Genomic DNA, 72,089 nt, shown 5'->3' with positions numbered 1-72,089 from the left:
TAGAACCCTGTTGTTGTGCCTACTAATGCTACTCAGTTGGCTAAGTATAATAAAAAGAACAACAAGGGTAAGAGGCTGATTCTAGACGGAATCAAAGACCATTGCATTCCTCATGTGAGAGGAAAGAGCAATGCCCATGAGATGTGGACAACATTGTCCAATCTCTACCAGAGTACCAATGAGAACCGGAAGATGGTCCTGAAGGAGAAGCTGAAGAACATTAAGATGGGTAATGATAGTGCAGTTGGATATCTCACAAAGATTACTAATGTGAGAGATGAGTTGGCAGCTATTGGAGAGGCCATTCCACCCACTGAGTTGGTGCGGATTGCAGTGAATGGCTTCGCCCGTTCATGGTTGAACTTTGCTGATGGGGTTTGTGCCCGTGAGACCCTTCCCACATGGGAGAGGTTTTGGGATGATTGCATTCAGACAGAGATCAGGAAAGGTCAGCCTGGGGTAGCCAAGCCAGTTGAGCAGGATGAGGATGTAGCACTGTCGGCAGGAGGCAAGAAAGGCAAAGGAAAGAAGCAGGTTTCCACAAGCAATGGTGGGGGCAAATGCAAAGGTAAAGGTAAACAGGGTAACACACAGAAGGACTATTCCAAGGTGAAGTGTTGGAATTGTCAAAAGATGGGACACTATGCAGTTGTGTGTTTGGAGAAGAAGAAGAAGAAGGGAAGAACCAAAACGTGACAGCTTCAGCAGAGGTTGAGGACTTTGCAGTTCGTTTTGACCGAGAGTTTGGGTTCACTGCGTATGAGTCCCCTAGTGCAGAATCACCTGCCACACAGTTTCAGAGGGAACATGCTTTTCCCTCGATTAGCGGAGCATCTTCAGGTATCTGGTATGTGGACAGTGGGGCTTAACGTCACATGACAGGAGTCCGGGAGTACTTCTCAGAGCTTTTAGAGAGTGGCACTGATATTGAGGTAGTACTCGGTGAGGACAGAGTTGTCAGAGCAGTCGGGGTGGGGACACTGACATTTCAGAGGGAGTCCAAACCTCCCTTGAAGGTGTCAGAGGTTCTTTATGTGCCAGGGATGAGGAAGAACCTCATATCTGTCTCAGCTTTGGAGGACAGAGGATATGAGGTACTGTTCAGGGGAGGACAGGTGTTGATGTATCCCAGGGGCACTCCAGCTGATTCAGCTAGAGTGATAGGTGTACGCTATGCAAAGGTGTACAAGTTTGCATTCCAGTCCCTTGTGGCATTGAGCAGTAGTACCGACAGCAGAGCTAGCAGTTCTGAGCTGTGTGAGATTTGGCACCGTAGGATGGGACATATGTATCATGGAGCCTTGAGGACATTGCGGGAGATCACTACAGGTGTGCCAGATTTTAGTACTGATCACTTTGATGCTTGTAGAGGATGTGCGATGGGCAAGTTTGCCAAATCCCCTTTTCCCAGTAGTGACAGCAGAGCGACTGGGATACTTGATTTGATTCATTCTGATGTGAGCGGTCGGATGTCTCATGTTTCCTTGAGTGGATATGAGTACTATGTTTTATTCATTGATGATCACTCCAGGAGGACCTGGATTTATTTCTTGAAGACCAAGAGTGAGGTCTTCAAGCGGTTTCAGGATAGAACTCTTGTGGAGACACAGACAGGTCGGAAGATCAAGTCCCTTAGGTTGGACAATGGGAGAGAGTACACCGTTGGTGAGTTTGTTGACTATTGTGCGGAGGCAGGCATCAGGAGGGAGTTCACTGTTCCTTACAACCCCTAGCAGAACGGGGTTGCGGAGAGGAAGAACAGATCTATCGTAGGGGCTGCCAAAGCCATGTTACATGATCAGGGGTTGCCATTGTTCTTGTGGGCAGAGGCCTGCAACACAGCTGTTTACTTGCAGAACAGGAGTCCGCATCGTGCCTTGGGGCACATGACTCCGGAGGAGGCTTTCTCTGGGAAGAAGCCTGATATTGGTCATCTTCGTATCTTTGGATGCATTACATACTCCTACATACCCAAGGAGAAGAGGACCAAACTAGAGCCCACCGCAGAGAAGGGTATCTTTGTGGGCTACAGTGAGACCTCAAAGGCCTTTCGGATTTACATTCCTGCACAGAGGAGAGTTGTTGTTAGGCGGGATGTGAAGTTCGAGGAGGACAGGGCCTTTAGGAGATCACGGGAGTTAGAGTATCTGGATTAGCCAGACCCTCAGCAGCAGTTGAGTCAGTCGCAAGGATCCAGTGCGCATGGATCAGGAGGATCTGGAGGTACATCTATGAGGATGTCAGGTCCGTCAGTGAGCAGTGGCTCGCCGAGCCAGAGGGGTGGTGCTCCGGGCAGCATGCAGAGTAGTTCACAGAGCAGTTCACTAGGGAGTCCACTGATGGACAGTTCACACGGTACCTCAGCTTCTACAGGTTCAGGTGCAGGCAGGAGGACAACAGACAGACAGTCAGGAGTTCAGGCTCTTGATGATGATGGGGAGGAGGAGTTTCATTCTCTTATGGGAGAAGTGCACTCAGGGAAGAGGAAGCCCAAGTGGCTTCAGGACACCTTGAGAGATGCCACATCTGTTGTTGAGCCGAAGAGGCCGGTCAGAGAGAGTAGACCACCTGAGAGGTTTTGTAGCTATATGGCAATGGTTACCAACATCCTTGACTCTAAGCCTTCGAGCTATGAGGAGGCAGCTAGCCAACAGGTTTGGAGAGAGGCCATGAATAATGATGTTTGGGAGGTGGTGCCGAGGCCTGAGGGCAAATCCGTGGTTACTTCCAGATGGCTTTACAAGGTAAAGCATGCTGCAGATGGCAGCATTGAGAAATTCAAAGCGAGGTTTGTGGCTAGAGGGTTCTTCCAGGTAGAGGGAGTTGATTATGAGGAGACCTTTGCTCCCGTGGCTCGATATACTTCGATCCGCTCCATTATATCGATAGCAGCAGAGATGGGTTGGAAGATCCACCAGATGGATGTGAAGACCGCATTTCTCAATGGCTTCATACAGGAGGAGGTGTACATTGAGCAGCCACAGGGCTTTGAGGTGCATGGGAAGGAGTCCCATGTGTGCAGACTGAAGAAGGCCCTTTATGGCCTGAAGCAAGCTCCCAGAGCTTGGTACTCCAGGATAGATACATATTTGCAGGGGATGGGTTTCACAAAGAGTGAGGCAGATCCGAACCTTTACTTTATTGTGATTGGTGAGGAGCCTCTCATTCTGGTGCTGTATGTGGATGACTTGGTCATTACAGGTTCAGAGAGACTCATAGAGCACTGCAAGAGAGATCTTGCGGCAGAGTTTGAGATGAAGGACATCGGCTTGATGCATTACTTTTTGGGTTTGGAGGTGTGGCAGGAGGAGGGGCATTTCTTCCTGGGGCAGGGGAAGTATATTGTGGACATCCTTGGCAGATTCCACATGGAGGATTGTAGACCCATGTCGACACCGATGATCACCAACTGGAAGAAGCTTCATGCTTCAGATTCCGAGTTGGTGGATCCCACATTGTACAGGCAGCTGATTGGTTCCTTGATGTATTTGGTCAACACTAGACCAGATATTTGTTTTGCAGTCAACACGATGAGTCAGTTTATGTGTGAGCCTAGGAAGGTTCACTAGGTGGCTGCAAAACACATTTTGCGGTACTTGCAGGGGACAGTGGATTATGGTCTGGACTACAGGCAGGGGGATGGAGTGAGATTGGCAGGTTACACTGATTCTGATTGGGCAGGTTGTGCTTCTGATAGGAAGAGCACTTCAGGGTGCTGTTTTGGGTTGGGTTCGGCAGTAGTGTCATGGTTCAGCCGGAAGCAGCAGTCAGTAGCACTGAGTTCAGCGGAAGCAGAGTATATGGCAGCCAATCTAGCTAGTTGTGAGGCTATTTGGCTTTGCAAGATGTTGTTTGGCTTATTTGGTCAGCCGCTGAGACCTTCAGTGATTTACTGTGATAATCAGAGTTGCATTAAACTCACGGAGAATCCAGTATTTCATGAGAGGTCAAAGCATATCGGGATCAGATATCATTTCATCAGAGACTATGTTTAGAAGGGAGGTGTGAAGCTTGAGTATATTTCCACTGATGAGCAGGTTGCAGATATCCTTACCAAAGCCTTACCACGGGGCAAGCATGTCTACTTCAGAGACAAGATGGGTGTGGTGAGGAACACCTTCCTCGGTAAGAGGGAGTGTTGAAATTTGGTATCGGAGGACAGGTGGTTCCCTTAGGCTTTGATCTTTGGCCTAGGGAAAAGTGTCCAAAAGAATTTAATTTTTCTCCTAAAGTGACTTTATAATTTTATAAAGTTAAATCTAATTTAATAGTGATTTTAAGTGAAAGTTACTAAGTCTAATTTTAAAGTGACTTTTATAAAGTCAATGAAAAATTAGAAAGGAAAAGTGACTTTGGAAATAAATGACTAAGTGGGTCTTTATTAAAGTGGGGTGAATTAAAAAATAAAAAGTGAGATTTAAATGAGCATTTAATCTCAGCTATTGATCTAAATTTATTTTAGCCATTGGATTTAGAGATCACCCAAAAGTCACTTGGATCACCCAAGAGTCACTTGGAGTTATATTAAGGGAGGAAAATGAGGAAAATATCACATTCGATTCAATTTTTTCATGAGCAGATTGGGAGAAGGAGAGCAAGAGAGCAAGAGAGATTTCTGAGCAGGGAGGAGAAGGAGACAACAGCTTGGCACACATTCCAAGGCAACAGTTGAGCAGATTTGTACAGTTGATTTAGCACACAGTGAAAGGCAAATTTTGGCACGATTTTCGAGGAGAGGTTTGCACAAAAATCGAGGAGCGGTTTGCTGGTTTTTCTGCATGCAAAACGAGGGCCATACAACAGCATTTAATGCTGAAAGTGGGCACGAAAATCGAGGAGACCATACAACATTTATTGCTGTCCTGTTTGCTGTAATTTCCAGTTTGCTGTGAAGCATGGGAAAAGAGATAAGTTGTAAATTTGCTTGCTGATTTTTTGCTGAAAATTTCTCACTGTAAAAAGCAATTTTCAGAAATAAAGAAGAGCTCTCAAACTGGTTTTCCCCAAGAGTTGTAGGGGGTTTTTCCAAGGTCACATTGACAAAAAATATCAGTGTTTAAATGTGTTTTAATGGCTGTTTATTACTGCTGATTTTTATTTCTGCAATTTCCAGCATTCTGTAAAATTTCCAGAATTTGTGTTTTCAGCAAATTTATTTTTTTCAGCTTGTTAAATGTATGGTTATGGGAAAGGGCATTTAACTATATGGGAGAAATAAGGAGAAACTGAAAACCGGGGTGGGAAATGAGAAATTTCTACATGGTATCAGAGCTTGAGTGCTGAAGGGCAGTTTGGGACAGCAAAAGGAAAAATTACAGTTGCTGATTTTTCACTCAGAAAATTCCAGCAAGCTGATTTTTTCATAAACAACAGTTTTATCTTTACTACAGCAGTGCTATTTTTCAGTTTTAGGACAGCAGGATGTCATTGGGATTGAGGGTGGAGGATAGGCTGGATGGGCATATAAATTACAACGTTTGGAAGGAGAGAATGCAGAGTATCTTTGAGGAGGCAGAAGTCTGGGATATCATGGTGCATACCACACAGAACCCTGTTGTTGTGCCTACTGATGCTATTTAGTTGACAACTTATAATAAAAAGAACAACAAGAGTAACAGGCTGATTCTAGACGGAATCAAAGACCATTGCATTCCTCATGTGAGAGGAAAGAGCAATGCCCATGAGATGTGGACAACATTGTCCAATCTCTACCAGAGTACCAATGAGAACCGGAAGATGGTCCTGAAGGAGAAGCTGAAGAACATTAAGATGGGTAATGATAGTGCAGTTGGATATCTCACAAAGATTACTAATGTGAGAGATGAGTTGGCAGCTATTGGAGAGGCCATTCCACCCACTGAGTTGGTGCGGATTGCAGTGAATGGCTTCGCCTGTTCATGGTTGAACTTTGCTGATGGGGTTTGTGCCCGTGAGACCCTTCCCACATGGGAGAGGTTTTGGGATGATTGCATTCAGACAGAGATCAGGAAAGCTCAGCCTGGGGCAGCCAAGCCAGTTGAGCAGGATGAGGATGTAGCACTGGTGGCAGGAGGCAATAAAGGCAAAGGGAAGAAGCAGGTTTCCACAAGCAGTGGTGGGGGCAAAGGCAAAGGCAAAGGTAAACAGGGGAACACACAGAAGGACTATTCCAAGGTGAAGTGTTGGAATTGTCAAAAGATGGGACACTATGCAGTTGTGTGTCCAGAGAAAAAGAAGAAGAAGGGGAAGAACCAGGACGTGGCAGCTTTAGCAGAGATTGAGGACTTTGCTGGTCGTTTTGACCGAGAGTTTGTGTTCACTACGTGTGAGTCCTCTAGTGCAGGATCACCTGCCACGCAGGTTCAGAGGGAGCATGCTTTTCCCTCGATTAGCGGAGCATCTTCAGGTATCTGGTATGTGGACAGTGGGGCTTCACGTCATATGACAGGAGTCCGTGAGTACTTCTCAAAGCTTTCAGGGAGTGGCACTGATATTGAGGTAGTACTCGGTGATGACAGAGTTGTCAGAGCAGTCGGGGTGGGAACAGTGACATTTCAGAGGGAGTCCAAACCTCCCTTGAAGGTGTCAGAGGTTCTTTATGTGCCAGGGATGAGGAAGAACCTCATATCCGTCTCAGCTTTGGAGGACAGAGGATATGAGGTACTGTTCAGGGGAGGACAGGTGTTGATGTATCCTAGGGGCACTCCAGCTGATTCAGCTAGAGTGATAGGTGTACGCCATGCAAAGGTGTACAAGTTTGCATTCCAGCCCCTTTTGGCATTGAGCAGTAGTACCGACAGCAGAGCTAGCAGTTCTGAGCTGTGTGAGATTTGGCACCGCAGGATGGGACATATGTATCATGGAGCCTTGAGGACATTGCGGGAGATCACTACAGGTGTGCCAGATTTCAGTACTGATCACTTTGATACTTGCAGAGGTTGTGCGATGCGCAAGTTTGCCAAATCCCCTTTTCCCAGTAGTGACAGCAGAGCGACTGGGATACTTGATTTGATTCATTCCGATGTGAGCGGTCGGATGTCTCATGTTTCCTTGAGTGGATATGAGTACTATGTTTTATTCATCGATGATCACTCCAGGAGGACCTGGATTTATTTTTTGAAGACCAAGAGTGAGGTCTTCAAGCGGTTTCAGGAGTTTAGAGCTCTTGTGGAGACTCAGACAGGTCGAAAGATCAAGTCCCTGAGGTCGGACAATGGAGGAGAGTACACCCTTGGAGAGTTTGTTGACTATTGTGCGGAGGCAGGCATTAGGAGGGAGTTCACTGTTCCTTACAACCCCCAGCAGAACGGGGTTGCGGAGAGGAAGAACAGATCCATCATAGGGGCTGCCAAAGCCATGTTACATGATCAGGGGTTGCCATTGTTCTTGTGGGCAGAGGCCTGTAACACAACTGTTTACTTGCAGAACAGGAGTCCGCATCGTGCCTTGGGGCACATGACTCCGGAGGAGGCTTTCTCTGGGAGAAGCCTGATATTGGTCATCTTCATATCTTTGGATGCATTACATACTCCTATATACCCAAGGAGAAGAGGACCAAACTAGAGCCCACCGCAGATAAGGGTATCTTTGTGGGCTACAGTGAGACCTCAAAGGCCTTTCGGATTTACATTCCTGCACAGAGGAGAGTTGTTGTCAGACGGGATGTGAAGTTCGAGGAGGACAGGGCCTTTAAGAGGTCACGGGAGTTAGAGTATCTGGATCAGCCAGACCCTCAGCAGCAGTTGAGTCAGTCGCAGGGATCCAGTGGGCAGGGATCAAGAGGATCAGGAGGTACATCTATGAGGATGTCAGGTCCGTCATTGAGCAGTGGCTCACCGAGCCAGAGGGGTGGTGCTCCGGGCAGCATGCAGAGTAGTTCACAGAGCAGTTCACTAGGGAGTCCATTGATGGATAGTTCACACGGTACCTCAGCTTCTATAGGTTCAGGTGCAGGCAGGAGGATAGCAGACAGACAGTCAGGAGTTCAGGCTACTGATGGTGATGAGGAGGAGGAGTTTCATTCTCTTATGGGAGAAGCATGCTCAGGGAAGAGAAAGCCCAAGTGGCTTCAGGACACCTTGAGAGATGCCACATCTGTTGCTGAGCCGAAGAGGCCGGTCAGAGAGAGTAGACCACCTGAGAGGTTTTGTAGCTATATGGCAATGGTTACCAGCATCCTTGACTCTGAGCCTTCTAGCTATGAGGAGGCAGCTAGCCAGCAGGTCTGGAGAGAGGCCATGCAGGAGGAGTATTCTTCTATCATGAATAATGATGCTTGGGAGGTGGTGCCGAGGCCTGAGGGCAAATCCGTGGTTACTTCCAGATGGCTTTACAAGGTAAAGCATGCTGCAGATGGCAGAATTGAGAAATTCAAAGCGAGGTTTGTGGCTAGAGGGTTCTTCCAGGTAGAGGGAGTTGATTATGAGGAGACCTTTGCTCCCGTGGCTCGATATACTTCGATCCACTCCATTATATCGATAGCAGCAGAGATGGGTTGGAAGATCCACCAGATGGATGTGGAGACCACATTTCTCAATGGCTTCATACAGGAGGAGGTGTACATTGAGCAGCCACAGGGCTTTGAGGTGCATGGGAAGGAGTCCCATGTGTGCAGACTGAAGAAGGCCCTTTATGGCCTGAAGCAAGCTCCCAGAGCTTGGTACTCCAGGATAGATACATATTTGCAGGGGATGGGTTTCACAAAGAGTGAGGCAGATCCGAACCTTTACTTTATTGTGATTGGTGAGGAGCCTCTCATTCTGGTGATTTATGTGGATGAATTGGTCATTACAGGTTCAGAGAGACTCATAGAGCACTGCAAGAGAGATCTTGCAACGGAGTTTGAGATGAAGGACATCGGCTTGATGCATTACTTTTTGGGTTTGGAGGTGTGGCAGGAGGAGGGGCATTTCTTCCGGGGGCAGGGGAAGTATATTGTGGACATCCTTGGCAGATTCCACATGGAGGATTGTAGACCCATGTCGACACCGATGATCACCAACTGGAAGAAGCTTCATGCTTCGGATTTCGAGTTGGTGGATCCCACATTGTACAGGCAGCTGATTGGTTCCTTGATGTATTTGGTCAACACTAGACCAGATATCTGTTTTGCAGTCAACACGATGAGTCAGTTTATGTGTGAGCCTAGGAAGGTTCACTGGGTGGCTGCAAAACACATTTTGCGATACTTGCAGGGGACAGTGGATTATGATCTGGACTACAGGCAGGGAGATGGAGTGAGATTGGCAGGATACACTGATTCTGATTGGGCAGGTTGTGCTTCTGATAGGAAGAGCACTTCAGGGTGTTGTTTTGGGTTGGGTTCAGCAGTAGTGTCATGGTTCAGCTAGAAGCAGCAGTCAGTAGCACTGAGTTTAGCGGAAGCAGAGTATATGGCAGCCAGTCTAGTTAGTTGTGAGGCTATATGACTTCGCAAGATGTTGTTTGGCTTATTTGGTCAGCCGTTGAGACCTTCAGTGATTTACTGTGATAATCAGAGTTGCATTAAACTCACGGAGAATCCAGTATTTCATGACAGGTCAAAGCATATCGGGATCAGATATCATTTCATCAGAGACTATGTTCAGAAGGGAGGTGTGAAGCTTGAGTATATTTCCACTGATGAGCAGGTTGCAGATATCCTTACCAAAGCCTTACCATGGGGCAAGCATGTCTACTTCAGAGACAAGATGGGTGTGGTGAGGAACACCTTCCTCGGTAAGAGGGAGTGTTGAAATTTGGTACCGGAGGACAGGTGGTTCCCTTAGGCTTTGATCTTTGGCCTAGGGAAAAGTGTCCAAAAGAATTTAATTTTTCTCCTAAAGTGACTTTATAATTTTATAAACTTAAATCTAATTTAAAAGTGACTTTAAGTGATAAAGTTACTAAGTCTAATTTTAAAGTGACTTTTATAAAGTCAATGAAAAATTAGAAAGGAAAAGTGACTTTGGAAATAAATGACTAAGTGGGTCTTTATTAAAGTGGGGTGAATTAAAAAATAAAAAGTGAGATTTAAATGAGCATTTAATCTCAGCCATTGATCTAAATCTATTTCAGCCATTGGATTTAGAGATCACCCAAAAGTCACTTGGATCACCCAAGAGTCACTTGGAGTTATATTAAGGGAGGAAAATGAGGAAAAGATCACATTCGATTCAATTCTTTCATGAGCAGATTGGGAGAAGGAGAGCAAGAGAGCAAGAGAGATTTCTGAGCAGGGAGGAGAAGGAGACAACAGCTTGGCACACATTCCAAGGCAACAGTTGAGCAGATTTGTACAACTGATTTAGCACACAGTGAAAGGCAGATTTTGGCACGATTTTCGAGGAGAGGTTTGCACAAAAATCGAGGAGCAGTTTGCTGGTTTTTTTGCACGCAAAACGAGGGCTATACAGCAGCATTTAATGCTGAAAGTGGGCACGAAAATCGAGGAGACTGTACAACATTTATTGCTGTCCTGTTTGCTGTAATTTCCAGTTTGCTGTGAAGCATGGGAAAAGAGATAAGTTGTAAATTTGCTTGCTGATTTTTTGCTGAAAATTTCTCACTGTAAAAGGCAATTTTCAAAAATAAAGAAGAGCTCTCAAACTGGTTTTCCCCAAGAGTTGTAGGGGGTTTTTCCAGGGTCACATTGACCAAAAATCTCAGTGTTTAAATGTGTTTTAATGGCTGTTTATTATTGCTGATTTTTATTTCTGCAATTTCCAGCATTCTGTAAAATTTCCAGAATTTGTGTTTTCAGCAAATTTATTTTTTTCAGCTTGTTAAATGTATGGTTATGGGAAAGGGCATTTAACTATATGGGAGAAATAAGGAGAAACTGAAAACCGGGGTGGGAAATGAGAAATTTCTACATTCTCCTAAAGTGATTTTATAATTTTTATAAAGTTAAATCTAATTTAAAAGTGACTTTAAGTGATAAAGTTACTAAAGTCTAATTTTAAAGTGATTTTTATACAGTCAATGAAAAATTAGAAAGGAAAAGTGACTTTGGAAATAAATGACTAAGTGGGTCTTTATTAAAGTGGGGTGAATTAAAAGATAGAAAGTGAGATTTAAATGAGCATTTAATCTCAACCGTAGATCTCAATCTATTTCAGCCATTGGATTTAGGGATCACCCAAAAGTCACTGAGGGTTAGATTAAATGAGGAAAATGTCATTCATTCTTTCATGAGCAGATTGGGAGAAGGAGAGCAAGAGAGCAAGAGAGATTTCTGAGCAGGGAGAAGGGGACAGCAGCTTGGCACACATTCCAAGGCAGCAATTGAGCAGATTTGTACAGTTGATTCATCACACAGTGAAAGGTAGATTTTGGCACGATTTTCGAGGAGTGGTTTCCACAAAAATCGAGGAGCATTTTGCTGGTTTTTCTGCACGCAAAACGAGGACCATACAACGCATTTATTGCAGTCCGTACAACGCATTTAATGCTGGCTGTACAACAACATTTAATGCTGAAAGTGGGCACGAAAGTCGAGGAGGCCGTACAACATTTATTGCTGTCCTGTTTGCTGTAATTTCCAGATTGCTGTGAGGCACGGGAAAAGAGATAAGTTGTAAATTTGCTTGCTGATTTTTTGCTGAATATTTCTCACTGTAAAAAGGCAATTTTCAGAAATAAAGAAGAGCTCTCGAACTGGTTTTCCCCAAGAGTTGTAGGGGGATTTTCCAGGGTCACCTTGACCAAAAATCTCCGTGTTTAAATGTGTTTTAATGGCTGTTTGTAACTGCTGAATTTTATTTCTGCATTTTCCAGCATTCTGTAAAATTTCCAGAATTTGTGTTTTCAGCAAAAATTTATTTTTTCAGTGTTAAATGTATGGATATCGGAATGGGCATTTAACTATATGGGAGAAATAAAGTGAAACTGAAAACCGGGGTGGGAAAACAGAAATTTCTAAACTTTAGGCATGACACATGAACTACATTATGGTTTATGCTATCTTTGGAAGTTCTAACTTATACGCCACTTCACCAACCTTCCAAAGGATTTTGTACGATCCATAAAACCTAGGTTTCAACTTTTTAGTGCCATTCTTCTTAAGGGTAAACTATTGATATGGCTGCAATCTCAAGAAGACGAAGTCTCCTACCTCAAAGTTGCGTTTTGTTCAATGCTGATCTACATGCAACTTCTGTCGATTTTGAGCATCTTGCATGTTTTCGTTGAGTACTTTGAGAATGTTTTGACTTTCCCCGTGTCTAATCCTTAGCAATAGGCACCTTGTTCTCTCCAAAAATCCTGTCGATAAAGGATGGTGCATCATACCCATATAGAGCTTTGAATGGTGACATCCCAATAGATAAGTGGTAGGTGGTGTTGTAACAATGCTCCCCAAGGTACAACCAATTGATCGATTCTTTCTGTTGACTCGTCACATAGTTGCGTAGGTACCCTTCAATCCACTTATTCGTGATTTTTTTCTGACCATCTGTTTGCAGATGATAGCTAGTGTTAGGGGTTAATTTAGTCCCCACTAGCCTGAAGAGTACCTCCTAAAAAGCACCCCTAAACCTGTTGTTGTAGTCACTAACTATATTCTTTGGTAGTCCTTGCAGTCTGAAGACTTCTTGGAAAAATAGTTCCACTACTTGTTTGGCCAAGTAATTACATGAGATTGCAAAGACATGTGCAACTTTGGTCAACTTTTCCACCATGGTGTAAATGTAATCTTTACCTTGTGCTTTTGGCAAACCCTTCTAGGAAAACCTTTCTTGAATTTGATAGCATGTCTTGAAAAAACCTTGATGTCCCATGTGATCTTCAAAATCTTCTCTTTAAGCGTGGACTCGAGAACCAAGTATATTTTGTCCTTATAATAAATATCCCTATTAGTAAATTTGTACCTGTCGTCTTGAATGATCCAGTCAATAATTGCGCAAACAAACTGGTCCTTAGCATACTTTGCTGAGAGGTGAGCCTTCCAATCTTTAGTAAGTTCTATGAGGGCACATGCTGCTAGTTTCCTGGTGAGTGCATCGACTACACCATTCTTCTTTCCCTTCACATATCCAATATCAAAATCATAAGCTTGAATCTTGCTCACCCATTTTTGCTGCACCCGTTTAGGTCCTTTTGTCCCAGAAAATGTCGCAGGCTGTTGTGGTCTATCTTGACTATGAAATTGTTTCCTATCAAATATTGCTTGAACTTTTCCATAATTAGCATCTCCTTGTTGTACATGGAATAAAGCTTCTTTATGTCCTGAAGCTTTTGGCTTTCGAATGTGATAAGGTGACCCTTTTGCATTAAGATGATCCCTGTGCCTTTTCCTGATGCATCACACTCCAATATGAATGGCTGACTAGAGTTAGGGAGGGTCAACACAAGACATGAGCTCATCACTCCTGAATGCCCCCTTTTTAGTTAAATTTGTCAAAGGCGCCCTTAGTTGAGAGAAACCTTGGACAAACCATCGGTAATAACTACAAATTTCGAAGAGTCCTTGCAATTCTGCCAGGTTTTTAGGTTTGGGCCAGTCCAATATTGCCTAAATCTTTTCTTGATTGACCTCTATACCTCCTTTGCGCTGATTATGTGTCACAAATAAAGAATATCCATCAACTTAAACTCGCACTTTGATGCTTTGGCATAGAGAAATTGCTCCTGCATAATTTTCAAAATTGTATCCAAATGCCCCAAATGATCCTTCCATGTTTTGCTGAAAATGAGAAGGTTGTCAAAGAATACTAATAAAAACTTCCTTAGCTGCTTGTTGAAGATACTGTTCATATAGGATTGGAAAGTAGCAGGGGCGTTGTTTAGTCCAAAGGAAATGACCAAAAATTCAAAGTGTCCATAATGGCATTGGAATGTTGTTTTCAGCATGTCATCTTCTCGAACTCATATTTGATGGTACCTTGATCTCAAATCAATCTTTGAAAAATAAACTGCTCCATGAAGTTCATCCAGTAATTTGTCAATCTTGGGTATAGGGTACTTGTTTTTGATAGTTTTCTTGTTGAGAGCCTTATAGTCAGTGCACATTCTCCATGTGCCACCCTTCTTTTTCACCAAGACCACAGATGAGGCGAAGGGACTTGAGCTAGTTTGATGTGGCTTGGCCCATTTCTAACGCTTCTTGGATGGTATTTTCTATTTCATCTTTGAATTTCTTTGGGTGCCAATAAGGTGTGGTGATCGTAGGCTTAGCTCCCTCTTACAGTTCTATAGTTTGCTTGAATATTCTCTTAGGAGGCAATCTTGGAGGAATGTCACCAAATACTGAAGCATGCTTGTATAATATTTGTTGAATATCTGTCGTGTATTTCGGTTTATCGTTGTCGGGGATCTTTTGGTTTATAATCTTGCAGTTTGCTGCATATGCGACATCTTTGTGCCTGAAGATAACTTCCATTCTTCTAGCTGAAATGACTTATGGGCCACCATTTGCCATGTCGCTTAGAACTACTTTGCTGCCATTAGGAGCTTTAAACTCCATTTTTAGTGCCTGGTAGTCCATCGTGTGCTTTACCAATGAATACGACCATTGAACCCCCGATACCATATTGATGTCTGCAAGATCTATCACATAAAAGTCACTAGTAAAAGTATAATTATTGAGTGTTACGCTCAAAGATGGTATCATTCGGGTGCAATCCAAATTGTATCCATCTGCAACTATTACATCCAAGCCTTCGAATTCTTCAGTGGGGAGTCCTCTTTTGGCCATTGGTGCTGCATCAATGAAATTGTGTGTGGCACTTCCATTAATTAGTGTTGTGATGTGTTGCCCTTGGCCTTAAATGTATAATAATTGGGTGTGTCGGAAAGGGTTGCAATTTTGACTTGTGGTTGAGGCTTCTTCTCTCTGCTGGCATTTTCCTTTTCTTTCACTTCTTCTTGTGGTGGTTCTTTCATGGAATTACTAGGTCTTTCTTCTTCCTCTGCTTTGTTGCAGTGGTTCTTCTTCCTCTGCTTTGTTGCAGTGGTTCTTCTTCGACATTTGAGATGAGTTCTTCACCTTCTTCCTCATTATTAGATGCTACTTCTATGTAGTGGATTTTCCCTTCACTAATGTAGCGATGTCCTAGTTCCCATGGCTCCCTGCATGTGAAACATAGCTTCTTTCTCCTAAGTTCACTTCAGGTTTCCTCATCCAGCTTGTCTCTTCGAGGCCCATCATGTTGGAAACGCCTTCTTTCCTTGCCCTTTGGGGGAATAATAGGCTTTTCAGTGGAATCTTAGTCTTGATTAATGCATTTCCCATATCTCGAGTCTTTTTGATAGCCTCTTGAAGTGTCGTAGGATTGAATGCCTTGACCCAACCCTATAGAGATTTAACTAAGGCCTTTCTAAAGAGCATGACTAACCTTTCTTGAGATATATTTGTTACCTTGATGATGGTTTGCTCAAATTTTGTAATGAATTCCTTCGAGGATCCCGTTTGTTTTATTAATGCTAATTCCCTGAAATGTATGTTTGGATGCTTTCGATTGAATCAATCTATCAGTTGTTGAGTGAAATCCTCGTAAGAAACAATATTTGCATGTCCAGTGTAACTAATCCATGATATCATTGTTCATGGGCTCCGCCTTCTAGATGTAACGTGGCGAATTGGATTACATTCGTCTCTAACATTGGGTTGAGCCTGAATTAAGTGTCTAGTTTTTGCACCCAAGCTCTTGTTGAACACTTACATGATCCATCAAATGAAGGTAGAGGATGTTTACTCACCTTGTGTGATATTTCCCCATTAAGCTGCCCCCAGGGTCTATTCCTGTACCTGAAGTTGTTGTATTCATTGAAGGTCATAGCTACTCGAGTGTTCTCATCCAATCTTGCATAGTCTTGAATATATGCGTTAAGAAGTTGATCTCAGATCAACTGCTTCTTGGGTTGTCACCCCTTGATTGTTTGTGAATTGGGGAAGTAATGGCTGACTGCTCCATCTGCTGTTTGCATGGTTATTAAGCAAACCATGATTATGATTACCACTACCTTCACTAGTGGTTCTATTATTTTTAGCAACATTTTGTTGTCCTGCGAGATGAGAAATTAGTTGAGCAAGTTGTTGCTGTCCTTGAGCCAAAATTTGTGCAATCTCTCGTTGCTCTTGAATCATTTGTTGTCCTTGTTGTAACTGGTGGTTCATTTGATGCTGTCCATGGAGTAATTGTTAATTTTAGGTATGTTCTATGCTTAGAGCATTTTATTTCAATTTTCACAGTTAGCTCAATATCTTTTCCAGATTAGCAATCACATCAACATTAAAGTAAACTGCAGATAGAACATAAACATAAATCGCAGAAGACAAGCCAAGTCAAGAGGACACAAGATGTGGTGCTAGCCAGGGACAAACCCCAATGTGGGGAAACCCTTGATCAATTCTTCTTATATGTTCTTCAATAGTTCAGCAGAGAGAGAGAGATAGTACGTTTACAACAGAAGTCAACACTTTGACTTATCTAGATAAGAGCAAAGATCATCCCTAAGAAGATGATACATGAGATCAGTTGAAGACATGCTGCTTCAACTGATTCTCCAAGGTGACTCCTTCACCTATCGTTGTGCTGCATTTCGTCATCATGCTGCACCTCACTGCGCTACACCATGTTGCACCCATCATCACTATGTTGCATCTCATCACGTTTCATTAATCATGACTGTACCGATCACTGCACTGCATTATGTGCCATTGCTACACCATGTCGCTGCACTGACCTATGCTCTGGCTGCACCTTGCTTGCTTGTTGTCCCTAGCATGCTTGTTGTTGCATGCTAGTTGTAACATTGCATGCTTGGTGTATTTGCTGCTAAGTACCATGCAATTGTCCCAATGTTAGTTAGTTGGCACTTGCATGCTGCTCTCCTTCGGAGACAGATGCTCTGGCTGTTCCGGCAGTTCCCGCAGTTTCGGTTGTTCCTGACAATTCTGACAGTTCGGCAATTCCGGCTGTTCCCTGCAGTTTTGGCAATTCCGGTTGTTCCCGGCAGTTCCGGCTTCTGCCCTTTGTGTCAGCTTTCTCGCCTGTCCCGGCAGTTCCGGCAATTCCGGTTGTTCCTGGCAGTTTCGACAATTTCGGCTATTCCTGGCAGTTCTGGCTTTTCTCGACAGTTTCAACAGTTCCACAATTTTGGCTATTCTTGGAAATTCCGACAATTCAGACTGTTCCTGGAAATTTCAACTTTTGCCCTTTGCATCAGCTTTCTTGCTTGTTCCGGCAGTTCCCGACAGTTCTGGCAATTCCCGTTGTTCCTGGCAGTTCCGACAATTTCGGCTATTCCCGGCAGTTCCGGCTTCTGCCCTCTAGATTAGGGCAGCGTTATCCTTAGGATCTCTCCTCCTACTAAAACCCAAAGACAAGTAGAGAGGAAGAGATCCCAAGTGTGTTGAAAATGACTTGAAGGCCACCTCTATTTATACTAAAACGTTGAGCACAAGTGGGGTTTATTTGGTTGTTGGTCGACCTTGATGAATTGTCTCATAACACAAATAAATTCATATCTCCATGAATACTTATCGGAATCAGATGATCTTTAGATCAATCCTACACCTCTTGATGAGAGGGATCCAAGAAAAATATCAGCTTCCATTAATAAGATGACCCACATGGAGTTTGGCCCTAGTTGCCAATTTTAACACTCCCTCTCAACTAGGGAGAACTCCATCTGCTGATCCATATGTTCGACTGTATTATCTCTGCCATCAGTGCCCTGCGTTGCTCTGCTGCTCTGCTGTGATGAACCATGAAAAAGAAGAATTGATCGAGAATGTCTCATACCATTCTCTACTGACTCGAAGTCAATTTCATCTGAAGAGAGTGTGTCACATCACTCTTACTGACCCAAAGTCAGTTTTATTGCTCCCAGATCATTATCACAAGAGAGTGTCTCAAACCACTCATATTGATCCCAGATCAGTTTCATTGATCCTAGATCAATGGACGTCATCCTAGCATAAGGAGTACAGTAGATACAACGATGCGTCTATTGATAGTACTACTATGGTCCCTAACCCCATTTCCTTGCTCATTGATAAGATGAGAGGTACTTCCCATCAGTCCTAGACTGCATGGGTAGGATGCCTCGACAGGAGAATGAATCATCCTGCCCCACAATCGCCACGGGAGAACTAATCATCCCGGCCCACAGGAGAACTAATCACCCTGTTTCACAGTTGCCACGGGAGAACTAATCATCCCGGCCCACAGGGGAAATAATCATCCTGTTCCACAGTTGCCACAGGAGAACTAATCATCTATTCCACGGTTGCCACGAGAGAACTAATCATCCCGGCCCACAGGAGAACTAATCATCCTGTTTCACAGTTTCCACGGGAGAACTAATCATCCCAGCCCACAGGAGAACTAATCATCCTGTTTCACAGTTGCCACGGGGTATCACAGGGGAAGGTTGAACCTATCATCCTATACATAGCGCACCACCAGGGGAGGGTGAGTCGCCCTGTGGTCGTATGTTGCTCCAGTAAGTACCCCAAGCCCCCAGAGCTCCCAGAGCTCAATGCATGCAACATGCAGGACCCTTATAAGAAGGTCTCTCAACGACTCCAAGTCATTCGGAAAGTCATGGATTTGACCTTTCTTGAGGCTTTGACAAAATGTCTACGACTTGTACATTAGTCTCAATGCGATGGAGCCTCCTCGCTCATCGACTTACCATATCCCAGATAAGGTAGTATCTGATGTCTATCTGCTGGAGCAATCATTGAATACGGGATTCCTCAATAATCGAATCCCCCCTCTGGTTGTCACAAAGAATCACAGTGGTATTCATCATGTGTACCAACAGCTCACTGAAGAGCTTCCACAACTAGGCAGCTTCATACGAGATCATACTCGTAGTTTTGTATTTGGCCTCGGCGGTGCTTATAGCAACCGACTTCTGCTTCTTGCTCATCCATAATATCGAAGCAGAACCCAAAGAGAACGAGCGCTGAAAAGTGCTCTAGTGATCCTCCACACTACCTGCCCAGTCAGCATTCGAATAATCATGCAGCTTCATATTTCCGGCAGTGCATCTCAATCCATGAGAGATTGTGCCCCGAAGATATCTCAGAAGATTCTTAGCACCAATCCAGTGAGGCTCAACCAAATATGAGCTGACCATGCTAACTGGAAAACATATGTCCGGACGGAAGTTCACCAAGAACATCAATGCAAATGAGTTTATGGAACCCAGAGGCATTTCCCAAATCAGGTCCGTTATCATCACCATATAACTTTTGAAAGTTAAGATTCTCGAGGTAGTCACGAGCTTGCAGTTTACCATTCCACATCCGGAATCCAACTCCCTCTTATTTTTGCAAGTGAGAGAGTTTGCACCTGTTTGAAATAGGTCGTCCTCAGAAGGTGCTGGTATGAGAGGTCTATCATCCACAACCTTCAAAGAATGGTTTGGATTGGCTTCACTCTTAGTGAATCTCAGCTTCATATGACAACTATCAATCCTCTCATACTATGCCTGGGGAATTTTGCTTCAAGCCATAGAGGGCTTTCTTCCACCTGCATACATGAGATTCCTGATCATGAATCTCAAACCCCTCGGGTTGTTCCAAACTTGTGGACCTGCTACATGAGGGGAATGGTCCCCTTTAAGATTTTTCTTCGATACATCTCAGACATGTACTTTCAAGCTTTTTTTGAATTCAAGCATCACTGTCACCATCTAACTCATAGGCCTCCGGTGCAATGTGTCAATGGACATGGTCCCCAGTGGACTTCTTGCAACTTGATACAACCCTGAACTCAAAAACATATTTGAAAATTTTATTTTCAAACATGTACCTTTCCATCGATGAGTGTCACCCTGTAACCTTTGACTTCCATTGCCGAAATGGACACCAGGTTCTTCTTGCGATAAAGTACATAAAGGATATTATGTAAATGAATTGAGTTACCCTCATTCAATTGAGGGGTAACATTCCCTACACCCTTTCTGGGATAGGTGGCATCGGCTCCAAGTATAATCCCATGATTGTTTCCATCTCTACCAAATTAGAGAGTGCACCCTACTATCCGATGAAGTGCCTTGAAGCACTACAATCAATAAGCCAGATTCCCAAAGAATTTGAAGTAGAGGGCCAATACAAGATAACGCTTCTTTATCTTATCAAAAACAACATTTGATTCTTCATACCTGGGGTTCCTTGCTTTCTTTGAAGAGTCTGCCATTTCCTTGATGACCTACATTACCTGTCATTCCTTTGATCATTGAAGATGTTCCTGGAATGATTGTTATCTTCATCAAGAGATGTGTCTCTACCATTCAGACACTCCTTGGTCATTGACCTAATATTTGGTGTCTATTGTCTCTGTATTCTTGCGATCTCTACTGCTCATTGTTTATGGTAGAAGTTTTTCATGTGTCACTGCTTGATGATTTAAATGCTCAACAAATTTACATTAAATGCTCTTAAGTGGATTGAGAAATCATTTGTAGTTACCAATTTTGAAAAATTTATTCTATTTCTACTTTCACTATAAAATCTACAAGGGGTGGCTAATGGACAACCTTATTAGGTGCTTCCAACCCCTAAGGGGAAGTGGCATTTCCTCACTCCACCCTTCAATTGATAAGTGCTAGTGAATATAATGATGGAACATAGGGGAGAAGACTTCATGGTCAAGTGCCATGGTCAAAGGGACCAAGATGATGGGGATCCTCATCTTGAGTGTATAGATGTGAGGAGGGAGCAATCGTGGTTGCATGATTAACAAACTCGGCCTTTGTTTTTCCACTCCTCTTGTGCACATTTTACTTTTTATTGATTCTTCCTTGTATTATTGCTTGTAGTGCAAAGGGTTAGAGCTTGCTTTGTATGTTGTATGACAATTATTACCCCCTTGATGATGGGGCAGTTCATTGCCCATCAGGGGTTGGGACATGCAAGGGTTCCTTTTTGATGATGCAAAGGGAAAACATGTGCCCAATAATTGGGTGATGGCCATAATGAGTGAGGTAGAGCTCATGCTAGGCTTTTTCCCATTTCTTGGCCATATTTTCCATTTTGATATTCTTTCATTTTATATTGTGTCCATTATATGCTCTTTCCTTTACTTTTAGCTGCATCAACCTCCCAAGGCTAAGTTTCAGGCCCTACCCAAGTGTGGGGATGTATGGGTGCCAATCCTAGAGAACCATTGGTCAGTTGAACCCAAATAATGGAAGTGGTATATAGGGCTTGTAATGTAAGATGAAACTTGGTAAGCATGGAATCATGATAGATGGAACACGTTATCTCAATCAAGGTTTTTTAAGTAGTGCCCCTCCTATACCCTTTGGGCCATTAGGGGATGTCTCACTAGACTAGGATGAAAGATTAACCCCCCCCCATTTAAGGTTAGGGAACGAGATCATGATTCACGGTCATAACCCCACCTTCTAGGTCACCCCATAATCCATGTCAAATGCCCAAGTACAAACACGCATAAACACACAAATGCAAAATGAATAAACTTTTCATTGAAAACCCATCTTCGTTCATGTGCTCTTGCGAGATGGGTGAGAAGACATGATTAATGTAGGCATAAGAGATACATAATGGCATGTCATAAGCTAGTGGTGGCTGTTGGGGATTCTGGCTGGCCAGTTGGATGTAGAAGAATGGGAGAAAAATATCTTTTATAGATTTATATCCATTTTTGGTGGGTAATAAGCCTTATAGATTTTGTCTCAACATTTTATACTTGTATATATATGCATAAATTCTCCTATATTTACAAATCACAACACTCCTCTATGGTGGCTATGCCTTCTTTTATTTTCCTTATTTAATTCATCAGATTTAAATTTGTATATATGGTATCTCCAACACAACTTTTGTATTGCAACAACATGATTCGATACAATGTGAGTCCATTTGATTAGTAACCCTATATCAAAATAGAGTGTCTAGTGCACCAAAGGCTACTCCAACAACGAGTGAAATCTCAAACTGGTGGAGGCAACCCAGATAGGTCATAGTTGGATAGTGAAGCTATTAATTATTGTGGTAGCCACAAAATTACATAGACTACTATGGATTACCATTAGGTTGTTGGTCTATTGAATATTGATAGTACAAATCTGAATCATATTGGTCGATTATCTGTTGAATTAGCGTAGTGAACATTGGGCAGTCAACCTAAGTATTGTGAATTGTTGAAGAATCATATTATAGTTGAAAACTTGTATATATTCGTGCATTACATAAAAAATATCTACTATATGAATGCGCACTATTGTTACATAATCTTTTCTAATTTGTTGAAAACCTTAGCTAGAAGATCAAACCTTAAGGGCAAAAATCCCCCTTGGGACATTACATGAAATCACTTTAATACACAATCATACACTAGGTCTTCAAGGACAAGACAAATGCTACCATATTGATATCTAAACTCGAAGAATGAGAACTTGGAAATTCTTTCCTCCCATATCATTCATTCCGAGTCTTTCTTTGTTTTAGCATCTACAATAGTTAATAATAGGTCCTTGTTATCGTAATTAGATTCTACTTTTCCTTATAAAGTTTCATTGCATTGCTTTCCAAACCATTAGCATAATCATCAAAGAATATATATCCATAGAGTCCCACCATTTTAATGTTTTGTCCATATCTTTGATGTGCAATTCTTCATAATCATGTGTTTCAATCTACCTAGGAATTTTCTCATTTGACCAATTCTCATAAATTGAGGATTCAATGTGCAAAATTATTAAAGGTAATTTGGCACCAGGTATGTGAGTTATCGTACCTAGGGTAAACCTTAGATTCTTAGGGCACAAGGTTGAGTCAACAATAAGGCTTAAATCCATTACGACAAAATACTCCTTAAGAGCTCAACATGTCAGTTATAGGAATTGAACTTGGGTAGGTAGTATATCACTTCTCCTCTTAACCACCCAAGCTATACCCAATCGACAAATGTTATGTTCCAACTATTGTCATTTTTTGTTCTTTTGTAGCTCTCAGGCCACATTTAGCCACTTTTATAGCAATGTCTTATGTCCTTGAGGATTCAAAGATGACTTCAATTTCTTCCATTAAACCAAAACTTTCTGTAAGCTTTAGGTGTTTTAAATCATAGGCTAGTTTTGCTTATATATAGTTTTTTTCCATGCTTGGAGTTACCTTTATGATTTCACTTTATATCTCACATTATTGTACCTAGAGGACCCTTTGACCTATTTATGATCATTTTTCGACATCAATAAACTTATATTATCTTTTCTTATTTGTTAGCAACCATTCTTATTTCTTCCAAACCTATCTTGTGTTCTATTCTTTGTAGTCTCTCTATAAATGTCTTATTTTATGATAATTGACACACCTAAATGAAATGTTCCAGTTATGAAGGTTGTGAGTAAACTTCCATTGGATGATAACTTTTGAGGTAAAAAACGGGCCTCAAAATAAAAATGTACAACAAAAATCAACTTTATAAGAACAAATAAGTTTCAATATGATGATGTCAACCATGGGGGATGATTCACTATTTTTGTCATAAAAAGGTAAAAAGTTAAAAAAAAACTACTTTTTTCAACTCGTATTTTCAACTTATCTCCCTATGAGTTTATTCAAATTTCGAGTAGCAACACTGGTTGCAAAATTTAATTTTGTATCCAAGAAATACCCATGGTCCATAATTTCGATGGGACCATACTACATGAAAAATGTGAAATACATGAAAAACGTGATTGCAAATACAATAGTTTTCTCCCTCTTTATTTAGGATTTAGGATTTGTTTACATAAGATTCACTTTCTAGTGCATAAGATTACTCATCAGAATTTTTGTTTGCATTTAAGATTCTCATTATATATTTTATATATCTGCTTTATATTTCTATTTCATGTGTATTTAATATATTTTAGAATATTTTCTAATTTTTATTTAATACTTATTTATTTTTTGGTGTGCAGGGTCCCATTGGATGGCCATGGATGCTTTTTGCAATTGTAGTGCAGAGTATATCTCTTATTTGAGTTTTTTTTTTGTTTTGTTTTTGTTATTTTCGTAGTATTTTTCTATTATTGGTCTTTTTTGTTTCTATTGTTGTTTTATTTTAATATTGTGGTTCTTATAGCTTTGCATTTTCTTTGTATTTTTCTATTGTTGGTCATTTTTGTTTCTATTGTTGTTTTTTTCATGTTGTTGCTCCTATATCTTTGTATTTTTGAGCATGGCCATGCTAACTGATGGTTTGGTATTTTGTTTTTCTTGTGTCTTTTGAGCTTACTTTCTTTTGTTCATACTTTTTCTTGGATTCAATAGGTGGGGGAATTAAGGAGTCTACAAATATAGTGGGCAAAGGAGAATGAAGTATGTATGGAGGAATTTACCTCTTTATGGGAAACACGAAAGAGGTATGTATGGGGGAATTTGGTTGTTTGTTACTTAGTTATATGGTTTCATGTTCAATTTAATTGAACACAAGGAGAATGAAGTATGTATGGAGGAATTTACTTCTTTATGGGAAAGACGAAAGAGGTATGTATGGGGGAACTTGCTTGTTTGTTACTTAGTTATATGGTTTCATGCTCAATTTAATTGACCTCATTTGTTGCTTCATCATTATATCAAGATGTTTGTTGAAATTTAATGCAATACAAATCAAGAAAGGGGAAGGACCATCGGTGAAACTACCAAATATATTTGTGTGATGTGAGGCACCATAACAAAGGTATAATTGATTGCATGTTATATTATTTGTAATTTAATTACACATTGAATGCAATGCAAATGTAGGTAAAAGAAGGTGGAGGAGCATTGATGACACTATAGAGAGACTTGAAGATGTGTAGGTGAGTGGAATTAAGGAGTCTACAAATGTAGTGGGCAAAGGAGAATGAAGTATGTATGGAGGAATTTACTTCTTTACGGGGAAAGACGAAAAAGGTATGTATGGGGGAACTTGCTTGTTTGTTACTTAGTTATATGGTTTCATGCTCGATTTAATTGAACTCATTTGTTGCTTCATCATTATATCATGGATGTTTGTTGAAATTTAATGCAATACAGATCAAGAAAGGGGAAGGACCATCGGTGAAACTATCGAATATATTTGTGTGATGTGAGGCACCATAGCAAAGGTATAATTGATTACATATTATATTATTTGTGATTTAATTACACATTGAATGCAATGCAAATGTAGGTAAAAGAAGGTGGAGGAGCATTGATAACGCTATAGAGAGACTTGTAGATGTGTAGATGAGTGCAAAGCCAAAAAGAGAGTTTAGTGATTTTTTCTAATTTCAATACAATGATTGTCTTTTCCCTTTTCTTGTTGACGAATTATTAATTTTTGGTGATTGCATAAGATGTATTTTTGCATAATATTGTTCAGAAGACATTGTTTTCATTTATGATATTCTCATAATATATTTAAGTGCCTATTTTGATTTCTATTTGGTACATTGAGTAGGAAATTGGGGTAGGTCTTCACAACCCATGATTCCATACGTGTAGTGTAGTGGGTAAAGGTGAACGTTGTGGTGTATGTATGGTCCCATATTTGTTTTCATTTAAAGTTGAGCCATGTTACATTATTAGCCATTTGTTTAGTTATTGGATGCAATGCAATGTAGGTGAAGGAATGTGCATGATCACCCATGAAACTATTGAAATATTTTCATGAGAGAGACATTGTAATAGAGTGCAAAGGTAAAGGTAGATGTCAATTTTTTTTGGTGTGAAATTCATGTATGATATGCTGTGTAATTTTTTGTTGTTGCAAATACCACAGTTTTTGTCCTCATTTATTTAGGATTTATGTTTTTTTGTGTTTGCATAAGATGTTCTTTCTAGTGAAATATTCTTAGTTTGCATTTCAGATTCTTATAATATATTTTGATACTTGTTTCATATTTATGATAATATATCACATGTATTTAATATATTTTAGTCTCTAATTTATACTTATATATCTTTTGGTGTAAAGGGACCCCGTGGTTTACCTTGGATGCTTTTTGCCGTTGCAGTGCAGAGTCTATCGCTTATTCGAGTTTTTATGTTTTTGAATGCATATTTTTTCTATTGTGGGTCATTTTTGTTTCTGATGTTGTATTATTTTGTTTTTTAATGTTACGGCTCTTATATCTTTGTAATTGTGAGCAGCATGGCCATGCTAACTTATGGTTTGGTATTTTATATTTCTGGTGTGTTTTTTGAGCTTATTATCTTTTGTTCATTTTTTTTTGGATTCAATGGGTGGTGATTTTTGAGCTTATTATATTTTGTTCATTTTTTTTGGATTCCATGGGTGGTGAAATTAATGAAGACCTTAATGACCCATAGTGTGGGTTTAGAGCTGATGCAACATCTACAAGTGTAGCGGGAAGATGCGAATGTGGTATGTATAGAAGATTTTTTTTTTTAATGGTGAATGACAAAAGAGGTATGTATGGGGAACTTACTTGGTTGTTACCAAATTATATGGTTTCATGCCCATTTTAATTGAACTCATTTGTTGCTTCATCTTTATGTCATGTATGTTGAAATTTTGTGCATTACATATCTAGAAATGTGAAAGACCACTAGTGAAAATACTGATTATATTTGTGCGATGTGAGGCACCATAAAAAAGGTATAATTGAATGCATAGTATATTATTTGTGCTTTATTTGTATAATGAGTGCTTTGTAGATGTAGGTAAAGGAAGGTGGAGGAGCATTGGTAACACTACAGAAATATTTTTGTGTGAGAGACTTGTAGATGTGTACAAAAGTTCACAAGTGTTGGGGAAAGGTGAATGAGATATGTATGGGGAAATTTACTTGTTTATGGGCAAAAGCGAAAGAGGTATGTATGAGGGAAAGAACTTGTTTGTTATTAAATTATATGGTTTTGATGCCCATTTTAATTTAACTAATTTGTTGATTCATTATTATATCACGTGTCTTTGTTGAAATGTAGATGCAATACAGAGCAAGAAAGGTGAAGCACAATTGGTGAAACTAATGAATATTTTTATGTGATGTGAGACACCATAGCCAAGGTATAATTGAATGCATATTATTAATTGAGATTTATTTATATAGTGAATGCTATGCAAATGTAGGTAAAGGAAGGTGGAGGAACATTTGTAAAACTACATAAATATTTCTGTGTGAGAGAATTGCATGTGTAAGAGAGTGTATAACCAGAAAACAATTTCAAGGATATCTTCTCATTTCAATATGATGGTTATCCTTTCTCATTTCTTGTTAAGGAATTATGATTTTTGGTGATTGTATAATATTACTCAAAAGACTTTGTTTTCATTTATGATATTCTCATAGCATCTTTAAGTGTCTATTTGGTACATTGAGTGGGTCCTAACAACCCATGATTTCGTAGGTGTAGTGGGTAAATGCCAATTTTGTGTTGTATGTATGGTCCCATATGTGTTTTTGTTTAAATTTGAGCCATCTTACATTATTAGTCATTTGTTTAATTATTGAATGCAATGCAATGTAGGTAAAGGAATGTGGGGGATTACTGATGAAACTACTAAAATATTTTTATGAGAGAGACATTGTAGTAGAGTGCAAAGGCAAAGGTGGAGGTCAATTTTCTTTTGGTGCAAAATTCATGTATGATATGCTATGTAATATTTCTTGTTGCAAATACTATAGTTTTTCCCTCCTTATGATTTTTGGTGTTTGCATAAGATGAGCTTTCTAGTGCACAAAATTAGTGATAAGATTTTCAGTTTGCATTTAAGATTGTCATAAGATATTTTGATATGTTTCATATTTCTCAGAATATTTATTAGTCTCTATTTAATAGTCATTTATTTTTTGGTGTGCAGGGTCCCTTTGTTTGGCCATGGATGCTTTTTGCAATTGCAATGCAAAGCCTATCTCTTACTTGAGTTTTTATGTTTTGTTTTTGTTATTTTCGTTGTATATTTCTGTTGTTAGTCATTTTTGTTTCTATTGTTGTTGTTTTTTTTTAATGTTGTGGCTCTTATATCTTTGTATTGTCGTTGTATTTTTCTATGGTGGTTTTATTTTGCTTTTTAATATTATGGCTCTTATATCATTGTATTTGTGAGCATGGCCATGCTAACTTATGGTTTGGTTTTTTATTTTTCTTGTTTGTCTTTGGAGCTTATTTTCTTTTGTTCATTTTTTGGATTCAATGGGTGGGGAAATCAAGGAAGACCTTGACAATCTAGAGTGTGGGTTTGGAGCTGATGCGGAGTCTACTAGTGTAGTGGGCGAAGGTGAATGATGTATGTGTGGAGGAATTTACTTCTTTATGGGGAAAGACAAAAGAGGTATGTATGGGAGAACTTAATTGTTTATTACTAAATTATATGCTTTCATGCCCATTTTAATTGAACTCATTTGCTGCTCCATCATTATATCATGTATGTTTGTTGAAATTTAGTTCAATACAAATCAAGAAAGGTGAAAGACCATATATATTTGTGTGATGTGAACACCATAACAAAGGTATAATAGAATGGATTTATATTATTTGAGATTTATTAATATAATAAGTGTTATGCAAATGTAGGTAAAAGAAGGTGGAGGAACATTGATAAAACTATGGGAATATTTTTGTGTGAGACTTGCATGCTTAAGAGTCCACAAGTGTAGTGAGAAAAGGTGAATGGGGTTTGTATGGGGAAATTTACTTGTTTATAGGCAAAAGCGAAAGAGGTATGTATGAGAGAACTTACTTGTTTGTTACTAAATTATATGTTTGTGATGCCCATTTTACTTTAACTCATTTGTTGATTCATTATTATATCATGTGTGTTTGTTGAAATTTAGATGCAATACAGATCAAGAAATGTGAAGGACCACTAGTGAAACTATTGAATATCTTTTTGTGATGTGAGACACTATAGCGAAGGTATAATTGAATGCATATTATATTATTTGAGATTTATTTATATAATGAATGCTATGCAAATGTAGGTAAAGGAAGGTGGAGGAGCATTGATGAAACTACATAAATATTTGTGTGAGAGACTTGCAGATGTGTAGGAAAATGTAGAGCCAAAAGCGAGTTCAAAGATATCTTCTCATTTCAATATAATGGTTCTCCTTTCTCTTTTCTTGTTGAGAAATTATGACTTTTGGTGATTGCATAAGATGTAATGTTGCATAATATTGCTAAGAAAACATTTTGTTCTTATCATCTATATTGTTTTCTATTTGGTATATTGAGTGGAAAATTAGGGTAGGTCCTAACAACCCATAATTCCAAAGATGTAGTGGGTTAAGGAAAAAGTTGAGGTGATATGTATGGTTACATGTGTGCATTTAAATTCGAGACATCTTACATTATTTTCCATTTATTTAATTATTGACTACAATGTAATGTAGGTAATATAATGTGGAGAAATCACTAGGTAAACTACTGAAATGTACTTGTGAGGGAGAGATTGCAGTAGAGTACAAAGGTAAACTAGAGATAGAGGTGAGTTCTCTTTTGGTGTAAATATCCATATATGATCCACTATTTACCTATATATGATCCTGCCTCCTTATCTATTTAAGGTTTATGATTTTTAGTGTTTGCATAAGATGTACTTTCTAGTGCTTATTCATAATACCTCACAACATTTTGTGTGTATTAATATTTTTTCATAATATTTTGTTGAGTGCAATGCAATACAGATAATGGAATGTGGAGGACCACTAATGAAACTGTCGAAATATCTTTATGAGATAGATATTGTAGTAGAGTGCAAAGAATACAAAGGTAGAGGTGAGTTCTTTTTTGGTGCAAAATCCATATATGATTTGATAAGTAATCATTTTCATTTCAAATACAACATTTCTTCCTCTTTATCTATTTAGGGTTGATTTTTAGTGTTTGCATAACTTGTACTCTCTAGTGCATAAAATTACTTGTAATATTGTTGGTTTCTAATTAAGATTTTTAATAAGATATTTTGATATTTGTATATTTAATATAACATAATATTTTTTTTGGTGTGCAGGGTGTTCTTGGTTGGCCATTGATGCATGTTGGGATTGCAAATCAGTTTTTACATCTATTTTTTCTTTTTCTTTTCTATTTTCAGTTGCATCTTTTGTTATTGTCATGGTTTTTTTTTGGTTTAATTTTTTGTTTTTTGAGCATGGCCACGCTAATTTTGTAGTTGGTATTTATTTTCTTTCTTATGTGTTCTTTTATCTATTTTTCTTATTTTTGTTCTTTTTTTTGGGTTCAATGGGTCAAGAAATTAAATAGGTCTTTACAAACTTTATTGTGGGTATAATTCCAAAAGTGTAGTGAGCAAAGGCAATGGAGGTATGTATTGAGGAATTTAATTGTTTGCTAGTACATAATTATATGGTTTCATGCTTGTTTTAATTTAACTCATTTATTGCTTCATAATTATGTTATTTTTTAAATTAATGCAATGTAGGTTAAGGAAGGTAGAGAAGCATTGATGAAGCCATTGAATATCTTTGTACGAGAGAGATTTGGGACACTATAGCAAAGGTAGTGGCCATGGCATAGAGGGTAATCTATCTTCTAGGATAGAGGGTGACTTTTTTTTTCCCACTACCATTACTCTTACTTTTTTACATTTGTGAGCATGGCTTTCTAAACGAAGTCAAATATCCCAAATAGTAGTAACAACCCCACCTTAAAATGCGCCCTTCTAGAAGAGTTAATCAAGATAGACAAGATATGTGGACAACTCAAAAGCATGAAAAGATGTGTAAGCCAAACCTCCTTCATATGCATGGATATGTGAGTCTTTCAACCTTTCAAGTGGAAATTCTTTAATTGAATTAATGGGATTATGCACAAATAATCTTTTTTGGGTGAATAATATGCAATAAATATGGATGATAACATGATGTAACTAAATACAATGTGCCAATTGGAAATGTTAAAATAGGTAGCTCAATGTTGAAATTTCCTTAGGTCTTGTATTTGGTGTATGGCTTACCAAGCACACACACACACTAGAAAACCCCAACTTACAAGCACTTTGCACAACGAAAATTTACATCAGTAAAATCAATAAAGTACACATATATATTGAACACAACGATCGATCTTTATTTGTCCATTAATAAAAGAATCATTATAGCTCCCATACCAGGGATCATTTCCCTTCAGATCACTTGTATAACTAGTATACATCGTATACAAATTAAGGCTTGACCTTCGAATTGCAAAAAACAAAAACAATAAAATAGGTGACTTGCTGATGTAACCAATCCTTTCAAGCCTTATTGGCCTTGATGTACCTGTTTGTCCTTTGCCTCTTGCACACAATGATTTGGCTCCTTTCAAATCTCTTTCCAACCAACTACTCACAGTGCATTTAATCCTTCAAATACACTACATTTATTAGCCCCAAACAACAACTACTCACAGTGGATTTGCCCTTCAAATCACTGTATACTCAGCCATAACCTTGCTGTCCAAAGCTCCTTTTATGAGCATACTTTTGATATGATTCTTAGCAACCATCGAACACAAAATACAACCCTCGCTTGCCTCTCCCTCAAGTTGAGATACATCTACTCATCCTCCTCAAGGTTTTGAGGCCTCTTGTTTCCCTTTGCTCGGGGCCTAGTATGGACACGTTGCGGCCTAATCGAAGGCATTGTCCAACACCCTGAGGCCTTTTCGGCCTTCCTGTAACAGACTCTAGGGCTTCGCCCCCTCTTAGTACAAACAACTAAAGCTTGACCTATTCCAAATAGAAGACAAACCTTAAGTTGAAAACCCTATAACTTCCACATCTGGAAGACAAAAACTCGTTCTCCCTAGGGAACAAATCCAAGTAAGAAACAAACAATAATCTTCCTCTCCTTCCAACTGTGGCTACCCTTGAGGATTTGCAACTCTCCTTCAACTTGTATACATACAAGAATGGTTTGTAGTAGAACAAAGACACAATTCTTTGATCTAGGTCTGCAACTACTCTAGGCAGACACTAAACCAGTCACATGCCTATGGCTTCCCTCAACCAATTGCGGCCTCACTTAGGGATTGCGGCCAACATTTTGCGTGGTTTGCAACCCTTTCTCGATCTCCTTGGTGCTTCATGCGGCTACTACCTAATTCGATCCAATACTCTTGGACCTCTTTCCAACCACAAAAGGATCTCTAGTATCTACCTAAGCCCCATGAGTGCGACTTCTTCTTTGCAAGACGGCCCACTCAACCTCCTTAGACTAGACTCATCTTCTTTGGATATGTGTTTATCTCTCTATGATCTGCGACCTCCTTAGGGCTATCTTGCTCCACACATGAGGTCACATCTCAAGTGTGTACATTGAGCCTCTTCTTAGGCTCTCTATTTATACTTTTCTCTTGGTTTCATTTAGGAAACTCTAGATCTTTAGGGTTTTCGCTCTCTTACCCTTTAGAATAAATAATTAGTTTCTTTAGGTCCCAAACCCACTACTTTGGGTCCAAAACCCCAACTTTGGGTAAATTTCCCAACCAACTCACTTTTGGTGGGTTTCCTTCTCTTGGAAATACTTTCTGAGCTACCCAAATTCCAACAGGTATTTCCTTCACGCTTCCAACTCCATGACTTTCCTTGCATGCCCATGGCTGTCCTCTTATGATTGACTTTCCTTTGCATAGCCATATCTGTCCTCGCATGTGCCACGTCATTTTTTTGTACTTGATAAAGCTTTGTCTTGCATGGTGCATGACTGTCCTCGCATGCAACATGTATTTTCCTTGCACCATTGTGAATGTTCTCTCATGGATCGTGATTGCCCTTACATGGGCTTAAAACTCGTGTCTCTCGCTTGAACCTAAAGATTTAGACTTCTATTGGGCGATTGATGTTCCTTTGTAGTCTTCCTTTGAAGCTAGACTCCTTCTGAGTCTACACAATCTCCACTGGCTCACTCTGCTTCCTTGTGCACACTCTGATCCACCAGAATTCAAAGTCGCTCTGATACCATGTTGAAATTTCTGTAGGCCCTAGATCTGGTATATGGATAACCAATTACACAAACACACTAGGAACCCCCAACTTACAGGCACTTTGCACAACGAAAATCTACAATAGTGAATTAAATAAAGTACACAGATATATTGAACCCAAAGGTTGATCTTTAATAGTACATTAATAAAGAATCATTAGGGATCCCATACTAGGGATCATGGCCCTTCAAATCACTAGTACAACTAGTATACATAACATAAAAATTAGGGATTGAGGTCAGATCCCTTTTGAATTTCAAGTTGCCCAAAACAACAAGAATAAAATACTTGACTTATTGATGTAACCAACCCTTTTAGTCCTTATTGCCCTTGATGTACTTGGTTCTCCTTTGCCTCCTTCACGGAATGATCTGGCTCCCTTTACATCTCTTTCCAACCAACCTACTCATAATGCATTTGATGCTTCAAATTCATTACATTTATCAACCCCAAACAACTACTTACTAGGATTTTCGCTTTCAACCACTTTATACTCATCCATAACCTTGCTGTCCAAAGCTCTTTCTATGAACAAACTTTTGATATGCTTCTCAACAACCATCCAACAAAAATACAACCCTTGTTGGCCTCTTCCTTAGGATGAGATACCTCTGCTCATCCTCCTCAAGGTTATGAGGCCTTAGCTTGTTTCCTTCTTCCTATGGCCTTGTATAGACAGGTTGCAGCTTGTTCTAAGGCATTGTCAAGCATAGTGAGGCCTTTTTGGCCTGCCTGTAACAAACTCTAGGGTTTCAATCCCCTCTTGGTACAAAAAATGAGGCTTAGCATCTTTAAAATAGCAGACAAACCTTAATAGGACAAGCCTTTAACCTCCATGTCTGACAGATAGAAGCTCGACCTCCTTAGGGAGGAAATCTAAATCAGAAATAAACCATAATCTTCCTCTCCTTCCAGTTGCAACTATCCTTGAGGATCTGCGACTCTCCTTCTTTCACACAAGAATGGTTTGCAGTAGAAGAAACCCACAATTCTCCGAACTAGGTCTGTGACTACTCTAGGTAGACACAAAACTAGCTCTCAGATGCCTTGTGGCTTCCCTGCCTCAAACAACTGTGGCCTCAGTTAGGGCTTGTAGCCAATACTCTTATTGGTCTGTAGCCCTTTCTCAACCTCCTTGGTGCTTCCTATGGCTACTACAAAACTTGGTCTAGTAGTCTTAGACCTCTTTTCGCCCAAAGAAGGACCTTTGTCTAGTCTCCATGATTGTGGACTCTTCTTTGCAAGAAGGTCTACTCGACCTCCTTAGACCAGACTCCTCATATTCTTCATATATTCGTCTATCTCTTTAGATATACGTCCACCTTAGGGCTATCTTGCTCCACACATGAGGTCGCATCTCAATTGTGCACATTGAGCCTCTTCTTAAGCTCTCTATTTATACTTTTCTCTTGGGTTTGTTTAGAAAGACTCTAGATCTTTACGGTTTTCACTCTTATCATTTAGAATAAACAATTGGTTTCTTTAGATCCCAAACACACTTGCTTTGGTTAAAATTCCCAACCAACAAACTTTTGGTGGGGTTTCTTTCTCTTGGAAATAGCTTTCGAGCTATCCAAATTCCAACACCCTTGTCGGCATAAACTATGTACCATGAAGCCATGGGTGCTATCAATCAACATAAACAATGTGCATAAACTATGTACGATGAACCCATCTTCCTCAAACCAGCTGTTGTTTTTCACTTCTATGGGTAAGGTATGCTAGAAGTTTTCCTTTTAGACACTTCGAATCCCCTCAAATTAGTTGATCTTCTTTTTTGTGGAAAAAAGTATTGCATGGGATTGTTGCGGCAAAATCTAACAAGTCAAGTGAATGGACTCATTGAGAAGGGGCCAAATCCCATGGAAACAATAAGGAAAAGTTGCCATTGTTACCTTAACAACCTTCCTCTTGTTGTTTAGTGGGATTTCAATTGCAAGGGAGGCCATGCTATGCCATCTACAAGGTATTCTGATACTATGGCTTAAGATGGCTTTTGTAGGAGGTTCCGAGATAGAACCTTCCTCTTGCTGTTTAGTGGGATTTCAATCGTAAGGGAGGCCATGCTATGCCATCTACAAGGTATTCTGATACTATGGCTTAAGATGGATTTTGTAGGAGGTCCCGAGATAGAACCTTCCTCTTGTTGTTTAGTGGGATTTCGATCGCAAGGGAGGCCACACTATGCCATCTACAAGGTATTCTGATACTATGGCTTCAGATGGATTTTTTTGGAGGTCCCGATAGGTGGAGGCCTTGGCAAACCCTAAGATGTTGAAAATGTAACTAGTTTTGGTCTTCATAATTGTTGTTGTACTCATTTTAATATGTATTCTATGTAACAAACAAAAGAAGAAAATAAAGTTATTATCTTAAAGCATGGGTTTCATGCTCACTTTAAATGTAACTAGTTTCGGTCTTCATAATTGTTGTTGCACTCATTTTAATATGTATCCTATGTAACAAACAAAAGAGGAAAAGAAAGTTATTATCTTAAAGCATGGGTTTCATGCTCACTTTTAATGGTCTTCTTGGTAGAAGCATGTTCTTCATGCTTCTAGGGTTTGTTAGGTATTAAGATTTATTGTCATGGGTCGAAGGAGTCAACATCACGGTTATAAGACACTTTCGGGCAAAATATAATTGGAAAAAGTTTTTTTTTTTGTTTTTTTTTGTTTGTGTCTAGAAAGTCTTGGAAACTCCAAAAGTACAAGTCGGCCCTGATAGTTTGAAGTCAGCCTAAATAAGGGAATTCAACCCCTTGGAAAGGCTATATATAGGAGTTGTTCGAGCTCATTTAGGACTCACTCACAACACAAGTTCGATCACACTAGAAGAAGTTAGATTTGTAACCGAGAAGCAAGAGAAGAGAAGGGTGAAGGTCTAGAAGGCAAGAAGACTTCAAGAAGGAAGCAAAACATCTCTTTTGGGATTTATCTCTCTCACATGTGCGAAGTCCTAGGGTTTTTGGTGCTTCAAAAGGAGGCCGAAGTTGCAGTTCTGATTTGCAGTAGGACGAAGTGCAGTATCTTATAGTTGAATGGAAGAATACTCTATCTTCTCATGGACCTTGGGAGTTGTCTTGCTCTAGGAAGGTGTCAGGAGGAGGATGGATTAGTGTTTCTATAGAAGTTGCAAAGCCGAAATTGCAAGACGAGTTGTAGTGTTGAAGTTGGCAGGTCGAAGTTGCAGTTTGAAGCTAGTTGGTGCAGAATCAAGGAAGGACTTGTTGAGGGGGATGACTTGGTACTTGTAGGAGGACTTGGTCTTGGTTTTGGGTCTTTGTGTCTCATCTGAAGCTGATTCTATAAGAAGAGGAGTTTTTAGGGTTTTCCCCTTGGAGGGGTTTTGCCTTGGCTAAGAGCCTAATTTCTGTGTCCTTTGTTGTTGTTTTTTCGATCTTGATATTTGTTTATTGAAAAGATCTAACTAAAGAACATAAAGAAGATTAACAAACTTCACAATAAGGAAAATAAGTATTAATAGCTGCCATTTAGCATTTTTCCAACATCAGATGACTAAGATATTCAAAGTTAGGGTTCAACCTCTATAAGGTTAGACCAATGACCAGGTTGCTATCAGTTAGGGTTTGAGTGGTTGCCCTAGTCGTTTAGGGGGGAGAGGGTTTAGGGAAATCTAATTAAATTTAAGGGTGGTTAGCACACTTATAAGCTAGTTCCTTAGCTGAGAAGGGCAAATGCAGTCTTAATGAAATTAAATTCCAAGGATGGATCTTGATGCAATAAGAGTTGATGCTCTAGGGCGTCCACTTCTATAACTATAATTCTTGTGAAGGGATACATTAATTATAAGGTCTACACGCTAGGAGTTTCCTTATAGGCTATTAAGAAGACAATTCTACATGCAATAATGAAAGAAAGTTTCACCAATGATAAGCATTTAGACATGGAGTGATAGAAACCCTATTTAAAGCATGCAAAATATCAATAATTAATAATAAACTTACAAAATATTCCACAATAGCTGTTCTTTCAATCCCAAAATAGTGTTTCCAAGCAAAAATTACATCCAATAATAAGTCACATCTAGAAAATGCCCAAGTAGCGAATAAGAAAACAAGTTGCACTCTTTTTAGATAGGCCAAATTTACATGTGTGATGATGAAAATAGAAGTGAGGGGAAGGCTTTATTTCTAAGTTGCACGAAACGCTGAAACGTTTCAGAGTTTTTGAAATGGGTATGTTTATAAACGTCATCTCCCAAAAATGGAAATGTCGACCGAAATGTTATAGTTATATATAAGTGAATAACACATTATCTTACAAGAAAAAAGGGAATAAGACCCATAGATGACAATTTAGAAGGAAAAACAAGTCTATATTAACTCTCATAGATGATTACATGATGGTCGAGTTTCGGCCAAGTTTCGGAGTTTCAGGTACGGGTACGGCCCGAAACGTTGGGTTCCTAGAAGTTGAGAGCAACATAGCTTTATTTATATGAGCCTTCATTAACTCACTAAAATTACTAATGCCAAGTTCACTTTTGAGTGTTATGCAAAAAAGAAGTTACAAGCCAACCTCATTGCTAAAAAACAAGACAAATGTGCCATAAAAGCCCACACGTGTGGGAATAAATGCTCTAATAGTGTGATGTCACCCTCCAAATGAGCTCAATAAACCCTCAAGTGTGAGGTAAGGGATAAGGAGTGCTCCATACTTTATGAAGTGCCTCACAGATCATGTGCAAGCGATCAAAAGTCTCCATGCCAATATGTCATGCCCAAAAGTGCCCTATGTCACCCTGACAAGAGGAAAAGGAGTGACGTGACATTAAAATATCTCAAAGCATTAGGGCTCCAAGGTGATGTACAAGCCCTTCATTGTCATCTCAAGGATGACCATCATCATTTAGGCTTTGAATTAAGTGATGCCCATCAAAATAGTGTTAAGGCCAGCGAGTGGGGCATCCTGGGTCCACTACACACATGATCAATATCAACAACACTAAAGCATCAAACGCTCAACGTTTCAACATTTGGGGGTTCCTTTGAGTGTCAAGCATGACATAAAGTCCTCAAATAACCCAACACTCTTTCCGAGGTAGGAAATGTTGCACCAACAAATCAATCTCTCTCTCTGCACTTTATAGTGTAGCTTCTATTGCTGTGTTGAGGAGGTGGGCAATCACCTCAAGAAATCTCTTCTGTTGTGATGTGGACCACCTAACAAAACTCCTTCAAGATCAAGTCTAAATCAATCAATCATTAGGTAGCAAAAACCATAGATGCATGAATGGACCATACTTAGGTTGGGAACAACCTATTCTTCACAGAAAGATCACCATAAAATCAAGTCACATATAGGTGTTTCCTCTCTTGGTCCTCTATTAGGTGTTTCCAACCCCCAAATGGAAGTGATAGGTCTTAGGTCAACCCATCACTATTGGTGTATGTGTAGATGGTGGTAATGGAGTGGGCAAGACTTCAGGGCCAAGGGCCATATGCAAATGACCAGCTAATGGTTGTCCAACATCCTTGGTATATAGATGCAAAGGGGGAGCAATTGTGGAGGCAAGAGTTATGCCTCTCCTTGTCTTTCTTTTTCCACCCCTCTGGTGCGCCTTTTACTTCTTTATTATAATTTTTTGATATGGGTGCATGGATCAAGAGCCCAAGTTTGCATTTGAGATATTTAGCATTTATAATCCCTTAAGATGAGGCAGTGTATTGCTCATTAGGGTTGGGAGAATACAAGGTTCCTTTTTATGTGTGGAGCATTAAGTTCTCTAGGAATTAGGTGATGGCTAATGCATCAATGTCCAGGGCAATGTTCTCTGACCCGAACACAAGGATGAGGATGAGAATATGGCAATACCCATGACCAATGACCACTTGCCCAAGGAATGGATATGGAATAGAGGGAATGATCGAAAGTGGCAAGTATAGAATATCATTGGCATGCTACTTCAATCAGAGCCTCATAGTATTGCCCCTCTTTTAATTAGACTGGGATCAAATACTAACAAGCTAGGTGAAGTGAGGGAACTAGAATACAATCAAAGATCAATGAATCATTCAGATCAACCTTCGATTCATATTAGTATGCCTCAAAATAATAAGCAAAATCACATGGTTACAAAATGGTAAAAGTACATGCCGATGGATAACCCACCTTCCTTCAAGAAGAAATGTTAGATAGGAGAGAGAAATCTTACTGGAGCATATATTTGGAGGTTCCATGGCATCATGTCACATGTTGGTTGGCTTCTTGTCTAAGGAGAAAAAAATTCTCCTATCGGTTACCCACTTTTTGGTCGATGACATGGCACTCACATATTATGCTGGTTATTATTGGTAGTTTAAACTAATGTACAAATGCTTGATGTAGATAAGATCTACTGGTGTAGCTTGATAAGAAACATTTTGACATATTGCATACAAGATTTGTAACCTCCCTTTCAAGTTTTATGCATATAAGTTTGGCTTGGAACAAACAATTTGAAATTGGAATCATAGACAGATAAGTTCAGGGGCTAAGCGTATCTTAAATAACATTGTCGTAGAGCACTAATATATTTATATGAGAGAGACATTGTAGTAGAGTGCAGAGGAAAAGGTGGAGGTCAGTTTTCTTTCGGTGCGAAATTCATTTATAATATGCTATGCAATCTTTCTTGTTGCAAGTACTATAGTTTTTCCCTTTCCCTCCTTATTTAGTTTTGATGATTTTTGGTGTTTGTATAAAATGTACTTTCTAGTACATAAGATTACTCGTAAGATTCTCAGTTTGCATTTAAGATTGTCATAAAATATTTTGATATCCATTTCATATTTCTCAAAATATTTCACTTGTATTTAATATTTTTTACAATATGGTTTAATGCCCATTTTAGTTGAACTCATTTGTTGTTTCATCATTATATTATGTGTGTTTGTTAAAATTTAATGCAATACAAATCAGGAAAGGTGAAGGACTATTGGTGAAACTACTAAATATATGTGTGATGTGAGAGACCATAGCAAAGATATGATTGAATGCATATTATATTATTTGAGATTTATTCATATAATGAGTGGTATGCAAATGTAGGTTAAGAAAGGTGGAGTATTGATAATACTACGAAAATACTTGTGTGAGAGACTTGCAGATGTGTAAGAGTCCACAAGTGTAGTGGGCAAAGGCGAATGAGGTATGTATGGGGAAATTTACTTGTTTATTGGCAAAGGCGAAAGAGGTATGTATGAGGGAGCTTACTTTTTTGTTACTAAATTATATGTTCGTGATGCCCATTTTACTTTAACTGGTTTGTTGATTCATTATTATATCATGTGCGTTTGTTGAAATTTAGATGCAATACAGATCAAGAAATGTGAACGACCACTGGTGAAAGTATTGAATATCTATTTGTGATATGGGGCACTATAGCGAAGGTATGATTGAATGCATATTATATTATTGGGATTTATTTATATAATGAATGCTATGCAAATGTAGGTAAATGATGGTGGCGGAGCATCGAATGCATTTTATATTACTTGAGCTTTATTTGTATAATGAGCGCTATGCAAATGTTGGTAAAGGAAGGTGGAGCGGCGTGGGGGACTTGCAGATGTGTATGAGAATGTAGAGCCATAAAGCAAGTTCAATGATATCTTCTCATTTCAATACAATGGTTCTCCTTTCTCTTTTCTTGTTGAGAAATTATGATTTTTGGTGATTGCATAAGATGCATATTGCTCAAAAGACATTTTGTTTTAATTTATGATATTCCATTAAGTGTCTATCTTGATTTTTATTTGGTGCATTGAATGGGAAATTATGGTAGGTCCTAACAATCCATAATTGGAAAGATGTAGTTGGTTAAGGAAAAGGTTGAGCTGATATGTATGGTTACATGTGTGCCTTTAAATTCGAGGCATGTTACATTATTTGCCATTTATCTAATTATTAACCACAATGTAATGCAGGTAATATAATGTGGAGAAATCACTAGCTAAACAACTGAAATGTACTTGTGAGGGAGAGATTGCAATAGAGTGCAAAGGTAAACACAAAGATAGAGGTGAGTTCTCTTTTGGTGTAAGTATCTATATATGATCGTGCCTCCTTATCTATTTAAGGTCTATGATTTCTAGTATTTGCATGAGATGTACTTTTTTAGTGCTTATTCACAACATTTTGTGTGTATTTAATATTTTTTCATTATATTCTGTTGAGTGCAATGCAATATAGATAATGGAATGTGGAAGACCACTAATGAAATTGCTGAAATATCTATTGGAGTAAAATGCAATGAATACAAAGGTAGAGGTGAGTTTTTTTTGGTACAAAATCCATATATGATTTGATAAGTAATAATTTTCATTTCAAATACAACATTTCTTCATTTTTATTTATTTAGGGTTGATTTTTAGTGTTTGCATAACCTGTACTCTCTAGTGCATAAGATTACTTGTAATATTGTTGGTCTCTAATTAAGATTTCTCATAAGATATTTTTATATTTTTATATTTAATATAACATAATATTTTTTTGGTGCAGGGTGTTCTTGGTTGACCATCGACACATGTTGGGATTGCAGATCAATGTCCCCATCTATTGTTTCTTTTTCTTTGTTTGTTTTTTGGGTTAGTTTTGTTGTTTTTTTGTTATTGTTGGTTGCATATTTTGTTATTGTTGTGTTTTTTTTTTTGGTTTAACTTTTATGTTTTTTTTTGTTTTTTTGAGCATGGCCATGCTAATTTGTGACCTGATATTTTATTTTTATTTTTCTTTTGTGCTCATTTATCTTTTTTTTCTTATTTTTGTTCGTTTTTTTTGGGGGTTAGTGGATTAGGAAATTAAATAGGTCTTTACAACTTTTATTGTGGGTCTAATTCTAAAAGTGTAGTGAGCAAAGGCGATGGAGGTATGTATTGAGGAATTTACTTGTTTGCTAGTACATAATTATATGGTTCCATGCTTGTTTTAATTTAACTCATTTGTTGTTTCATAATTATATCATTTGTTTAAATTAAATGCAATGTAGGTTAAGGAAGGTGCAAAAGCATTGATGAAGCCATTGAATATCTTTGTGCGAGAGAGATGTGGGAAAAGATAGAAAAGGTAGGGGCCTAAGATGACCAAGATATTCAAATTTAGGGTTCAAGCTTTATAAGGTTAGACCAATGACAAGGTTGCTATAAGTTAGGGTTTAAGTTATGTTCAATATTAGTGCATATAATGGCATATAGCAACCTTAGGGAAAACCTTAAAATGATATTCAACAAGAAAGGAACAAAGGATTTCCATTGGCGACTAAGGCTAATGCAAGTAAAAGGGTTTTTGAGTTGTATGATATGTGCAAAAAATAATAAATTGGGATGATGCCATTGCATTTAGGCTGTTCAAGACAAGTTGTGATGCTAGATTTTGCTTTTACATGGTTTATGTAAATTATTCTACAATTTACAACTACCCTATGTAATAAAATAATGCCTTACACTCAAATCTATTTTTAAGACCCTAGTGTTTAGGAGAGAGAGGGTTTAGGGAAATTTAATTTAGTTTTAAGGTTGATTAACACACTTATAGGCTAGGTCCTTAGCTGACAAGGGAAAATGCAATCTTAATGAAGTTAAATTCCAAGGAAGGATCTTGATGCAGTAAGGGGGGATGCTCTTGGGCATCCAGTTGTAAAACCCTAACCACTATTCTTCTGAAGGGAGAAGTTAATTATAAGGTATGCACGCTAGGAGTTTCCTTATATGCCTTTAAGAAGACAATTCTACATGCAATAATGGAGGAAAGTTTCACCAATGACAAGTATTTAGACATGGAGCGATAGAAACCCTATTTAAAGCATGCATAATGCCAATAATATGTAATAAACTTACAAAATATTCCACAATAGCTCTTCTTTCAATCCCAAAATAACGTCTCCAAGCAAAAATCACATCCAAAAATAAGTCACATCCATAAAATGCCCACGTAGCGAATAAGAAAACAAGTCACACTCTTTTTAGATAGGCCAAATTTACATTTGTGATTATTAAAATAGAAGTGAGGGGAAGGCTTTATTTGTATGAGCCTTCCTTCACTCACTAAAATTAGTCATGACAAGTTCACTTTTGAGTGTTCTACAAAAGAGATGTTACAAGTCAAACTCATAGCTAAAAAGCATGACAAATGTGCCATAAAAGCCCACACGTGTGGGAATAAATGCTCTAATAGTGTGATGTCATCCTCCAAATGAGCTCAATAAATCCTCAAGTGTGAGGTTAGGGATAAGGAGCGCACCATACTCTATGAAGTTCCTCACAGATCATGTGCAAGCGATCAAAATTCTCCATGCCAATAAGTCATGCCCAAAAGTTTCCTATGTCGCCCTCACAAGAGGAAAATGGGTGATGTGACACCAAAATATCTCAAAGCATTAAGGCTTCAAGGTGATGTACAAGCCCTTCCTTGTCATCTTAAGGATGACCTTCATCATCTAGTCTTTGAATCAAGTGATGCCCATTAAAATAGTGTGAAGGCCAACCTGGGTGCATCATGGGGCCACTATGCACATCATCAATATCTCCAACACTAAGCATCAAGGGCTCAATGTTTGAACATCTAGGGTTCTTTGAGTGTTAAGCATCATGTAAAGTCGTCAAATATCCCAACACTCTTTCCTAGGTAGGAAATGTTGCACCATCAAAGTCAATCTCTCTCTTTGCAATAGATATTATGGCTTCTACTCCTTTGTTGAGGAGGTGGGCAATCATATCAAGTAATCTCTGCTGTTGTGAGGTGGACCACCTGACAAAACCTTGTCAAGATAAAGTCTAAATCAATTGATCATTAGGTAACTAAAACCATAGATGCCTTAGTGGCCCATACTTAAAGTTGGGCACAACCATTACTTAACACAAAGATCACCATCAAATATCTGATTAGACCTAGACCAAATCCCATATAGGTGTTTCCTCTCTTATGTTTGAGATGGTTAGATGGATAATCCTATTAGGTGTTTCCAGCCCCCAAGTGGAAGTGACAAGTCTTAGGTCAACCCATTACTATTGGCGCATGCGTAGATCTTGGTATTGGAGTGGGAAAGACTTCAGGGCCAAAGGCCATATGCAAGTTACCAACTAATGGTGGTCCAACATCTTGGGTATATAGATGAAAAGGGAAAGCAATCATGGAGATACGCGCTATCCCTCTTCTTGTCTTGCTTTTTCCACCCATCTTGTGCGCCTTTTACTTCTTTATCATAATTTCTATATATGGGTGCATGGCTGAGGAGCCCAGGCTTACATTTGAGAGATTTAGCATTTATAATTGCTTAAGATGAGGCAATTTATTGCTCATTAGGTTTGGGAGAATACAAGGTTCCTTTTTATGTATGGAGCATCAAGTGCTCTAGGAATTAGGTGGGGGGGGGTTAGATCTCATGAGAGGATTGTGCCCACATGCTTATTTTTGCCTGAGCCATTTTTGTATTTTTCATTTTTCCTTTATCGTGGTTTTCTTTGCTTTCATCATTCTTTTAGTTGCATCAACTTGTAGGGCAATGTTCTCTGGCTTAAACACAAGGATGAGGATGAGAGTGTGCTAATACCATGACCAATGATCACTTACCCGAAGAAAGTACATGGAATGGAGGGAATGATCGAAAGTGGCAAGTATGGATTACCACGAACATGCTACTTCAATTAGAGCCTCCTAGTATTGCCCCTCTTATTATTCTAAGACCCTAGAGGAGGTTCAGCTGGACTAGTATCAAAGACTAACCAACCAGGTGAAGTGAGGGAACAAGAATACAGTCAAAGATCAATCAATCATTCAGATCAACCTTTGATTCATATTAGTATGCCTCAAAATAATAAGCAAAAGCAAATGATTTCAAAATGGTAAAAGTCCTTGTCGATGGATGACACACAGTACACCTTTGTTCAAGAAGAAATGTTAGATAAGAGAGAGAAATTTGACTATAGCATATAAGTTGCGTTTCCATGGCATCATGTAAAGTGTTGGTTGGTCGCCTGTTGAAGGAGACAAATTTCTCCTATGGGTCACTCACTTTTTGTGGATAATAGTGCTCTCACTTATTATGTTGGTTATGACTCTTATATATTTGTATTTTTGTTGTGTTTTTCTATGGTTATTTTATTTTTATTTTTAAGTTATGTCTCTTATATCATTGTATTTGTGAGCATGTCCGTGCATAACTTATGGTTTGGTATTTTGTTTTTCTTCTGTCTTTTGAACATATTTTCTTTTGTTCATATTTTTTTTGGATTCAATGGTTGGTGAAATTAAGGAAGCCCTTGACAACCCAGAGTGTGGTTTTAGAGCTGATGCGAAGTCTACAAGTGTAGTGTGCAAATAAGAATGAGGTATGTGTGGAGGAATTTACTTGTTTATGGGGAATGGTGAAAGAGGTACGTATGTGAGACCTTAATTGTTTGTTACTAAATTATATGGTTTTAGACGTATTTTAATTGAACTTATTTGTTGCTTCATCATTATATCATGTACGCTTGTTGAAATTTAGTTTAATATAGATCAAGAAATGTGAAGGACCATTGAAGACTACTGTATATATTTGTGTGATGTGAGGCACCATAGCAAAGGTATAATTTAATCAATTTATATTATTTGGGATTGTTTGTTTGTTTGTTTGATCTTGAGCGTTATGCAAATGTAGGTAGTGGAAGGTGAAGGAGCATTGATAAAACTACATAAATATTTTTGTGTGAGACTTGCATATGTGTAGGAATCCACAAGTGTAGTGGGCAAAGGTGAATGAGGTATGTATAAGGAAATTTATTGTTTATGGGCAAGAGCGAAAGAGGTATGTGTGAGGGAATTCACTTGTTTGTTATTAAATTATATGGTTTTGATGGTCATTTTAGTTTTAAGTCATTTGTTGATTCATTATTATATCATGTGCATTTGTTGAAATTTAGATGCAATATAGATTAAGAAAGGTGAAGGATCACTCACGAAACTACTGAATCTTTGATGCTAGGCACCATGGTGAAGGTATAATTGAATGCATATTATATTATTTGAGATTTTTTATATAATGAATGCTATGCAAATGCAGATAAAGAAAGGTGGAGAAGCATTGATGAAACTATACAAATATATTTTTGGGAGAAAGTTGCAGATGTGTAGGAGAGTGTAGAGCCAGAATGCGAGTTCAATTATATCTTCTCATTTCAATACAATGGTTCTCCTTTCTTCCTTTTTTTGAGGAATTGTGATTTTTGGTGAGAATTATACATGGGTGTTCTATTTAGTGCCTCTCTCATTCTCTGAGTAGAATGGTATTCTCTGATATTTAGGCCATGAGGCAAGGTGTTCCACCTCCTTTGGAAAGCTTGCATGTTGTCATCCTAGCAATCTAAACATGTCTTCAAAGTGTGTGATTGCTTGTTCTTGTGCGGCAAGGTACCTAGGTGCAAGCTTAGGATCATTTGCAATGAGGTTGTGGGTGATGATGACAACCATTGGATTAGATTGTTTAGCTCTGATCATGAGGGGTTTTGTCTCTTCCCTTATCATTACCTTTTTCATCTCTGTAGCTCTTGCCTCCTTATGATTCATCCATGATTTTAAGGCCATCAATTGCAAGTCTCCTAGTTTTGAATTTGGGTCCAACACATTCAAATCTGTCAAGGCTAAGTTGTGTGGGTAAAAATCAGACATTTTTGCTCTATCTTCCAAGGTGCTTTGATCATAGAGATCAATGAATTGTCTATAGTCTTGGAAGGGCATAGTGCCTCTCTGTGATAAAGTCTTGATTTATAATTGTAGCCATTATTCCTTGAGATAAAAGGCACAAGACTTTGTTGGCATCTTGAACTAGATTGCCTCCAAGGATAAACTAGCCATAGTTGCCAATTGGATTTCTCTTTCTTGTAGTTGTCCTATTGGCCATGCATTCTCTGCTTCTAACTGAGATTTAGTCATTGCCTCTCTGTCCCTTACGCTGCTCAACTCTCTGCCCATCTATTTCATTTTTTCCTCCATGTGGCCTACATCCTCCACTCCATTTGACTTGGCAATTTGCATCCACTTGTGAGTCCTTACCCTAACTCCTTCAATGAATATGTAGTAGGAGCTGAGGTTGGGATGTGGACTAGGTTCCCTCAGTTCTTGGTATTCTTCCTTTGGTTCTTGTGGAGTGATACCTTCTTGGTCCCATTTCTGTACATACTGTAGGTTTGACAGGGTTTCCTGTAGGATGGCCTCTACTTCCTGTAGGTTTGCCCATGTCTAGTGGGTTAAGGAAAATATTAAGGTGATATGTATGGTTACATGTGTGTATTTAAATTTTAGACATATGACATTATTTTCCATTTATTTAATTATTAATCACAATGTAATGCAGGTAATATAATGTGCAGAAATTGCTAGCTAAACTACTGAAATGTACTTGAGGGAGAGATTGCAATAGAGTGCAAAGGTAAACACAGAGATAGAGGTCAGTTCTCTTTTGGTTTAAATATCCATATATGATCCCAACTCTTTATCTATTTAAGGTTTATGATTTTAGTATTTGTATAAGATGTACTTTCTAGTGCTTATTCATAACATTTTGTGTATATTTAATATTTTTTCATAATATTTTGTTGAGAGTAATAAAATACAGATAATGGAATGTGGAGGACCACCAATGAAAGTACCAAAATATCTTTATGAGATAGGTATTGTAGTAGAGTGCAAAGAATATACAGGTAGAGGTGAGTTCTTTTTTGGTGCAAAATCCATATATGATTTGATAAGTAATCATTTTCATTTCAAATACAACATTTTTACCTCTATGTATTTAGGGTTGGGTTGATTTTTAGTGTTTGCATAACCTGTACTCTCTAGTGCATAAGATTACTTGTAGTATTGTTGGTCTCTAATTAAGATTTCTCATAAGATATTTTGATATTTGTTTCATGTTTCTTAAAATATTTTGTATATTTAATATAATATAATTTTTTTTTGTGTGCAGGGTGTTCTTGGTTGGCCATCGACGCATGTTGGGATTGCAGATCAATGTCCCCATCTATTGTTTCTTTTTGTTGCTTGTGTTTTGGGTTAGTTTTGTTGTTTTTTTTGTTATTGTCGGTTGCATCTTTTGTTATTGTTGTGTTTTTTTTGGTTTAACTTTTATGTTTTTTGTTTTTTGAGCATGGCCATGCTAATTTGTGACTTGATATTTTATTTTTCTTATGTGCTCTTTTATCTATTTTTTTTATTTTTGTTCTTTTTTAGGGGGTTCAGTGGGTCAGGGAATTAAATAGGTCTTTACAACCTCTATCGTGGGCTATTTCCAAAAGTGTAGTGAGCAAACGCGATGGAGGTATGTATTGAGGAATTTACTTGTTTGCTAGTACATAATTATATGGTTCCATGCTTGTTTTAATTTAACTCATTTGTTGCTTCATAATTATATCATTTGTTTAAATTAAATGCAATGTAGGTTAAGGAAGGTGCAAAAGCATTGATGAAGCCATTGAATATCTTTGTGTGAGAGAGATGTGGGAAACCATAAAGGTAGCGACCATGGCATAGAGGGTAAGTTATCTTTTGGGATAGAGGGTGCCTTTCTTTTCTTGTTTTTGTTTTTCCAATAACATTGCTCTTATTTGTTTGCATTTGTGAGCATGGCTTCCTAAACCAAGTCAAATATCCAAAATAGTAGTAACAACCCCACCTTAAAATGTGCCCTTCTAGAAGAGTTAATCAAGATAGATAAGATATGTGGACAACTCACCAACATGAGAAGATGTTTAAGTCAAGCCCCCTTCATATGCATGGATATGTGAGTCTTTCAACCTTTCAAGTGGAAAATCTTCAATTGAATGCATGGGATTATGTGCAAATAATCCTTTTCCGATGAATAATATGCAGTAAATGATGGACGATAACAAGTTGTAACTAAATACAATGTGCCAATTGGAAATGCCAAAATAGGCAGCCCCATGTTGAAATATCCTTACGCCCTAGATTTGGTCTATAGCTTACCAAGCACACAAACACACTAGGAACCCCCAACTTATAAGCACTCTGCACAACAGAAATCTACCTCAGTGAAATCAATAAAGTACACAGATATATTGAGTGCAAAGCTCGATCTTTATTTGTCCATTAATAAAAGAATCATTAGGGGTCCCGTACCAGGGATCATCACCCTTCAGATCACTTGTACAACTAGTATACATAGTATACAATATTAGGGCTTGAGGTCAGATCCTTTTTGAACTTCGAACTGCCAAAAACAACAGAAACAAAATACATGACTTACTGATGTAACCAACCCTTTCAAGTCTTATTTCCGTTGATGCACTTTCTTGTCCTTTGCCTCTTGCACACAATGATCTGGCTCCTTTCAGATGTTTGTCCAATCAGATACTCAGTGCATTTAATTCTTCAAATACACTACATTTATCAACCCCAAACAACTACTCATAATGGATTTGCCCTTGAAATCATTGTATACTCAACCATAACCTTACTGTCTAAAGATCCTTTTATGGGAAGACTTTTGTATGCTTCTTAGCAACCATCCAACACAGAATACAATCCTTGCTGGCCTCTTCCTTAGGTTGAGATACAACTTCTCATCCTCCTCAAGGTTTTGAGGCCTCTCGGCTTGTTTCCTTTTGCCTGACCGCAGCCTAACCTAAGGCATTGTCTGGCACCCTAATTCCTTTTCGGTCTGCTTGTAACTGACTCTAGGGCTTCACCCCCTTCCTGGTATAGAAAACTAAAGCTTGACCTCTTTAAAATAGTAGAAAGACCTTAATTTGAAAACCCTTTAACTTCCACTTCTGGTAGAGAGAAATTCAACCTCCCTAGGGCACAAATCCAAATTAGAAATAGACAATAATCTTCCTCTCCTTCTAGCTGAGGATCTGCGACTCTCCTTCTTTGGCTTATATTAACACAAGAATGGTTTGCAGTAGAACAGAGCCACAATTCTCTGATCTAGGTTTGCAGCTACTCCAGGTAGACACTAAACGAGTCAGATGCCCTATGGCTTCCCTCAACCAACTGTGATCTCACTTAGGGCTTGCGGCCAACCTTCTTCCTGGTCTGCAACCCTTTCTCGGTGTCCTTGGTGCTTCATGCGACTACTACAAAATTCGGTCCATTACTCTTGGACCTCTTTCCACCCACAGAAGGATCTCTACCCATGCCCCATGACTGTGACCTCTTCTCTGCAAGACAACCCACTCAACCTCCTTAGACCAGACTCCTCATCTTCTTCGGATATGTGTCTATCTCTCTAAGATTTGTGACTTCCTTAAGGCTATCTTGCTCCACACATGAGGTCACATCTCAAGTGTGTACATTGAGCCTCTTCTTAGGCTCTTTATTTATACTTTTCTCTTGGTTTCATTTAGGAAACTCTAGATCCTTAGGGTTTTCGCTCTCTTACCCTTTAGAATAAACAATTAGTTTCTTTAGGTCCCAAATCCACTACTTTGGGTCCAAAACCCCAACTTTGGGTAAATTGCCCAACCAACTCATTTTTGGTGGGTTTCCTTCTCTCGAAAATACCTTCCGAGCTACCCAAATTCCAACACTCCCTCTTAGTGAGGAAGGTATTTCCTTCATGCTTCCAGCTCCACGACTTTGCATGCATGCCCATGGTTGTCCTCGCATGTGGCAAGTCATTTTTTTTGTCCTTGATCAAGCTTTGTCTTGCATGGTGCATGATTGCCCTCTCATGCAATATGTATTTTCCTTGCACCACCGTGAATGTTTTCTCATGGATCATGACTATCCTTGCATGGTCTAAAAAATCGCCTTTCTCGCGTAAACCTAAAGATTTAGACTTTTGTTGAGTGATTGATGTTCCTTTGTATTCTCCCTTCGAAGCTAGACTCCCTCTGATTCTACACAACCAACACTCACTCTACTTTCCTGTGCACTCTCTGATCCACCTGCCTTGAAAGCTGCTCCGATACAATGTTGAAATTTCCTTAGGCCCTAGATATGGTCTATGGCTAACCAATCACACAAACACACTAGTAACCGCCATCTTACAGACACTTCGGACAACGAAAATCTACAACATTGAAATTAATAAAGTACACAGTTATATTGAGCACAAAGCTCGATCTCTAATAGTCCATTAATAAAGAATCGTTAGGGATCCCATACCAGTGATCATGGCCCTTCAAATCACTAGTACAACTAAGGTACATACCATACAAAATTGGGGATTGAGGTCAGATCCCTTTTGACTTTCAAATTGCCCAAAACAACAAGAACAAAATACATGACTTATTGATGTAACCAACCCTTTTAGTCCTTACTACCCTTGATGTACCTAGTTGTCCTTTACTCCTTCACCCAATGATCTTGTTCATTTTAGATCTCTATCCAACCAACTACTCACAATGCATTTAAACCTTCAAATACACTACATTTATCAACCCCAAACAACTACTCACTATGGATTTTCCCTTCAAATCACTATATACCCATCTATAACCTTGCTGTCCAAAGCTCCTTTTATGAACATACTTTTGATATGCTTCTCAGCGACCATCCAACACATAATACAATCCTTGTTGTTCTCTTCCTTAGGTTGATACATTTGCTCGACCTCCTCAAGGTTATGAGGCCTCTCAACATGTTTGCTTTTGCCTACGGCTAAGATTGTGCAACGTGTCGGCCATCGAACGGCTTGATTTGAGCGGTCCAGATTGTGCCACGTGTCGGACATTGAAGGGCTTGATCTGAGCGGTCCAGATTGTGCCACGTGTCGGCCATCGATCGGCTAGATCTAGCGGTCCAGATTGTGCCACATGTCGGCCATCTAACGGGCAGATCTGAGCGGTCGAGATTGTGCACGTGTCGGCCATCTAACGGCTAGATCTGAGTGGTCCAGATTGTGCCACGCGTCGGCCATCGAACAGCCAGATCTGAGCGGTCCAGATTGGGCCACGTGTTGGCAATCCAACGGCTAGATTTGAGTGGTCCAGATTGTGCCACGTGTCGGCCATCGACGGCTAGATCTGAGCGGTCCATATTGTGCCACGTGTCGGCCATCGAACAGCTAGATCTGAGCGGTCCAGATTGTGCCACGTGTCGGCCATCGAATGTGCAGATCTGAGCGGTCCAGATTGGGCCACGTGTTGGCAATCCAACGGCTAGCACTGAGCGGTCCAGATTGGGCCACGTGTCGGCAATCCAACGGCTTTATCTGGGCGGTCCAGATTGTGCCATGTGTCGGCCATCGAATGGCTTGATCTGAGCGGTCCAAATTGTGCCACGTGTCGGCCATCGAACGGCTTGATCTGAGCGGTCCAGATTGTGCCACGTGTCGCCCATCGAACGCCCAGATCTGAGCGGTCCAGATTGTGCCACGTTTCGGCCATCCAACGGATAGATCTGAGCGGTCCAGATTGTGCCACGTGTCGGCCATCGAACGGCCAAATCTGAGCGGTCCAGATTGTGCCACGTTTTGGCAATCCAACGGCTAGATCTGAGCATCCAGATTGTGACACGTGTCGGACATCCAACGGCTAGATCTGAGCGGTCCAGATTGTGCCACGTGTCGGCCATGAACAGCGAGATCTGAGCGGTCCAGATTGTGCCACGTGGCAGCTATCGAACGGCCAGTTCTGAGCGGTCCAGATTGTGCCACGCGTCGGCCATGAACGGTCCAGATGGTGCCACGTGTCGGTCATCGAACGGCTAGATCTGAACGGTCCAGATCGTGCCACGTGTCGGCCATCCTACGGGCAGAATTGGACCCGCCAAGTCTGGCCACGTTTCTGTCATCGGACGGCCGGATTTGCACCGTCCATAACTTGACACGTGTCGCTCATCCGACGGGTAGATCTGGGTGGTCTTTATCCGGCCATGTGTCGCCCATCCGACGGTCAGATCTGGGCCTTCCATATGTAGCCACGTGTCCATCATCTCACTGATCTTTGGGCAGTCATTATCTAGCCACGGGCCGTCCATATCGTGCCACGTGTCCTTAGTCTTAAGTCCAAATCTGTCTGTACGATTATGGACATGTCGCCACGTGTCCATCATCTCACTGATCTTTGGGCAGTCATTATCTAGCCACGGGCCGTCCATATCGTGCCACGTGTCCTTAGTCTTAAGTCCAAATCTGTCCGTACGATTATGGACATGTCGCCACGTGTCCATCATCTCACTGATCTTTGGCCAGTCATTATCTAGCCACGGGCCGTCCATATCGTGCCACGTGTCCTTAGTCTTAAGTCCAAATCTGTCCGTACGATTATGGACACGTGGCTAGACCTAAGACCTCTGTATTGCGCCACGTGTCCCTCGACTTGGGACCAGATCTAGCTCCTTTATAGCCCGCCAAGTGTTAAGCTCTGGTCGGGTCAATGTAGTCCAAGAAGCGTGCCAAGTGTCATGCTCCGGTGGTTATCATTAACATGTTTTTCACTAATTTCCGATATAAGTATTGATTTTTAATTTGTGTTTGGTTGAATGTGGGATAAAGTTTTTCGTTTGAGAAAACCGGAGAGGATGTGTTTTTCGATAGCTGTTCAACTTTCTGTTTTGGACTCAACGGCAGCAGTAGGCTCAGCAACGCAAGCACTAGACTCAGCAACGCAAGCACTAGACTCAGCAACTGCGTTGTCCATGTCTATCCAAGTATCGATCCCACTTACTTCAAATAAGTGGGATTGCAAATCCTGCAGATCTCGGGGCAGGGCTCGTCACAGAGGTACACGGTTCATCGCACCGAGGTCGAGGAAAAATTTCATGGCAGAGGAGATCGCAAAATTGTTCCTCTGCAAATATGCCCATATCCGCGGCTCAGGACTTTACCACAGGGCTGATCACAGCGAAATTTATCAGGATTTTTGTTGACATGAATGCCCGCAATCAAACTTCCTTGCACAAGGCGTTCTCAACGTCAGTGAAGCAATGAAGAATTATGCGGTGCACACGGGCACTTTGCACGGAGGAAAATCTGTAGAGAAATGGCATGCTTTCCTACATTGATGACGCCAGTGGAGCAATGAAGAATTATGCGGTGTGGAATTTTATATGAACAAGGTTTGGGGCAAATAATGTAGGGGTTGTCTGAAGAATTATGCGGTGTGGAATTTTATATGAACAAGGTTTGGGGCAAATAATGTAGGGGTTGTCTGATTTTTTAGATTTTAAGGTTATGTAGAAAAGTTTAAAAATATGAGGTAAAATTTTGATTTTTGTTATTTAAACTGTTTTTTGATTGTATATATGCATTCAATATTTTGAAAAATTTCTACAGCGCTTGAATTGTGCAGGAGTTACCAATAAAAATTGTGATTTCAATAAATTATTATCAAATTTTAAAAGAATTAAACTTGAAAAACCCAAAAAAAACTTAAAAAAATAAGTCCTTGAACCAGCAAGGCCCCATTTTAATGAGTACGCCAGTGTTATTGCAGGGCCAATGGAACCGGAACTTTGCAATTTTCTGAATTATTCTTTCCCACATACTGCTTTGAGAGCTTAGGAGTTCTGCATTGCCGAAGATGTAAGGCCCATCTTGCCCCTCGACAGTGCCACACAGACCCAGACCCTGTTTCAGACCTTGAGAAACCTTATGTAAGAAAGATAAACACAAAGTTCCACAGCAAGTTGGGGTTCCTTAGCGTTAACTTTGCTGTGGCATCACTTGCCTTGTATTCCATGGCTTTATGATTTGAAGAAAAACACATTTTTTGATTTCTCTGATGTTTTCATACTGGGTGTGGCCTGGACTCGCGTTCTCACTGTAGCTTCCCCTAACAACGTTGTTCATATTTTTTTGGCCACAGTGAGGAAATTCGTTCAATTCATCTTGGTGAATTTTCCTGTTGTGGCTAATAGTGTTTAGGGTTATTGTTGCACTTTCGGTCAAGGCGCGCTTAGGAATCCTTGCACCGTTCGGGTTTGGTATTTCGACCATTCTCTGTTTGGTTATCCAGACCTCAGTAGCGATGGTGATCCATAAATCATATATAGAAACAGATGGAGCATATCTAGTAAAATCTCTCTATAGTTAAATTAATATTAAATAAAAAAATTATAAATTCTCTCCCTAAATATGATATTGATTTTGTTTTTTAACCCATTATTTGTAAATTTGTTTTTTTTTATAATCATGAACACCTAACTTGGTGTCCTCTCTCATCTATGTAATGGAATTCTCATTAACACTCGTGTGTGATAATTTTTCTTACAAATCATTATTGAAAGATAGGTCACAAAATTTTGAATATCTTACCATTAATAACATTATTCAAATGGATGAATTATTGAAAATTGCAGCATCTAAATTGTTGTTGCAAACATCCTATTGTTCAATTTCACTTGTTGTATGTCTATAATGATCATCACATATGGTTCTTTCTTGTGATTAATTGTTCATATCAACTAAAATTTCTTCACATTTTAGGGCAAGACATTTTTTATCATAGGCACACACCTTATGTTTTAATAGAGTCACACATCTTATTTGTAAAAAGTATAGAAAGTCTTCGAGCGCAATGAAAATTTCTTTTATTGAGAACTCATTTCCCAAACACTCACATCTTAAGTGTATGTTAAAATAAAGTGTATATTAAAAAGTGGAGTTGGATACTAAGATCAAGCACATATTAAAAAGTGAAGTTAGAAATTAGATTGGGAATATATTAAAAAGTGAAATTGTATGGTAAATTGAACATATACTAAAAAGTAAAAATAAAATGTAATAAAGACTACGTCAAATAAATTGAGGGGTTATTTATGAACACTTTGATTGAATACATATAATCCTAATAATTATCTTATTCTTTATGTTTTCTCATTTCTGTCTCAAGTGATCTAGCAATCAAGTTTGAGAAGATTGTGTTCATGTTACAAAGATTCATTTATCTTGTTGACTTAGTCCCTTTTAAAGGCATCTTCTCAAGACATCAAGTTATGATTTAGACATTTTTTACCATATTTTGAATTAGAATACTTGGGTTAGTCAAAGTTAAATAAGGTGATGTTAGTGTCATTGTGGTTCATCTTCTCTTTTTGACTACTAATGTTAAAAAAGGTGATATTGGTGTCATTGTGTTTCATCTTGTCTTGTCATGTAATAAACCTCATTGGACATCTTATCATATAGTTTGAGAAGATTGTGTTTGTCAATCAAGTTTGAGAAGATTGTGTTCATGTTACAAAGATTCATTTATCTTGTTGACTTAGTCCCTTTTAAAGGAATCTTCTCAAGACATCAAGTTATGATTGTAGACATTTTTTACCATATTTTGAATTAGAATACTTGGTTAGTCAAAGTCAAAGAAGGTGATGTTAGTGTCATTGTGGTTTGTCTTCTCTTTGTGACTAATAATGTTAAAAAATGTGATATTGGTGCCATTGTGTTTCATCTTGTCTTGTTGTGTAATAACCCTCGAGGGACATCTTATCATATTGGGTTGCACTTATAAATATTTCCTACAAGGCCAATAATTTTTGTTATTTTGAATAAAGATCATTTACATTCTATTATTTCCAAATAGTTACATCTCCCATGTTCTTCAAGATAATAACTTTGGAATTTCTAGTTGAAGTTCAACTTTAACACTTTTGATAAAGATAATAGTTTAAAATTTTTGAAATTAACATTATGATTCCAAAAAAATTTAATTGTTTTATTTTCATCAGATCAATTCCCCAAATTTCCAAACTATTCATTTTTAAGTAAAATGAAAAATAGCATGAATAAAAACATTATAATTTGCTAAAACTACTCTCCTCTGTGTTGTTTTAAGAAACACTTCTAATAGTATTTTTCAAAAATTTATTTATTTTTTTTGTCCAATATATCCTAAAAAAAGTTGCATTTTTCCTTGTTTTATAATTGGTCCAAAATATTCTCAAAAACATATAAAGGTCTTTTGTCTACAACTCAAACTAATGTGAGCATGAGTCAAAATATCCTAAAAAACATATAAAGGTCTTTTGTCAACAAATCAAACTAAAGTAAGTATTAGTCAAAACAAGCCCATGATACAACGATATACATATCTTGAAGAGTGTTAGACAAAGGAAGACATCAAAGGATAAGCCCTATCACAATTCGCCAAAACTGCTTCATCCTTTATCATGCAAGTTTTAGATATGTTAAAAAATATAACTAATTTTCATTATGTATATCTTATGTTATGAGAAAATAAAGAAAAATATTATTTTAAGCATGGGTTTCATGGTCCATTTTATTGGTCAACTAGGTCAAGCACATTCTTCATGCTTCTAGGATTTGTCAAGTCAAAAGAATAATTTTCTTGAGTCAAGAGAGTCTTTATCATTTGTATAAGACCCAATTGGGCAAGTTGTAACATGTAAAAAGATATTGTTTTGAATCAAGAATATCCATATGAGCCTCCAAACACAAGTTGGCTATTCAACCTCATGAGAAGGCTATATATAAGAACTCGACCTCATTTGAGATACACTTTTGCAATTTGGTCTCAAACAAGAAAAGGAAGACAGAGTGAAGACCTAGAAGAAGAAAAGCATCTCAAGTAGATACAAAAATCTGGTTTTTGTAACATCTTTCTCTTCCACGTGTAAAGGATCTAGGGTGGTTGTTGCTAAGCCGAGATTACAAACCCAATTATAGGGCTAAAACTTTGTTGCAAGAAGGTCAAGACTTGAAGTCAAAAAGTTTAGAAGCAAAGGGGCAAGCCAAAACAAAGGAAGGAGATCCAAATTTGACTTCTACTTACATGTGTGGTGTTATGGTTTCTGCAGAAGGGCCAAGAGTTGTAGGACGAGATTGCAAATCCGAGCTAGGTGTCGAAGTTAAGATTGGAAGAAAGTTGAAGCAAATTTGACTCTTGTTGACTTTTGGTTGATCATTGACCTAATTCAAAGAGATTCTTGAAAGACTGACTTGGTGGTTGGAAGAAAACTTGGTCTAGGGTTTTGGGTCTTGGTTTTCTCATTTGACTCAGATTCTATAAGAAAGGAGAAATTCTTTCTGGGTTTTCCCCTCTCATTTGACTTAGATACTATAAGAAAGAAGAAATTATTTATGGGTTTTCCCCTTGGAGGGGTTTTGCATCGGCTTGGAGCCTACTTCTTGTGTCATTTGTCTTTATTGATCATACTCTTGATAATTATCTCATGAAAAGATCTAATAAAAAACAATAAGAAGATAACTAAAGTTCACAAGCAATTATTAGAGATTAAGGAGAATTGAATAAATTATTGTCCTCATGCATTCTTCAACAAGATATGCATTTAAGTCATTTGCATTTTTCTCTATTTCCTTTGCTAGCCTAACTAATCCAAAATATCCTAAAAAACATCATCTCTATACATTTAAGTCATTTGCATTTTTCTCTATTTCCTTTGCTAACCTAACTAATCCAAAATCCCCTAAAAAAACATCATCTCTATGAATAACATTACACTTAAGTCATTTTCATTTTTCTCTATTTCCTTTGCTAACCTGACTAATCCAAAATCTCCTAAAAAAACATCATCTCTATGAATAACATAACATTGATGAGCATGTACCCAAAACATGACTCTTTTGCTATTACACAACATTCATATATGAAATTAAATCAAACAAAAGATAACATACAACTAAAAGATATATATTTCTATTTTCTCTATTACACAACATTGATATACGAAATTATATCAAACAAAAGATAATATATGACTAAAAAATATACATTTCAATATAGAAAATATGTACCCAAAACATAGCCTCTTTTGCTATTACACAACATTTATATACAAAATTAAATTATAGAAAATATGTACCTAGCTATTACACAACATTTATATACAAAATTTTATCAAACAAAATATACATTTAAATATATAAAGTTTGCTATTACACAACATTCATATATGAAATTAAATCAAACAAAATATACATTTCAATATTGAAAGTATGTACCCAAAACATGCCTCTTTTGCTATTACACAACATTCATATACGAAATTAAATCAAACAAAATATACATTTCATTATAGAAAGTATGTACCCAAAACATGCCTCTTTTACTATTACACAACATTCATATACAAAATTAAATCAAACAAAATATACATTTCAATATATACATTTAAATATATAAAGTCTCTATCTATATCGATTCCCAAATTAAAATATTCATTTCAATAAAGAAAGTTTGTATGTATATCAATTCCCACATTTAAATATATAAAGTCTCTATCTATATCGATTCCCAAATTAAAATACACATTTCAATAAAGAAAGTCTGTATGTATATCGATTCTCATTCCGAAATTTAGTGTCACTACAAAATTAAAATATGTATATAAATATATAGAGTCTCTATCTATATCGATTCCCAAATTAAAATATGCATTCAATAAATAAACTCTGTATGTATATCGATTCCCATTCCCAAATTTAGTGTCACTAAGAAATTGAAATATGCATTTCAATAAAGAAAGACTTTAGTGTCACTACAAAATTACAAAATTAAAATATGCCTTTCAATAAATAAAGTCTGTGTGTATATCGATTCCCATTCCCAAATTTAGTGTCCCTACATACTACATACAAAATTTCTTTTGTAGTACACTAAGAAATTAAAATATGCATTTCAATAAAAAAAGTCTTTAGTGTCACTACAAAATTACAAAATTAAAATATACATTTCAATAAATAAAGTCTGTATGTATATAGATTCCCATTCCCAAATTTAGTGTCACTACATACTACATACAAAATTTCTTTTGTAGTACACTACATTCATACACAAAATTGAATCAAAAGATTGTTTACAATTTTATGTATCAAACTGATATAATCAGATTATATCTGTGCACTCCCAATTATGATGACCAAAAGAATTCATTCCAAAATATTGCTTCGTATAAATGTTGGAATGTAATCACATTTAGACAGAAACCAATTAAATAAATAAATGCGACCCAAACAATTCTAACCAATCAAATAAACAAATGTGACCCAAACAATCAAATAAACAAATGCGAGCCAAACAATTTTTACCAATCAAATAAATAAATGTGACCCAAACAATTAGTGATTTTGGTCAACTGAATGACTAAGATAATAAAAATTCCAATGACCATCTTAAAAATATGCACCTCAATCATTACATTTTAGATCAAATAAATAAATGTGACCCAAACAATTAGTGATTTTGGTCAACTGAATGACTAAGATAATAAAAATTCCAATGACCATCTTAAAAATATGCACCTCAATCATTACATTTTAGAAATGACTCGTTGATAGCTTGAGAGATGATCAAATATGAGAAAACGACAGATCTTCAAATATGAGAAAATGTGGCTGCAAATATAATGTATCTATAAGATAAACTAACACTAAAAATATAACTTGCAAATTAGCAGTTGTCTTCTGTGCATTTGACAAGATGTTCACAAATATGAGAAACTGTGCCTGCAAATATAATGTATCTATAAGATATAACTAACACTAAAAATATAACTTGCAAATTAACAGTTGTCTTATGTGCATTTGACAAGATGTTCATTTTTGAAATGACTCATCGATAGCTCGACAGATCTTCAAATATGAGAAAACACTAAAAATATAACTCGCAAACTAACAGTGGTCTTCTGTGCATTTGACAAGATGTTCATTTTAGAAATGACTCATTGATAGCTCGACATATCTTCAAATATGAGAAAATGTGGCTGCAAATAATGTATCTATAAGATATAACTAACACTAAAAATATAACTTGCAAATTAACAGTGGTCTTCTGTGCATTTGACAAGATGTTCAAATTTTGCATCGCTCATTACAAAACATGAACCAGTTCCTGCTGCATTATTCTACACAAAGAAAGGGGAAAGCCTTGATCTTATTAGGTGGCTTGTGGCAATCTTCACGGGCCCAGCCAATCTGATTCTTGGCATTGCCATAAACAATCAGGTGTCCTTGCAAAAAGATGTCTCCAATTATATTTATGGCAGCAATGTTCAGTCACTGCCATTGAGGATTCCCAGACAAACATTGCCTATTGCCTTCAGAACTGATGACCAAATAACCTTCTGGGGAAATGTCAAACTGTCTGGTCTTAATAAGCCATGGGTTGCCCCCAAAACCCAGGGTTAATTGTTCACATCTGCTATAGGCCTGATATGATGTCTCGCCCGCCAACACAATGGTAAAGTTTTATCTGGCATATCCTGTACTAACCCCCTCCAAAATGGTTCTCTTTAACTGCTGAGACAAAAGCGAAGCAAGCTATGTGTGTGAGATATGTAAAGGAGCTACCACTAGCAAAAACCACCCTCCTAGGTTGTTTTTTAGGTCATTAGCACCAAGAGGTCTGTTTCTGAGTTTCATATTTGCATTGCCCACGTGATATAATTTCATTTCAGGCTTGCCAAGCATGGGAACCCATGTCATTCCCCACCAAGTACAAGATCATTGCCAAAGAACATATACCCCCACCTCTTTCATCTCCAGTAATGCAACGACCAATCACATTCTTAATCAGACTTTGATTAGCTAATTGTGATGGCAGACTAACCTGAGCACTGCTAAAGCCCAATACTCCATCTGTCACTGCAGGTAAAACTGCAAAAGAACCCTGCTGGTCATATGCACATCCAAACACAAAATTTGTTCGAGCTCTAGAGGATCCATGATCAGCATACTCTATCTCACAGTCACTGTTCAGAGGTACTCGTGCATTCATAGTTGTGACCTGCTTGCACATTCACACACATCGACTCCCTGCAGGATACAAGTTGGTTTTTCTGGGTTTGTACAGAGGTTGTGGTCCCTTGGCACTTCTGCAAGGAGCATCACACTGGATCCAAGTCAAATCACTCCCCGTGTCAACATCAAGGTGATAGGCCTTTGGTGGGTTCCCAATGAGCATTGACACATAATAAAGTCCATCTGGATAGGCATTGCCTTGGATTGTAAAAGCAGTAGAAGAACTAGTAGAAGTTGTAGGTGACGCATTATTTCTGATGGTGTCTCTCTCCACAAACGCCCCCAAATTTCAGAGCAGGTTTGTCCTTTGGATACAGAGTATACACGCCAACTTTACTGTCATCCTCATCCTCGTTGGGACTGCTATCAAATCCAGAATAAGGCGTCCAATGCCAGATTGCCAGTGCAGCCACAAACAAGATAGCAGCCTTAATCAAACGCGCCCTCTCCTCTTGCTGAGAAAGGGCCTCCTGGGATTTGGATTGGGTATCTGCTGCTGCTGAACTGAGCCTCGTCCTCCTCTGACCATGAAAGCTGCACACAGTTTTTCCCTCATTTGGGTTGAGCGCCCTCTGGGATTTGGATTGGGTTTCTGCTGCTGCTGCTGAACCGAAGCTCCTCGTCCCCTAACCATGAAAGCCGCACACAGTTTTTCCTTCATTTGGGATGTCTGGGGGTTGGGGGCGGGCGCCAAGGGAATTATAACCACGCATTTCAATTCAGGCTGCATTGATGCAGTAGCCATGGAGACCTGATACCAACTCGAGAATTTCTAGGTGTCCCATATGAAACAGGAGGAATTTGCAGATGGTTTCTTTCAGAATTTATTGAAGAAAATTGAGGAAACAATGCTGGAACTCCACTAAAGTCAGGCACATTTAGAAACTTGTTAAAACCATTTCCTCCCATGGAAGCCGGAGTTGTTGTTAAAACTGCCACGCGACTCCTTCACCCAACAACTGATAACAGAGTTCATGTAACTGAAATACTCGTCATCTTCATAATCCATATCAAATTAAAATTGTTCGGGCAAATGTTCCTCTTCTGAAGAAGGTTCTGAACGATTATCGTCTCCCTCAGATTTAATGACACAGCATCAAAACCCTTAACCCTCTTGTACCATCATCAAAACCCTTAACCCTCTCGTACCATGGATTGTTGTCCTTTAGTTGACAGAGTTTTGTAATGTCATCAGTGTAACAGGTAACTCAAGATGGATAAAGCTACAAAAGCTACTCCGCCAATACGATACTGAGTCCTGGCCAATTAAAAAGAAAGTCCCCTCAGGTCTACGATAGTGTAATTTTCGAGGAAAAGGAATTGGTTAAAAGCTGTGGCAAAAACAAATGGCAAAAAGGACAAGCAACCATATTAACGCAATAGCTTATGCACAAATACTCCCATATCACAAACGAAACGAGAAGCCCCTGCAAAAAAGTTGGCCATGCCATGAAGAACCGAAGAAAAAAAATAACTTGACAGTCCAGTATTTCCCTTGGCCGTTATGATTAAACCGGTGTAGTTCCATTTCTATATCGTACATCGCGATCGACTGTACACTATATCCTCTTATTATGCAGAAAAATGATAGTATTCTGCCCTTGTCGAAGCATGGTAGACACATCCTGGGCTGTGACCTGCATAAGGAAGACTACATTTGGAGATAAAACTGGCTAATTTCTGGACAAAAATGATAATTCCAAGGAATTAAATATTTCAAAATCTCATACAAGCCTCTCGTACTATGGGTAACTCCCGTCTCAACATTTCTGCATCCTTGATGGCATCAAGGATATAAGTATATTCCAATTCATCCTCTGAGAAGGGTATAGAAGCCTGAGGCCAATGTTGCCAGTCGAAGTAAGTATCCTCCAGATTTTCTGGGAGGCAAAGACCATGATATATATGTATTATCAATGGATTCTCCTCCAACTCAGGGATATCTTCCTATTATTCAAAAGAAGATTCTGACAGACAACTCAGGGATATCTTCCTATTCTTCACAAGAAGATTCTGCATGTCTGTCAGTATTAAGTATCCTATTATCTCGTATTTCAATCCTATGTACAGCAACCACTCGAAACTATTCCAATCCTATGTACAGCAGCCACTGGGAAACTAGATGTTCCATGGTCATTGGCATCACAATCATGTGAGACAAACTGCAGAAAATACGCAATCTTACTGATAGTTCGTCTCTTATTTCCTTTCTTACTTGTAGTCAATTTAAATTAAAAATTGAATGTGTTATTTTGACAAGCACAGTAGGGGGAACATTTACAAAACGATCATCATCTAGAAGATATGCTGCAACTTCTCTGATACCTGTTTCTCCAACACTAACCCATCTCTTTAAACCAGGTTGCCCCAGAACTTTGCAACCAAGGGCTTTTGGATTGTTGGGAGCAAAGGGATCCTCATGTGTCGGTTTTATGACAGCAACATTTCTTTTCAATCCTCATCTGTCGGTACAATCAACCTTCAAGGCCATCTGCATCTTCTTTTCAAGAGTGTGCGCATTGTCTTCTTTGTCCAGTGCACTGTTGAATACACTGCCCGTCCCTGTTAAGGCACCATCCAGAACAACAACAACCATTTGTGTTTGTATCGGACTATCCTTGATGGAAGGCATAAATTATAATCTGCTTTCTTCGGAAAGCCAAAATTTCTCAACAGTGGATATCAACACCAAATTCCAGCCTTGAGCATAAAACAGACCAGGAAATTATGCAACGAAGAACTATGAAAATCAATCAAACTTCACAACAAACATGGCTGTAATTCTGTTGCACATGTTCTCTCAAAGCCTTTACATTTGTAAAGTACTTCAAACAACCAGGCTCACAGCAAACAACCTATACATATGTTGTAGCTGCATACAAGAAAAATTTGCAATTAATAAACATGTTACACAACTTACTAAATCTTTGAAAGTGGTTGAAGTGACGCTTTATCCTCTCCACACATCTGAGTAAAGCTCGTAGATGGAAGTATTCTTTCGGGTCTCGACAGTGAAGTGAAACCATGAGCTTATCATTCCAGGTTGGAACAAGTTGATAGAATCCCATCTCCCATTCGCCTCGCCATGTTGCCACCCAGGCAGGGACATGGGGTAGCAAAAAAAGAGTTTGGGTTTCTCTTCTGCTATTTTGGATATATTGAGGCCTCCATCCCCTGGAGGCCTGCACAATGGGCTATTAGCTTATTTGCTATATTGGTTCTTCCAATATATTAGTGTTGGTGTAGGGGCAGGTCTCCATACCCAGAGGCCTGCACGATGGGCTCTTCTCTTCAACTGTTGACTCACAAACTTCACAACAAACATGTATTTCTGTTGCACATGTTCTCTCAAAGCCTTTACATTTGTAAAGTACTTCAAACAACCAAGCTCACAGCAAACAACCTGTACATATGTTGTAGCTGCAGACAAGAAACATTTGCAATTAATAAACAGATTCAAGTATTTTAGCTAGGAGAACAATGCTTCAAACATTTAAAGGAACCCTACAGCACAAGAATTAAGGAACCCGACAGCACAAAAATTACCAGTGCAAGAAAAGCTTGGTGAAGTACATATATGTATCATCGATGCAAACGTGAAAACAATATAGCAATGATATTGTTTTGAAACAAACCTTGGACACAGTTTACGTAACAACAGGTATATTGTAAATGACATATTTCATTTAGTATTAGATTTTACCAAGTATAGCCAGGGTTGTTGAATCACAATGCACAACCTCAGGTTTCAGATTTTACATCTTCAGATTCTTTCAGATAAAGTTCATCTTTCTTGTATATAATTGGCATCACTATTAGCACACTAATTAATAAGTAACTCTTCTGCTTACAGGTCCAATTGCATTCAAAAGCTGCTGTGACAGGGAATTTCTCAGCAAACAAAATCTAGGGTTCCTAGATTAATTCTCTCCACAAAATTCCCTGTCCTTGCCCCGCCCTATCGAGCAGACAGTTGGTCCAACGCATATTTGGCGGCGGCGACGAGTTTAATCTGCCATTGTCAAGACGCAAATGGAAGGCGTTCTCCATATTCAGCAACACACAGGAAGCTCTGTAGTTGCAGAGGTCAAAATGCGGATTCCTGCATATATGTAAACAAGTTATCAGAACACAAGTTATCAGGAGATAAGTTTTAGTGAATAAGTTATATACAGGGCTTATATATATCCAATTATACGTCATCTATCGATAACTTCTCTTCTAAAGAGTTGTTAGTGATAAGTATCTGGTGATAAGTTCTAATGGAGAAGTTTAAGTGCTAAGACGATAAGTTCTAAACCAATAAGTTATGTGAGATAACTTATCTGACTGTCAGTTATCCGTTAATAACTTATAGCAGAACAGTTATCATGATTAACTTATCAAAATATAAGTTATTTAGCATTTAAGAATATAAGTCATCATGGTTGCTGATAAGCTCTTCACTTTAAGTTATCTACAAATCGATAGCTTATCTCCTTCAACTTATAAGTTATGTTAAGATAAGTACTTTACAATAACTTATGTGATGATAATTTATCAGCATAGAACTTATCTTCTCATACTTTATCACCCGATATGTTCTTAGTGTTATCATCCAATAAATTATCTGATAATAACTTATAACCATATAAGTCATCTTCTCATAAGTTATCACCCGATAAATTATTAGTGTTATAATCCAATGACTTATCTGAATCTGGCAGTCTGATGGATGACACATGGCGCTCTATGGACGGCCGAGATCTAGCTGTCGGATGGTTGACACGTGGCGCATTTTGGACCGCTTATATTTCGCCGTCGGATGTATTGCACGTGGGGCATTCTGGGCCGCTTACTGTCGTCTAATGGATGAAGCGTGGCGACCATTTGGCCAGCTTAGATCTGGCAGTCGGATGGATGATACGTGGCGTCCATCTAGGCCGGTTTAGAACTAGCCGTGGATGCATGACACATGACGATCTGTGAACGGCTGAGATCTAGCTGTGGGATGGACGAAACGTGGCGGCCATATGGGCGGTTTAGATCTGGCCATCAGATGAGTGACACGTGGCCCTTTGTGAACGGTCGAGATCTGGCCATCGGATGGATGACACGTGGTGCTCTGTGGAAGGCCTAGATCTGGCCGTCGGATAGTTGACACGTGGCGATCTAGCATGGGACATATCTGGCCATCGGATTAATGACACGTGGCGGTCTATGGACGGCGTCGATCTGGCCATCGATAAACGACACGTAGCGCCTGTGGACGGCCGAGATCTGGCTGTGGGATAGATGCCACGTGGCGCTCTGTGGACGGTCTAAAGATAGCCGTCGGATGAATGACACGTGGCTCTCTATGGACGGTATAGATCTGGCCGTTGGATGGATGAAACGTGGCGCTTTATGGACGGCGATATCTGGCCATCAAATAAATGACGCGTGGTGCTCTGTGGACGGCCGAGATCTGGCCGTCAGATGTGTGACACGTGCTCTATGGGTGCGCAAAATCTTTCGGTAGGATGGCTGATCAAATAAATGACGCGTGGTGCTCTGTGGACGGTCGAGATCTGGCCGTCAGATGTGTGACACGTGGCGCTCTATGGATGGGCAAAATCATTCGGTCGGATGGATGAAACGTGGCGCTCTGGGACGGTCTAGATCTGGCCGTCGGATGAATGACACGTGGCGGTCTATGGAGGGCTTAAATCTGACCGTTAGATGTGTGACACGTGGCGCTCTGTGGACGGCTGAAATCTGGCTATCAAATAAATGACACGTGGCACTCTGTGGAAGACTGAGACCTGGGCATAGGATTGATGACACGTGGCGCTGTAGGACAGCCGAGATTGGATGAAACGAGATCTTTGAAAATTGTAGCTTTCCTCAAATATATATTAAGTTTTAGAGTGAGTTAGTTGAATGTGGGATATATTATGTGCGAAGAAGTCGCCAGTTCGATTGGAAAAGTATGACAAGCCGATGACAGAGTCACCTGATCGTTTTCACCTTCCATTCCTTCCGGTAAACCATGTCACGCGATAGCTCAAACCCTCGAAACAAGCAATTTTTTTTAGATCATTGTTCATAATATTTTTTTGTATTTTCTTGCTGTGTCGCAGGTGCGCGGTGATGACAGGTAAATTGATGCCAGATTTACAATGGCGACTAAGTTGGGCAGGTTACTTGTTTTGATGCGAAGTAGATGTTTCTTCATAGATCATGAACCTGCAGCAACTGGAACTCTGGTTGGGTGCACTATACTTCCGCTGTAAACGTCAACGACTGCTGTGAAAAAGTTTGGAATGGATATGAATGAATATGGAAAGGTGCAGCAGTTGAGAATATGATGATGTATGTACATAAATATAAACTATTGTTAATGGATGATGTGAGTAATAAAATTATTGGTTTGCAAAATGCACGCAATGTCGTCAATGGAGCGACCGGTGAAAGCGATAAAGATTGAAGTTTTGCTTGATTAATACAGAACATTGTCAATCAAGCAGTTAAAAAAAGAAATTAAATTATATATATATATATATATATATATATATATATATATATATATTTTGTATATTTTTCAACATTTTAAAACTAAAAATAATTATTATAAATATATTTTAATTTTAAAAATAATTATTATAAATATATTTTAATTTTGTATTTATTAGAGGTTGGATTAAAATTTTTGAAGTATATGGTTCTAAAGAATCTATTTATAATTTATTAATTAAAAATATATTTTAATGTTTTTATTTTTATGTCATTTTAATATGTTTATATTTTAATTTTGTATTTATTAGAGGTTGGATTAAAATTTTTGAAGCGCAATTTTTGAAGTATATGATTGTAAAGAATTTATTTATAATTCATTAATTAAAAATATATTTTAATGTTTTTATTTTTATGTCATTTTAATATGTTTATATTTAAATTTTTGCATGTAATTTTTTAAAAATATAAATATTAGAAATTAATATTAATTTAGAGAATTTAAATTAAAATATATATATATATATATATATATATATATATATATATATATATATAATTAGAATTTTGGTAGAAAGAAAAAAAATGACATAAAACTTTATTTCTCATTTATAAATTAAATAACTCATATTTTAATATTTGCATTTGTAAAATCACATATCTCCCCATATATATATATATATATATATATATTATCATTTTAAATTATGTCATAATCTAAAGTTTATCATAAACAAAAAAATACAAAACCTAAGTTAACATTTGTAAATTGAAAAACAAACATTTTAATATTTGCATTTCTAAAAAGACACATCTCCTTCCTCACGTTGAATTGTAATATATATATCCTAAGTCATGACACATTTTCTAGTCAATTTTGCCCATGATTCCCTAGAGATTTCTGAGAATCATAAGTTCAAGTTGTTTAATTTGCAAAGTTCGGGTGCCTTAATAGTTTTATAGGGTGTTGAATCCATTTATACATTCAAAAGTGTGTTTTAAACAATGAGAAATCATAATATTGTTCGAAATTCTATTGTGTGATTTCACTCAAAAAAGCCATTTCATCTATTAGTTAGATTATGCCTATATCTATATATAAAGTTGATATGTAATGTGTCACTGCTTTATCACCATTTGTACATCATGTGCACCTTCAAACTTATTTAAGCAAATAAATACGGTAGTTGCATGTTTAAATGCATTTAAATGAAAGCACACCTTATGTGGCATCTTCACTTTTAAGGCTTGTATATACCCACATTAAACATAATCCTAGCAAAACTCTTTTCAAGTGGGGATGCTTGTCACTATTTTATCATGAGAGATTATGAGAAACAAACAATAAATTTATAATGATGTGTAATGTTGTCTTATATGTAGGATTAGACCATTAACATTTTTATGTTGTTTGAGTAATGCAAATGTTACTTTGTCCTAAATTTATTTTGTCTTACATTATTTATGTGTAGGTCCATATATGATGGTAACTCTTTCACTAGAGGGAAAAAAATATGTGATCCTAGACTCCATTTTTATCACAACTCTTTCACTATGGGGAATTAAATATATGATCTTACACTCCATTTTGAAATATATATCAAATGCTAATTATGCATGTGGAACTTATCAAATCTCTTCTTCAAAATCTAAAATCTAATGATTGCTTCTCCTTACATCCATGTTTGATAGTTCATGAAGCTTGCTTAAAATTTGTAAATCAATGCAACTTGGTTCTTGATAGTAACTGTCTACACCATTTTTATTGAAGAAAAAAATTTCAATGTACCTAATTAGTCATTTCATTATATAGGGAAAACAAAGTTTATAGATAAACAATTGTTGAATTTATCTCCTTCCCAAAAGACTAATGAAATTCAAAATTTGTTCATTGAATCGATCTAAGCATTCATTGTCATTCCTACAAAGATCCTTGGTACCAACCACACAAAGGGGATCATATAAAACTTTTCCCATCTTGCAAGGTCATATAAATATTAATTTTTTCAATGGTTTATAATATCCAAAATTTAAAAACATTTGAGTTATATATTGTAGATTACATATTTTATTATTAGAACCATATATAAATTATTCTGATTTTAATTTATGCTATTCATACATGTAACATAATGATGTATATGATCTCTTCCATAGTAATGTGAAGAGTATATTTTTAAGCACTAAAACCTTAATATAGCCAAGTAAATTATTTTGGGTATGTAATTATGTAGGCTAGGGAAATTTTAATAGCTAAAATATCAAAGATAATAGAAGAAAGGAGGAACATCCAGTAGTAGTTCATCTTGATATGTTGGCACAAGTCCTTGAAGAAGGGTTGCACACAAAAAATTACTTTGTTGTCCATCACAAACAATAAATTTCATGCATTTTCAACATAGTAATCAATGCCCTCCTCAATATTTCACATTTCATATAGATATGTCTTGGTTTTTTTTTTTTTTTAGTTATTTTATGCATTTTCTAGCATGTTTCAAGTTGTTTGAGGATTCACACTATCTCGATGTATGATCTCATGCCATCTTATGACAAGTTTAAACTTGACCTTGCCCAACTTTTCTTGCATATGTAATAGGTTAAGTAGCATAGTAATTTCCCACATAAGCAATATTGATGTGAAATATGATCTTCTATATTTCAAATCTATCAATTATACATAGAGAGAAGACAATTCATTTTCCCAAACTAATGAAAATTGAAATAGATAGGTTCCTTCTAGCCCACACATGTCTATAATGTGGACTACAAGGTGACATGGACTTCTCATGGTAGACCCATATGGAAAAAACATAGGCATCACATATATGGTAAACACAAGTATTCATTTATGTTCATCACAAAGTATCATCACTACCTATTTATTCCTAATCCAACACTGATCCATTTCTCCATCTCCTCGAACTACTAGAATGTAGAAAAATTAAATGGAAACTTGGTGAAGGCTACTCTTTTTTTTTTTGAAATTTATCATACATTGTCAAGTAATCCAATGGTGATCAAGGAATCATTATTCTCTTGGAAAATTGTTTTTAATAAAAATGATCAACATGTGTAATATTCTTTATGGCCATATGTCCATTTGGAAGACCCACACCAAGTTCTTAGCCATTTTCTCATATAAGAACTACTTGCACATGACTATCATCAATATTTAACCTTTAATTAATATTAATTGCAAATGAAAATGTGGTTTCTCTTAAAAAAACCTTTAGTATACTGATTCAACTATGACAATGCTTAATGATCTAAAATATTATTAGACACATTATTCATGGACTCTATTAAATGGATTCTCTATTAGTTATATATGAACCATCCAACATGTCTTTTTTATCTTTGAAAAACCATGTTGATTCAATTCCGAGTTCCCTTCCCAGCTTTAGGGGTAGCTAGTGAATATTGTATATTAATATTAGTTATAAATATTGTATATTGGTAATGAGCAAATATGTTAATATAATGTGTAATGGATAAAATGTCCTTATTTTTTAAGAAATAAAATGACGTCTTTTAAAAATTAAAAATATATGTATTTTTTTTAATATTCAAGAATTTGTAAATATTGTTACAAAATTTTAAATATTTATGTCAAAAAAGGATTGAAAATGTATTTATATTTTAAATGCTTTAACTTTTTTAGATATCATTACAAAACTTCAAAGGTTTATGTCATAATAGATTTGGTGCTATGTGTCATGAATTTGATGACCAAATCTAACCACTGAGTTAGTGCCATGTGTCATGAATCTAACAGTAAGATCTAGCAGCTCATAAGCCCTCACGTGTCATAAATCTGATGGTCAGATCTAGTGGTTGAGAGGATGCCATGTGTCGTCCATACAAGGGCCAGATCAGGTGATTGAGATGCTGCCATGTGTCGTAAATATATGGTCATATCTGGCGGTCTAGAGGACGCCATGTGTCGCCAATCTGAGGGCCAGATCTCGTGGTTGAGATTCTGCCATGTGTCGCAAAATCAACGGGATAGATCCCGGGGATGAAAGAATTCCACGTGTCATGAATATGATACCAGGTCTAATAGTTGGGATGGCACCACGTGTTGTGAATCTGACAACCAGATCTAGTTGTT

The 72,089-nt window shown here is 38.2% G+C and overlaps 1 long non-coding RNA gene and 1 pseudogene across 1 annotated transcript; one reads left to right on the top strand and one right to left on the bottom strand.

Annotated features, from left to right (window-relative positions):
* The first annotated feature begins 41,713 nt into the window (after positions 1 to 41,713).
* LOC149208627 (uncharacterized) lies at positions 41,714 to 47,603 on the top strand. Its single transcript, XR_016252784.1, has 3 exons — positions 41,714 to 46,012; positions 47,177 to 47,269; positions 47,438 to 47,603. It is a non-coding gene; the product is annotated as an uncharacterized LOC149208627 (long non-coding RNA).
* A 12,968-nt stretch (positions 47,604 to 60,571) lies between these two features.
* On the bottom strand, positions 60,572 to 64,499 carry LOC149208626 (aspartyl protease APCB1-like; annotated as a pseudogene).
* Between the last annotated feature and the right edge of the window lie 7,590 nt (positions 64,500 to 72,089).

The sequence above is a fragment of the Pinus tabuliformis genome, chromosome 1_2, assembly GCF_031772625.1.
Source record: "Pinus tabuliformis cultivar Carrire ecotype Pingquan chromosome 1_2, CPIR1, whole genome shotgun sequence".
Classification (NCBI taxonomy): domain Eukaryota; kingdom Viridiplantae; phylum Streptophyta; class Pinopsida; order Pinales; family Pinaceae; genus Pinus; species Pinus tabuliformis.
The sequence above is the reverse complement of the archived record's forward strand: the minus strand, read 5'-3'. Positions and strand labels throughout refer to the sequence as shown.